This window comes from Carya illinoinensis, chromosome 13 (assembly GCF_018687715.1).
Source record: "Carya illinoinensis cultivar Pawnee chromosome 13, C.illinoinensisPawnee_v1, whole genome shotgun sequence".
Classification (NCBI taxonomy): domain Eukaryota; kingdom Viridiplantae; phylum Streptophyta; class Magnoliopsida; order Fagales; family Juglandaceae; genus Carya; species Carya illinoinensis.
In genome coordinates this window covers 8044381-8108212 of record NC_056764.1, presented here as the reverse complement: position 1 = coordinate 8108212, position 63832 = coordinate 8044381, and the positions used below count along the sequence as shown (strand labels likewise).

The following is a 63832-nucleotide window of genomic DNA, read 5'->3' as shown; positions in this document are numbered from 1 at the left end:
AAACCCTCAAAAAGAAGGAACGTTATGACCTCTTAAATTCATTTCCTCTTCTTCCTCCGCCGCTACCCAACGCCGCCAGTTACCCAAGAAAACTAGGACTTTCCGTGTTATTTTTAAGTCCTGCTAGGGGCCGCCATTTTTTGTACCGTTAGTTTAAAATATTTTAATTTTTAGTATTTTTAATAGGAAAAAAATAAAAAACTTTATTAATAATTATATTCTTAATTATTAAATAAAAATAATATAATATACATTAGCCGTTTGAGGCAAAAACTCACAACAAAAGACAATCTATTTGGATCACAAAGCTAAAGTGCTTAAAAGTTATGGGTGAGTGTGGAGAAACGATACCGTCTTTGTTCAAGTCTTCAACAAAGCCAAGCTTGCGATGGTCTTCTTGGCCTTCAAATTCCAAGTCCAGCTTCCGCTTCAAGCTTAGTGTCGTAGTGATGGTTTGGGCATCATCGTGATCCATGGGGTTAGAGTGGTTAGATTTCTCTGTAAGGAAATGTGAGGAATTAGGACGATTGCATTAATGGATTGTGTTAATGCCGTGTTTAGTAGTTTAGCATCAGGACAATGATACCTCATTTCGATTTGTAAGATCCAAGGAGATATGGCCTAGGATGTTGTGGGACATCTCCAATGCTTAAATCAAGGTGTTTAATAGCCTTAGTAGTTCAACGATTCCTCCTTCTGATCTACAAGATTTAAAGGAAATAGGGCTTGGGGTGGTGTGGACACCTCTAATGCTTAAGTTAGAATTATTTCTTTATATGGGAACACAAGAAAAAAGTGAAAAAGAGGAAGAAGATCCTTTACCTAAGCTCCCGGCGTGCTTATATACCCAGTCGAAGTGGTCCCCTTGCAATTAGTAGATTGTGCAGGGATATACTAAACAATGTACTAGTGGCAGGGCTTTTCTTATCATGTTGGCCATCACACTATCATGTCGTGCGCAGTTCGTTTATGCTCCTTCTTGCTTGTCCCTTGTAGTAGGCGAGGGATGGCGTTTCCACTACTCTGGTAATAGGGGTGAGGGAGTGACCATTTAATGCAGTGTCCGGGCTCCTTGATTGATTGCTTCTCTGGCCATTTCATGCGGCATGCCCATCGTCTGGTTGCGTGGTCTGACAGGTTGCCTCAACGATATGACTGTCTTCTTCACTAGGTGGGCCTTCTCGGGCCAGGCCCAACCTAATCCCTTTCTTTGTTCCTCTTTGGGCTATTCGCCAGTCTGCTTGGGCCTCAATCAAGGCATATTCTTCACAGCCTATGAAAGGAAACCCACTCCCTTCTCAGGTTGAACACTTGAAGAGTTTCTAGGTTTTAAAGCACTTGGATTGCACAACATTTTGAAAACGAAAATGACTTGAGAAAGTAAGTGGAAAAAGAGGGGATGGGAAGCTTCCAAAGGGTTTCGGGGTTGAAGAGGCTTTCCTTGGCACACGTATTTCATCTATTTTTAACATGGTGGATGATGGAATATATTATGAAAGAAAAGTTCTGCTCATTGTATCTATCTCACATACTATACATTATTTTTTGTCTTTTTATTTTAAGTTTTGCTACTCATCATTTCACACACAACATATTATAATTATTTTTATATATTTTTTATTTTATTCTTCTAAACCAATTGAGTTATTCTACTTATCATCCTTTCACCACATATTTGTTAAAGGAAAAAAATAAAAACATAAAAATGTTATATATGATTTGTGGAATAAGGAAGTTGAGTAGAATTTTTATTTTATTAAATTTATTCTTCTGATTTTAAAAATAAATTTTTTTCGTAAGAAAATTTCGGCCCATTTTCAACCAACACCATACACACCACTCCCAGCCTCCCCTCAGACAAGGCTTCGGGTCTACACCCTTCTTGAGGCTACAGTCGGCGGCCGACCCCTTATCCCAAAAGAAAAAGAAAAAGAAAAAGAAAAAAAAAGGTAATAAATGACAAATTTTGAAAGAGTTTTGCTACATACAAGCACAGTCGCGCACTAATCTGTGTACCAATACTGATTTATTCATACTTAAATTTTAAATCAACACTGTTTTCAATAAAATCTAATTTTTGACCAATCATATCACATTGGTGCACAGATTAGTGCATAATTATGCTTGCAACTATATTTTTCCATTTTGAAATGAGAGTGATTCTTCACACAAAATCATCATCTTGAAGTCGATCATCATACGGTATCCAAGCAAGTCACTGACGTAGTATCCAAATTCTCAATGCCCTGAATATCATCAACTAGTTTGAGACAGCAAATAAGGGCAAGTGCATCTAATCGTGACTCCAAAATTGAGATACTTTCGAGTGATTTATTCAAGTTAGAAAGGCCTCTTAGAAGATTCAGGTATTTGAGTTGATATAAGATGAGTTGAGATAGAATTAGTTGAAAGTTGAATAAAATATTATTAAATTATTATTATTATTATTTTAGAATTAAAAAAAATTAAATTATTTATTATATTTTGTATAAAAATTTTAAAAAAATAAAAAAAATTATAATAATAAGATGAGATAATATGAGATAAAATATTTCTTATATTTAAATCGGCCCGCACTCTTGCATCCCACAAATTCAGAAAAACAAAGCCCTTTTAAGACTTCCCATCAAGTTCTAACAAGCTTGTGCAAACTTCAAGCATCAATTCCTCCGAATTTTTGAAATTGATGCTTGGGATTATTTAGGGATGCGATTTTTGAATACAAAACTTCTATTTTGTAAGTTTGGGAGGATGCCAATCAAGTTTTTTGATTTTTTTTAAATTATTATTATTATTATTATTATTTTATTGAGTATCTGGGATTAAGTACTTTTTACGGGATTAGAAACTTTGATTCGACACCACCATTGACTGTCTTATAAGTCTACTTACTCTAATATACGACTATGCAGTTTTTTTAATAATCAAGTATTGTTTGGATATTTAGTGTATTTTAAAATTTTATATTATGTAAAAAGTATTGAAATTGTTTGAATTAAAATACTTATCTTATTTATTTTTATAGATGAGATGAAATGAAATGAGATATGTTGAGATAAATATCGAAAATTGAATAAAATATTGTTAGAATATTTTATTTTAATATTATTATTGTTTTAAGCTTTAAAAAAGTTAAATTCTTTATTTTATTTTGTGTATAAATTAAAAAAATTGTAAAAATTAAATGAGATGTGTTATGAAAATACATGTAAGTTTTAGATAAGTATAGAGTAAATGTTGAATAAAATATTATAGTTTTAAAAAATATTTTGAATATAATTTTTGAATATTAGTTTTGCTTTGAAATTTAAATGTTTTGTATTGATTTTTATATTTTGTTTGAGTAAAAGTTGTAATTAGGGTTGTGCATAAAAAGCTTGGACCCGATCCATCCGACAGACCCGACATGGGACCACCCGACTAAAGTCGGGTTCATCGGATCAATCCCAATCACGGTTAATTACAAACAATTATTGATCGAAACCGATGACTTGATCAATCCCACTCTCAGTCTTATCCTCAAACCCTAACAGCTGTTCATCGTCTCCGTTCGCCACCTTGAACTGTTCGAGGAACCCAAAGTTTAACCCATCTAAACCAATAGAAGAGCTGATTACTTTGATCTAAAGGGGAATTCAGCTAAATCGACAAAATAAAGCTCTGAAAAATGATAATAAATTAAAATCAAAAAATATTCTGGATGCTAGAAACAGATCGGAGAGGCGTAAAAAATCCAAAAAATTGGTCCTTCTCAGAAATCAGAAGTAGAGAAAAAAGATTCGGCTGAGAGTTCCTCGCCAGATGCTTCAATGGCTGACATCATTCCCATGCTTGATGAACTCCACCCACTTTTAGATATGGAAGCTCCGGCTCCGGCTCATATGTCCCATGACGAGTCAGATGTTGCTTCGGAGCACTCTCAAGAAAGCAGCGATGTCAGTGTTGAGTCGGATGAAGAATTGGAAATCCATGGAGAAGTAGAAGAAGATGGTGTTGACAAAAACGAAGATGACGAGGAGGAAGAAGCACACGAAGGTAAAGAGGATGAAAGTAAATCGGCAATCAAGTGGACTGAGGATGACCAAAAGAACCTCATGGATCTGGGGACTTCCGAGCTTGAGAGGAATCAACGCTTGGAGAATCTCATTGCAAGGAGGAGAGCACGGAAAAACATGAGATTGATGACTGAGAAGAATTTAATAGACTTAGACGGCGTTGATCTTCCCTTGAATGTACCACCCATTTCAACAGCAAGACACAATCCTTTTGATCTCCCTTATGATTCCTATGATCCACTTGGTTCGGCACTGTCTATTTTGTTGCCAAGGCGAAACCCTTTTGATCTTCCTTATGACCCAAATGAAGAAAAACCTGATCTCAAGGGAGACAGTTTTCAGCAAGAGTTCACGACATTTCAGCAGAAGGATGCATATTATTCCGTAGGCATGAAAGTTTCAGTTCGGGACCATCCAACCTTGGGGACCCAGGCAAGAGAGGCGTGCTAGCAATCTCAAACCCTTTTTTGTGCCCGAAAGATTTAGTTCAGAGGGGACAAGCTATTCCTCGTTCGAGAGACAGTCTAGTGAAGTTAGTGAATCAAAGTTGAGTTCTGTTCTTGACACTAAATCTGTGAGTTCTGCTGCTGATCAAGACGATAGGAACGCCAATGAACAAGATTTTTCTCAAGAAACATAACTCATCTCTAGCATAGGCCATGCTTTTGATCGTGTCGAGCGTGGAAGCCAATTGTATGTAGATATTGATTCTGTGGAGATGGAACCAGTTGAGAGGAGGGATGTTGGCCATGATGAGGTTGAGATAACATTGGGGCAAGTGGGAAACAATGCTAAAATGGATTTTGCAAATCAAATAAGAAGGTGAACTGATCGAAAGAAAGAAAAACAGGCTCGACCTGACCCGAAAATTCACGGTTCGGGTCGGGTCGGGTTGATGCTGCCTCATACGTGGGTCGGATCAGATCAGACCCAAATCTGATCGGACCTGGTCATTGTGCAGGCCTAGTTGTAATGATTAGACAATGATTAATTGAAAAAGTTAAAAATTTGAAATTAAAAAATAATTTGTATTTGAGTTATATTTGGGAAGAAAATTATGAAAAATTATGAGAAATTCTCATTTCATTATCCAACCATCACTTACTAGAAATGGAGCCTAAAGTGGCTGAGTTCTTCTGACCACAGTGGCAAAGATCGATATGCTCCAGTGGGGGCCAAGATCTAGCCATTATGGAATGGTTAAATTAGGCTGCCAACCACCATGACTCGAGGTGATGTCTGATCAAATAATATAGAAGGGCATTGTTAATGTCAAAAATTGTACAATAAGTCGAAACAAGAGAAAGAGTCATTCTTAACTTACAGATGTCCTAGTTTCAATGAAGCAATATGAACTATGAAGCTTGTGGTGGCGATTCGGGGCAATGATATGATACCCGTACATACATCCACAACAATAAATAAAAAAAGGAATACAAAAAATGTGAATAGAGATGGAGACATATGGATTTACGTGGTTCGGTATAGAACTTACGTTCACAGGTTGTTTGGAGGACAAATACACTATAATAAGAATATTTTACAATCTCTTATAGTATTTTATTTCTCTTTGTACAATGAGAGTTGGAGACCCTTTTACCTGAAGAAGATAATATCTATAGAACTCTCACTTTTGTGAGATTGAACATAATCTCTTTTTTTTTTTAATCCGACCAAATCCCATTTTATTTAGGCCAATGGTAGTGGTGATGAATGGCAGATTTACGTCTCTTCACCTCTTGCGTATCTGACTTCCCTTCCTCAATTTTCTCATTTTTCCTGCCAATTCTCTGTTTTTCTCTAACATCCTTCTTTTCCTTTTTGTTTTGTCTCATTCCTCCATTTTTCCACTTACCTCTTAATAATGGTCATTTGATGTGGATCTAGTATATTTGAGCTTGGTTTTTTTACCCGTTCCAACCATATTACAACCATGACTCCAATGCATTTTTGTTTTATAGAAAAGTGATCGACTCTAATATACATTTTTACATACAAGGACTCATTGAATTTTATTTCAAATCCATAGTTTGTAATTAGTATAAAACATGAAACGATAAAATGATTAAATATCTCACATTTTATAATATTTATTAAATGTAAATAAAGAAGATTTTGTTTCTAAATATCATATTCTTTTCATTCTACATATCAATTTTTACCAAAATCTAATATAGAGATTCATTTTAAGTATTGATTAAAAAATACGTTCCTAAGCAACAAGATAAAAGGACTCACGTGGCTTTTATTTTTGGAATTACATCATTTTATTTTTATTTTTGGAAAACTTATAGAAAAGTAGAGATTTCCAATGGCTGCTATATAATAAGTTTTACGAAATTCCAAAAAACAAATTCTAAAAATAGATAGATTCAAAGGACTCGCTTCATTCCTATCTCGGCCCAAACCCAAGAATATGCTATATAAAATATATTCAAAGAATCTATTTGTAATTTGTGTATTGTCATATTATTTAGAGTGATGGTATTGGTACTAGAAAAAGCTTTTAAATGTACTTTATTTATTTTTATTTTTTTAATTCAATTTTTTTAACAATCTTAAATATTTTTTTAAACAACAATAATTCACACCATTACTTAAAAAAATTTACTTAATCACTGAGTTAAAAAAAAAAATTCTGTAAAATACAAAGCTCCCAAATTCGGGAGCTTTAATATTTCTCTATTATTTATATAGAAATCTGTCACACTAGTTAATAAATTTCAAAATTTTTTAATAATTGTAAAGGGTTATTTTATAACAAGTGGTGTATACTAGGCCTGTGCATATGACTTTGTAAACCGAGTGACCCGAATCAAATCGACCCGGTAGATGACGGGTTATAAATCATCGGTTCACCGATCTGACAAAACAGACGGGTTAGATTTTATCGTTCAATCGACTGACAACCTTCAATTTTTTCAAATCGGAGCCTCCAAGTATGTGAAGCTCAACCAGGATGCGATTTCCTTTACCTAAGACTCAACTGAATCAGGAAACGGATTTGTTTCAAAACCAAAAAAGGTGAACAAAAACCAAACCAAAATACAACGAACGGTAAGTACTCCGGCCAAAATACAACGATCTCAGCCCAAGAAGAGCCACTAATAGACCGAGCTTCGACGAAGAACAAAATCCATAATTCTGATCTGCTGCAAAACCAGAGAAACCAGCCCCCATGAACAAAAGCATGAAAAACTTCAAGAAAAATTTGGATCGATCAAAGCCCATTAAACAAAGGGGTTTGAAGTTTGAAGATAGCCAAAAAGGGACTTCGTTTTTTATCAGAAGAAAGATATCCTGGTCTCCTCGCTCTCTCTCTCTCTCTAGCATGTTCTGGTTTTCTAGCCGAGAGGCTTACAGATCTAGACATTGCTATTTTAAAGAGTGTTTTGGGGAGACTCGGCTGCTGTCGCTGCCGCTGCTGCTGTGTTTTGTAGTGTGTCGTCTTCTTATTGAAGAGTTGATGCTCGGCAGGTCGAGGCTAGGGGGTGCCTCACCTTCTCAGTTCAGGATCTTCTATTTCACCAAGACCACTTCTCTCTTTTCCTCTCTTTGTGAATATGTTTTTGTTGCTGCCATCTATTTGTGAGTTTTCGTTTCTTACCGCATGGAAAATGACGTTATTTTTTAAGTCGGGTCATACGGTTTGACTCGGTTTGGTTTTGTTCGGATCAAGTCGGTTCGGATTAGCGCCTAAATTGTGGTCTTGCGGGTCGAATCGGGCACAAAACCGGCTTTATCAGGCCGGGTTGCAAGCCTAGTGTATACACACTAATTTGTTAGTAACAAAACTCTCGATCAATAAATAAATTTATTATCTATTTAGCCAGTACTACTTCAATCGTGCTCATAATTTTATCAAGAAAGTATTTCTTATTTTTAGGGACGTTGTCTCTTAAAAAAATCTTCAATATATTATTTTAATTAAATAATTTTAATTATTCAAGAACACAAGTCTATGACTATTACATTAATATAGAAAGGATTGATGATAACGTTAATGGAGTGCTTAAGGATGGGGGAGGGAGGAATTTTGGCATATAAATCTATAGAGGAAAAAGAGAAAAAGAAAAGAAAAGAAAAGATAATTAGACTAATACAAAAATTAATTTATTTGATTCTCAGAAGATATATATATATCTTTATGGATTAGCTTAGTATTACATGAGTGAAAACAAGCAAGATCGAGCGTATGATGAACAATACATAAGTCTTTCTAATGAATGAACAGAGTTTAAACATCGTTCTTTTGTCCATTCGGTATGTAACCAAGTTTTACCGGTGCATTTTTGTCGCCGCAAAAACCTCAACAGTAGGGACATGGGGCTTTTCCAGTGTACATATATGTTTGCGGTGAAAATCTTCATCGCGGTCAATAAAGGACCCGACAGAGATTAAATTTTGCAACTTATTGCGACCAAATCTAGTCGTCGGAGATACTTCTAGCCGCAAAAACCAACCATCCTTGTTCGTTGTATATATTGTGGCAACTGTTATTGAGAATATTTTACCTGTATTTAGCGTACGTAAACAGATTTTTTATTATAGCTTATTTGTTTTCCATATTTTGTTAGTGAGAAGTTCTAGGAAAATTAAGCCGATGGAGAAAAGGGGGTGGGGGGAACTAATTATTCAAGCTTGAGGTACCTAGTTCTTGCCCGTTGCTGAAGGAAGTACTCATCATGATGATGTATGGTTATGTTTGGATGTTGATATGTTGTGAATGGTAATATTTTGTAGCTCTTATTGAGATAAGTTTAACATTTTAAAATTGAGATGAGTTTATTGTTTTAAGTTAAAATATATGAAATTGATTAAGATGAGTTTAATTTTTTTATATAAAATTAAAAAAATATTAGAATTAATTTGAAATGAGTTCGAGAACCAAACAACCTAAATATGTTAGGAAAGAGCCATATTTCAGTACTAAAGCTAGCTATGGGTCTCTCACTAGAGAAAAGTTACTGGTAGATTCTAAGGCTCATACGACAAAGTCATTCTTAATTTTCGTATATTCGTCATGATCGATCGATCCTTGTTTCCTCAGTACTATTTCCGTTTATTGTTTCGGAGCATAATAACTTGATGAATATAGGGATTAGATCTGCTACGTGTGCTAGCCAGAATGATCTTTCTAGGTCGACAAAAAATTAAAAGGTTGGTGACCATGGCCGTCTGATCGCTGCAATATTGCACTTACCTTATATATGCCAAGGCAGTTTACTGTTTACCACATGAGATCGAATGCCTAATTAGCTTCTGTTAATACATGCATGGTAAATAAATTAGCATATATACGAGTGGAAAAAATCTACTCATCATTTATACATTATATATCACACATAATTTTTTTTCTTATCAAATGTGTATTGTATAGATAATAAGTAGAAAAATTTATTTAACTTTAAGAAGAATAAAAAAAAAAAAAAAAAAAAAAAACAAGTATACTGTGTGATATATTATGCTGATGAGAATTTGAACGGGTCTTGAGGTTCATTTTACAACTACATAATTGAAATTCCAAATCATCACCCTCATTAATGTCCAAATCATCCATAACCCTCTTGTTTCTTCTTTGATCATGATGATATGAATCCAACGGTCAAGTAAATACTGCTATATCCTTTTACAGCCACTACGTTGAAATGAACAAGTGATAGTGCCACTTACTCTTCTTCCCAAATCTGTAGTAATCATTAACAGCAGTGTCAACGGTGAAAAATCAACTACGAACGACTACGTACAGGACCCTTAGCGCATATAAATCTATCTATTATAATTACATTTTTACCCCTGAGTTATGAGCAAGATATATCACTGAATTATATTTCACGACAATTTGATTAGCACGGTTTTCACATCTGACAACATTACAAACAGAATTTCACAATCTCATCCACCTCACTTCTTCTAAGTTGAGGAGTACAAATTTGCCCAATACTCAAACAAATTAACATCCAAGTACACGTGCAAATCTTCCCAATACTCAAAGCAGATTACAAGCATCTAAATAAACATATAACCATAATATTTTCTCAATAAAAGAGACAGAAATTATACTCTATGTGGAGGAGCTGTGTTGGGCAGTGGTTGCTTTTGGCCTCTGTGGGTGGCCACAGACTATCCGACGCATAGTGGAATCACATGGATCTAAACAAGATCCTAATAGAAAGTAGAAGATCCAACGAGATCCGAAGGGAGAGAGGGAGATATGTGTGGGGGAGATATCGGTGAGGCCATGGAGGGGGGGGGGGGGGTGGGGGGTGGGGGAGAGAGAGAGAGGCTCATGGTGGAAGAGAGGTGAGGGGAGGCTGTGACAGGGTGTGGTTGACTTGAGTTGGGCTGTGTCGCGGTGGCGCATTGTGGGATGTGAGGAATTTGGGGAAAGGAGGCACGGGCTGGGCTACTGCGGGAAGAGAGGGAGATCCGTGGGGGAGGAAAAGCCTTCGGTGAGATGGGGAGCCAGTAGATGGCTGGCTACGATGGTGGTGTTTGACGGAAGGAGAAGTTACAGTGAGGGAGGGGAATTGAGAGGAGAGAGGAATAAGGAGAGAGAGAAGGGGGCCGGCTGATAGGGGAAGGAGAGAAAGGAAAGAAGAGAAATAAGGGAAAAGGTAGGGTTTTGTGTGTTTTAATCTACGCAATTCATTTTAAAGTTTTTAGATACAATCCAACTATACAATCCAACTGTAAGGATTTTACACACTTAAAAATAATTAACTAAATAATAAAATAAAATAGAAAAAAATAAGAATAAAATTCAAATTTCGTTTTATTAAAATTAATCATCTTAACCATAAAATTAAATGATAAGTTTTATAAATATTTGTAAGAGAAATAAATCCATATAAATAATAGAGTTTTTAACATAAATTAAAATAATGAAGATCACATAATATTTTTAAATAAATATAATCACTTAAATAAAATGATTTTTTAAAAATATATTATTTTTGAGCTTCAAATATAGAAAAGCTTACTTTAAAATTAAGCTTAATTCAATAAGACAAAAAATGTCATTCCTTAAAATAATTTTATACATTTAAAATATTTCAAGATTTTAATTTTTCCTTAAAAAATCAAAATGTGCTGGAATTAAAATTTTTTGTTTATGTCTTTTTGTGGAAATTTATGTCCTTGGAATTATACCTCTTAGAACAATATTGTTTTACACTAATAGGTAATATGACTATTAAATATATCCATTAGTCAAATATGCTTATTCAAATATTTTTATTTATTTTAATTTTTAAATAGTTAAATAAGTGATTATTAATAAATTATATTTTTTTAATAGTTAAAAATGTTTAAAAACTACGTAAAAAAAAAAAAATTCATTTGTATTGGCGCTATCGAGCATGAACAGGAATGAATAATCTTTTTTCTTGTCTTCCGTGTTTAGTCCACGTGTATTGTGTATTGTTTTTTTTATCCTTCTATACTTTTTTTTTTAATATTTTTATTTTATTTTATTTCCGTTTAAGCGAGAGTTTATTTATCTTGTGGTGTAAATTGGTCGGGGGGTCGGCTGGGATAAGATGTGCCAGCCCCCTCATTTCTTTCCTCTTACTAACCCAACCTCTGTCCCTATCTGCCAGTACTCTACCATGGAGGGCCAAACCGAAACTGCATGAGGAAGCTTAAAGCGCGCGGAAGCTGGATCCAGAATTCGAAAGCCAAAACGAGCATCGAAAGGTTCTCGTTGCCGGAGACGGCCATATGAGGAAAGACGGTACCATTTTCGCCTGCCGCTCTCTCTGGCACAGCAAAATAGATGCCATTTTGCGTCTACTACTACTTCTGTTTTCGTGATTTATCGATTTTATGTTAGGTTCAAGAATGACATGGTTTCTTGCATTTATGTGATTCCTCTAATAATACAATCTTAATATTATCTATCTTTGGATAAGTTATGTGCGATTCCTCTGCAGAGCTGATCACAACGTAGTTTAGTAAGTGTCTCCGTATAAATATGAGTTTTTCTACATACAAGTAAAGTTACGTACTAATCTGCATGTCAATACTAATTTCTTTATACTTAAATTTTAAATTATTTTCAATAAAATCTACATTTTGTTTAATCACAATAGATTGATGCACATATTAATGCACAATTGTGCTTGCAACTAGATTTTTTCTAAATATATAAGAGATAGATATGTACAAACCCAATTAGATAAGTCTTTATAAAAAAAGTATATTCCACTTTAAAAAAGTGTAAAAAAATTATTTTTTAATAGTGGGATATACTCATTTTTTTTTTTACAAAAGACTTATATATGATTTGTTTATTTAAGATTTGTACGTCCTAGCATTACTCAAATATGATATAACTATGCTAGTCGTGAGTTTGCAAGCGCTATGCAATCACTTTGAAAAAAATAAATAAATATGAAATCTACATAAAAAAATTAATTTTTTACTATTGTTGATGCTGTGTTTCGCGGCCCCAATAGCTCCATGAAGGCCCTAGTGTCCGGCACCTGCAAAGAGGGAAAAGAGTGGGCTCCGGTGCATTCCTAAAACTCTTCGACGCTAAAGTGAGTTAGGAGCTCTTTGAGTTAAGGATGTATAGAAGGGAATAGAAATCAGGCCTTTTCCGTGGGTGAGATCGGGGTATTTATACCTGGCTTTGAGTTAAGGTCAAACATTCCACCTCCTTGCCGCTACGGCGTAGTGCCAGGCCTAGGTTGTGTCGTCCTAGGGGTACTCCGTTGCGTGTTCGTGTCTCCTGACACGCATTAAATGTGGCGTGTCTCTGGCCGGATGTGCCCGTAACAGAGTGTGTTCAGCCGCCTGTGCTCTGCACGATCACTTGTCCATGTACCTTTTTGTCAGGCCTTGGTTTCCCACTGAGGCCTTGGGGTAATCATGGCCTGCAACGAGCTTTTTGACCTCTTTAGGGCCTCAACTCGAGGGCCCTTCTGATGGGAGGGCACATTATGGGGTGGGCCAAGCCGCTCCCACATCGAGCCCCAGTGTCTTCCATCGGGCAGGCATTGACCTTGGGTCGCCGTGGGTCCCCCAACACACCTTCGTTTGGGGTCATTGGGGGCTTCGAATCGGGCCACTCCTGTTTACATTATCCAACTAATTCTCATCACAACGCATGATGGGAATTCAAAATTTTCTTGTCTCCTGTGCAGATGCTTTGACAAGTGTTTCGTTGCGACCTAATGCTTTGAATGGAGGGCCAGGAGGCGCGCCCTTGGGGTTTTCGACTCCTTGGGCTATTGGGTGACGACTCAGCTTCCCCTTCCTCACCACCGATTGGTTCGTGACCTCACGCGTCTCCCTCTCCTGTCTTCTCCCTTTTTGAATTGTTCCGTTGGCTAGGCTTTCGTGCCATGTCTCTTGAGAGGAGTGCATTCCCTCAGTTCCTACAATGCCTCTTCCTGACGACAGCTGATGGGACAGAGCCACCACTACTCATGCCAATTGGGATCGGCGTGCTGTTTCGCTGATGTCATTATTCTTAATGTCACTCCATTTCCTGTGCCTCTCTCAGAGGTCTTTGGCTATATAAGCCCTGCTCTCCCTCCTCCTTCCCTATTTCTGCAACTCTCTCTTGCATCCCCTTCCTTTGTGCTTCCTCTATTTTGCTTCTTTCTCTGTTTTTCGCAACGCCTCATTCCTCCTCTTGCTTTTCTGTTCCCTTCCACTTCCCGCCGTCTCCTTCCTTTCCGCCACCTCCCTTTATTCTCATGGCCCCAAAAACTTCCATCGAATCCCTTATCCTTTATTTCGATGGCAAACGCTGGATCTTGTGGGTCACTAGTGGGGATCTCCAAGCCTTTTGGACTAGGTACAACATTCCTTCGTTGGTTGTTCTGGAGGTTCCACGCCTGCAGGAACACGTGGTGACCTCAGATGGGGTGGCAACTCGGGTGACTCTTTACCCTTTGATGTTCGCTAATGGTGTTCACCTCCCATTTTGCTGCCCTATCTTGGAGGTTTCTCCATTACTTGGGATTGGCCCCGGCTTAGCTTAACCCTAACGCCTGGCAACTTATGGTGTCCAGTTGCATTATCACCAGGAAGGCCTTTATTGCGGTAAGTGAGGTATAACCCAACTTGACAGCTTGGGAGTTCTTGTTAGTGTACCGCATCAACTGTTGCCCAGGGAGCCTTTGCGGCTTTCAAGCATGGGTCCATGGCCAGAGGATTGCCACACTCAAGTCATGCCATTCGAGCGTCAAGGACTACACTCGGAAGTACTTCTTCATATTGGGCTCGGGCTGGGAGTTCAGCCAGCCTAACAAGAGTTTCCTTATCAAGGCCAGTTGGGGGCTCCTCCCCTCTTCGTAGAGTTTAGAAATCAGATTGACTCGAGAAGAAGGGGTGTGGATCACCACAGTGATGGCTTGGGTGTAGGCACACGATGTCGAGTCGCACACTGATTTGGCCTTTTCGACAGGAACACCTGTGAGTTCCTTCCTTTGCCCGGTTGCTTCCCCCAAGCCAGTATGGTCTTCTCGGATGAGGCACCATCTCCTCAAGGGAGGAAGTGGATGGCGGATCCTTCTGAGGATGAAGCCAGGTGGTCAAAGGCGTGTCACGACTGGTAGAGTTAGCACCCGGGGCCAAGCAGTTAGCAGACAAAGGTAGTCGGAGCCTGACATCGTCACTGGTATTTTACTAGGACCTATGTGTGGTTAAACATAGTTAGGATTGATTTGATTGCAATTGATGGTAGTATTGCATTATTGTTATTTTGGAGTAGGTCAAGTCATTGGGGTTGGTAAATTGTACACTGTTTGATTCAAACGAGTCCCTGTTTCTAGTAATTGTGGTAGTGCTTGAGAATTTAGCTTGGAAACTGAATTGTTACCCTAGTGGTAAGAGTAACAATTCTCATTAGAAATATTATTGTTCATACCAATGTAGATATAGAATACCTTTTAGTAATATGAGAAAGGATATTTAGGGTTGATGAATGGTATTCCACATATTTGGAGAATTGTTTTGATTCTGAGAATACGATGGAAATTGTGTTTAGAAGAGTAATTTGATTAGGAGAAGCTTTAGCCATAGTAGGATTCATTTATGATAAATAGTTTTACCACGCCACCAGTAAATGATTTCTGGCAAAGCACTATCTTTATGGATATATAGATTGATCTTCTTTTGGAGACTATTATATGGGGAGTAAAATCTTAGTCTTGAGGATTTATGTGAACATTAGGAGCAATTCATTTAGAGTTAGAATAAGTGATAGCTCATGATGGATAGAAGAGTTATGACAATCATAAGAGAGAAAGTCTCAAGTTTAAGTTATTAACTGGTCAGTTATCGAAGTACCACCTAGGAAGAGAACTGATTGTTGCGATTATAAAGAAGTAAGTTAGTCCTAGACCAGTAAAACTCCTTGAGGTTTTTATTAGTTTGAATATTACTGAGAGTTTGGATCATGTCACATATATAAAAATCCCTGAAAGACATAAAATGCCTAAAACTTCTAATCTGAATACATCCATAAATATGTATTCTATTAAGTTTTTTAAAAAAAAAATTGTCCCAAGAAAACTCAGAGGAAAGGCATTGTGCCCAACAGAGATCTCAAACCAAAGCCACGACCTCCAGTGTCAGCTCAAGTGTATGAAGTCACTATCTTGGAGAGACAGACACTGATGCCCCCAGAGCAAATGTCATTCCAGGTATATTTCTAAGACCATTATATTGTTAAGCTTAATTAAGATTGATTGGATATGCATGATTAACTGCATATTTATATAGATCATTGGATCATGATATACATTGAGGCTCCATAAGAGCTCATGAAAACTACACATATTTGAAATATAAATCTGAAATTATTAGATCTGAAATACCATCTCTTAAATACAATTAGTATTTCAGATTCATATTACGATTTTGTAAGAAGTGTGCATTATTAAAGGAGAAATAAAATGGAGCACATAGAACATCTACCAGAAGATAAAAACACAAATATGAATATTTGTGAAGTATTATTTTATTATCTCGAAGTAAAATTATAGAAATTTGAGACTCTTCGTCTCAATCTTTAAACGCTCTTACTCTTAAAAAATATGCATGCCCTTCCTATCTAAAGGAGTAGGCAATCGAAAAGAAGATTTAAGCAAGGATTTTAAATCTCTATTCTCTCGCTTTAATGCTTCTATCTTCATGTTGGACTCCAGAAGAAACCGCTGAAGGATAGAAATATTCTCGTTGAGTTTGTCAACCCCACCAGTCTTGGATTGTAGTCGCTGAGAATATGCGACAATGGTTGATGAGTATCGGGTACCGAGACTCACAAGCTCGTAGATAATTTCATCATCTGACTTATTAGTCAGATCATTATTCGATTGCATTATAGCACCTACGGTAGAAGCAGAACAACTGGTGAACGAGGTGCAGAATACCTCAGATATTGGTAATGAGAAGATTGCTGAGCAATTGAAAAAGTGAGAATGCAGAAAGAGATTGCAGAGTAAGAATGCAGACTAATTTCAAAAAAGAAAAGAATATGATATGCGAATAAAGATGAACTGAATAATTCTTTTATAGAGAAAATTATGACGAAGCATCTCTATTACTTCACAGCATCTCTCGTGAAGCATTTCTCTACAAGAGACAAGAACGATGTAGTATCATAGCTGCGGTGCCTGATAGCTACAAAAGAGCCAGGTAGTATCATAGCTGCGGCGCCTGACAACTACAGAAGAGCAATGTAGTGTCATAGCTATGTGGCGCTTGACAGCTACAGAAGACCTATAAAAATCCTACGGATCAGAGTTGTCTAGTCTAAAACAGAGGGCCACCGCTTTTGTTAGAGAGAGAGAGAGAGAGAGAGAGAGAGAGAGAGAGGTTAACGGCTTAATTTTGATGAATTCTCTACTAACTATGGTATTTACAAGAACACTTAAAGTATACTGCCTATGTTTTTCTAAGGAAGAGTTTCAGAAGATTATTTACTTGAAGTTTAGGTTTGGAAAGTATGTCGATACAACTTGGCCAACCTTATGGAAAGAAGTATAATATAATTGTTGGTTAAAGTAAGAGAGTTAAAAAAAGACACAATCTCAAAGGTAGATATATACGTGATAGATAGCAGGTTGGTAAGTAACACCTATTCCTTAACTTGTTATTTCTTATTTACTTCGATTTCGAGGACGAAATCTTTTTTTTTAGGAGGGGAGATTGTAACAACCCATTAGAAATTCAATTGTAGAATTTCTATTGACTTTAGGAACCTCGTGAAAACTCTATAAGTTTTCACGAATCCATTAATCATATAGGTTTTAGTCTAACTACATAGTGTTATTACTTATTATGGTATCAGAAGTGTGTTTTTGATTATTGGAGATAGTTAGAAGTGTCTAAATGTATTATGGTTTGTGCCATTAGACTCGGTGGGTTATTTAAGGTCTTATAGCGCAATAACTCTTTTTCATATTTTCGGATGAAAAGTCTGTTCAAAACTGTAGATATTATTGGATAAAAATATCTTGAGCTAATTTTTGTGGATATTATTGGATAAAAATATCTTAAGCTAATTTTATAGATATTATTGGATAAAAATATTTTAAGCTAATTATGTGGATATTATTGGGTAAAAATATTTCGAGTTGATTTTTGTAAATATTATTGGGTAAAAGAGTCCTACACTTAACTCTCACTCCGGGTAGGAGAGACCTACACTTAACTCTCACTCCGGGTAAGAGTGACCTACATTCAACTCTCACTCCAGTCTCATCTCTTCCATATCTCGTTCATAAGTATCTCCAGCCACCCCCTCATGAAATTATCTTCATTTACACTTTCCATTGAAAGAATACCAAACACTCTCTCGGACAGCTTTTAGGTGTTCTTTTGCATGCCCATTTCCAAGCTTTTGCAAGTGTTTTATCATAAAGTTTCCTTCATATAAGTTGTTTCTTTTTGAGTCTAGTTTATGTGGATATCTTATTTGTCCCATTTAAATGATCAGTCAAATATTGTGTAAACTATAGAAAGGTTATTCTGGGAGATAAACTGGAGAATATGTTATAGTTTGGAGTTTTTGACCAAGCTAATGGATAGATATTGGTCCAAAATTTTTATGAAGTATTGTTAACATGTGTATATGATTATTGGTTGAGAATTTTTGCATGATTAAAGGTTTTGATGAAAGATTTTCTTAGATTTAGCAACTTAGAAACTAGAAGAGGAAAAACAGTTTCTGTTTTGAGAAAGTTTAACTCTTTGGTGGTCTAAACCTATTCTAATGACTTTGATAATTTTATTGGAGGATCCTAAGCATCTTATATACATGTTATATTATTATTTTAAAGATATTTGATATTAATTTCAAAGATATGAAATTTTATGCAAAGAGATATTTAGATAAGCCAAAGTGTGGATGTTCTTGGCTAAATTTTTGTTTTGGTTAATTTTTAACCATGTGATCTTGAATTAGAAGCTTATATATGTTTTAGGACATCCTTTTAAACCATGTGATGGTTTGGTTTGAAGATCACATCTTTATAAGTCATAGATCAAAAGGTTAATCAAAACAAGTTAGAAACAAAAATCAATGGAAATAACATATAGGAATTTCGGCCCTATGGAGTTTTAATAGTTGTGATTAGTTTTAAATTTTTCTAAATTGATATTTGAGTTGAGGATAAAATTTACATAAGGCATGTAAAGTTTGGTGACTTTTGGAGTTAGTATGCAAAATCCTTAAGTTATGAGTAAAACGGTCATTTTTCTACATGTAGAGAATAAAATGGAAATTTTACTTTTTAAGTTAGTATTTTTCATATTTCAAATTATTAGTGACTTAGTACTAATTTTTAAAATCACTAATTACAGTCCCTCATAATCGCGCTTGAGGTTTTATAAGAAATGCGGAGATCGAGGTAAGTTAACTTTTAACTTACTAGCAGTCTACTGTGTATGTGTGCTAAGTAAAGGAACTATAGTATATGTATGTGTGTTATCATATATGTCATGCCATGCCAAGTTATCACGTAATTGTCTGTTATATAGAATTTATTCCGTCATCAGTTTTTATCTGTTACATAATATATTCTGTCATGTATTGCTGTACATTACAAGTACGTCATGCTAAGTATGCCATCTATTACATGTATGTCAAGTCATGTAATATTCACTGTTGCAAGTATGTCATTTTAAATATATTGTCTATTATATGTTATGCCATGTTACGGAATGTTTCTATCTCAAGTTGGTCATGTATTTCAAGTTATGTTCAAGTCACGTTATGTTACGTCAGGGTTTCAGTCTTTTCGTATTCTAGTCACATTTCATCTTGAGTTACATTCAGTTTCGTGGAGTCCACAACAACTGTGACACACAAAGTATGGAGTCACAGCAATTGTGACGCATACACTACGTGAGACACAGCAATTGTGACACGTAGAATACATGGGGCCACAACAAATGTGGAGTATGTATTTAACTACATTGTGACGCGTAAAATACATGGGATCACAACAACTGTGGAGTATGTATTTAATTGCATTGTGACTTCTAGAATATATGGGGCCACAACAACTGCGGAGTGTGTATTTATATGTAGAATACATGGAGCTACAACAACTGTGGAGTATGTATTTAACTGCATTGTGATGTGTAAAATATATGGGGTCACAATAACTGTGGAGTATGTATTTACACGTAAAATACATGAGACTACAACAACTGTGAAGTATGTATTTTTCATGTTAAGTCAAGTTTCAGAACAAGTTCATGATAAGTCAAGTTTCAGATCAAGTTCATGTCAAGTCAAATTCAGTTCATGTTTCAATTTAAGTTATGTCAATTATGCTATGTTGTACGTCAAGTTATGATTTAATTACTTATGAATTTGATTATGCATTCATGCTTTTACTGTCATCCATGCATCATTAGCCTGTGTGTAAGTTTTTTGTTAACTTACTGAGATTTGTAATCAAATCTCACTGTGGTAGTCCCAATTACCATTTCTCCCTAATGGTAGATCTTGTTACAGGACCTGAAGGAGAATCAGGAGCTAACCAACTAGACACAGTTGACTAAGCGACGGTGCGACGTCAATGTTAATATAGTAGTTAATGTAAATTACTACTTGTACGAATGAGTTGCATCTCTAGTACTTTTTGGATCATAACCATTTTGCACTAGCGTTGTGATCTTAGTTGTTCAATGGGTTTTTATGTATGAAGTATGTTTTAAGCATTTGTGATATTTTCAATTTGGTGCATAGTATTGCTAAAGAAAGAAAAAATTTATCCGCTGCGAATATTACATAATGTTAGATACATGTTAGGAACATTGCATATTATATGCCATGAACGAGGGTAGGTAACTTTATGTTGCATATCTCGATATTTCAAAAGTCCGTCAATCCCAAACGGAATTTGGGGGCGTCACACTAATCCCCCCGCATGGGGTAGCACAATGTCATACCTGAGCAAGTCGAGTGCCGCCATTGGGACTTCCTCTTCGACGGCCCCCCGCACGGTCCTCATGGAGCTTCCGGCCACTGGGCCCTCCTCTTCTACCAGCCTCCATTCTACCTTCGTTGAGTCGCCAGTATCCCTTTTGAAAGAAGAGGACGATTCGATCTTTGAGGCCGCATTCTTTCTTTGGTTCCTTTGCGCACCCTCCTCATCGCAGTGTCGGCAGGATGGAGCGGTTCGAGAGACATATGTATCTCCCAGGGATTCTCCGACTCCTTCCGAAGAAGAGACAGAAGTAGGAGAAGAGGAAGAAGTGGAAGAAGGAGAAGAAGAAGAGAAAGAAGAGGATGAAGAAGAAGAAGTGGAAGAGAGAAATGAGGAAGAAAGGGCCGCCGGGGGAGGGGGTTTAGGAGCGCGTAGGCTAGGTTTGTTGATCCCTCCACTGCTCTTGGGATGGGAGACCAGGTAGAAGTGCCGACAAACCACTCTTGCCCTTCTCCTTCCACCGAGGTTGGTTGGGTCGGCGAGGACCCCCACGACACTTAGGAGGGCCAGGGCTCTGGCTCTGATCTTGAGAATGACTATGCGGTGGCTATCGAGTAGACCACCTAGAATCTGTGATCCACCTTCGCTTAGGGACGGTTTCGTGCCCTATTACCTCACTTGGTTTTGGATGCCTAAGCGTCCCATTCCCACTTACTCCCTTTATTTATTTTTTGCAGGCCATGGATTAGTTAGCGGCAATGGTGGGTGAGGAGCTCAGAGATTTATCTTAGGCCAACTGTCAGCTTGCAACCTTAGTTCGTTTTGGACATTATAATTGAAGCAGATGGTTCGACGAAATGAGGAGCTCGATTCCAAGTGCCAAGGGTTTATTGAGGAGATGGAAGACATGCAAAAGCTCATCCAAAGCCTAGAGAAAGAGGCTACAAAGAGCGAGCACCAGAAGGAAGACCTAAGGAAATGACTCGTTGATGTTGAGAACGATGGGTACAAATTGGCTTCCTACAGCAAGTGGCTTGAGACAGACTACGATATGGTTGAGTGGAACTTGGCCGCTCAAGAAGCCGAACTGGCCAAGACCCAAGTGAGGTTGAAGTAGTTCCAACGGGACCACATCAAGGCTTGTAGACAACACTCAAGGCTATTGTCCTTTAGCTTCAAAATCATCATGGAGGCGTAGCACCTAAAGGGGGGTTAGGTCGGGCTGAGGAGGAAGTCAGTGGGCTAAAACAGAAGGTGTCATAGAAGAATGTGAGTTGAACAAAGTGAGTCTTCTGGCGCAAGACCTCACGATCATGGGCCTAAGGTCAAACCACGAGGGTGTGGGTTGGAATGCTGTAGAGATCAGGACCCAGATCGTAAACAGCAACACCATTTGGGATATAGCTTGGTCATACGGTTATCGAGAGAGCCTCAAATGGCTACTAGAACACTTGTTGGTGCATCTTGAGTTCGATCTGTGCACGCTAAACTTGGGATCTCTAAAGCCTGATCCCCAAGCTAGGGCTTATTGAAAGAAGTTCGTGTAGCCAGGGTATGCCCTTTCCCAGCAGTCAGTTCTGACCCGCCTCCCTAATGACCAACTTAGGACCTCCACACATCTTCTTTGTTGTTCTTTTTTTTTTTTAAATGTACTTGAATGCTGTTGTTCGCATAATTAATGAGAATCCCTTTGGCCCTATGTACGCGTTCTACTTCTCACCTTCCTTATTACTCTCTTTCTTTTTTTTTGGAACGAGACAAGTCTTTTAGGAACTCGTTTTCGATGCATGTTGAGTCTAAGGACTCGTTTTTGTTGGATAGGGGGTTGGCAAGGCCTTACCCTGTAGTGAGTCTAGGGACTCGTCTTTGATGCGAGTTTAGGGATTCGGCTTCGTTGGACCAGGGGTCTACAAGGCCTTATTTGGCCATGAGTCTAGGAACTCGACTTCGATGCGAGTTTAGGGACTTGACTTTATTGGACGGGGGTCGGCAAGGCCTTACCCCACAGTGAGTCTGTAGGCTCGACTTCAATGCGAGTTTAGGGACTCATCTTCAATGTGAGTCTAGGGACTTGGTTTTGTTGGACGGGAGTTTGGCAAGGCCTTATCCCACAGCGAGTCTAGGGACTTGTTTTCAATGTAAGTCTAGCGACCGGCTTTGTTGGATAGGGGGTTGGCAAGGCCTTACCCCAAATTGAGTCTACGGACTCGATTTTGATGCTAGTCTAGGGACTCATCTTCGATGCGAGTCTAAAGAATCAGCTTTGTTGGATAAGGGGTCAGCGAGGGCTTACCCCGCAACGAGTCTAGGGACTCAACTTTGTTGGATGGGGGATCAGCAAGGCCTTACCCTACAGCGAGTCGTGGGACTTGACTTTTATGTGAGTCTAGGCACTCATCTTCGATGTTAGTCTAGGTACTTGGCTATGTTGGACTGGGGGTCGGTAAGGCCTTACCCCACATGAGTCTAGGGACTCGACTTCTATACGAGTCTAGGGACTAATTTTTGTTGGACAGGGGGTCGGCAAGGCCTTACCCTGCAGAGAGTTTAGAAACTCAACTTTGTTTCCAAATTCGGTTGACAGAGGGTTTCAAAAAACTGTTCGAATATTCTCATTCATAAACTTGGGTCGGCATACAAGATATTGCTATTTATGCAAAATATTTCTTCAAGTGCTTGGTGTTCCATGAGTGGGGGAGCTCAAGTCCCTCGCTGCTCTTGAGACGATAGGAGTCGGGGATGGTTACTCGCAATTGCCACATAAGGCCCTTCCTATTGCGGCCTAGCTTCCCTTTCTTATAGGTAGTGACTCCCATTTACTTCAGCACCAGGTCCCTCACTCTAAAGGGGCACGATTTGACTCGTTTGTTAAAATACCATTCCACCTTTCGCTTGTCACTTGCTGTTTGTATGGACGACATTTCCCTCCTTTCTTCCAGGAGGTCCAGCTCTTCTACCAATCTCTCGTTGTTGGAAGGGTCAAAGTGTTGCATACGATACATAGGCATCCTGACTTCTAATGGGATTATCGTCTCTCTCTCTCTCTCTCATAATTGAGGATGAAAGGTGTCTCTCTGATTGGGGTCTGGACGATCGTTCGCTATGCCCATAAAACTCTAGTCAGCTCCTCAGCCCATGCCCCATTCTGCATTCCGAGCTTCTTCTTGAGAGCAGAGAGGAGGGTTTTGTTGGCCTCTGCCTGACCATTGGCTTGGCGATGAGTATTTTACCTTGATCCCAAGCTCTGCACACCATTCTTGGTAATGCAAACTATTTCTCATCCGACGCAAAGGCTTAAGGTATGCCGAACCTACACACCACCGAGCTCTATAGGAATTTCGTGATAGTCCGAGAGGTGACACTTGTGAGGGCCTATGACTCGACCCATTTTGTGAAGTAGTCGACCACTACCATTACAAGCTTGGCTCTTCCTCTAGCGATCGAGAATGGACTGATTAGGCCTAGACCCCATTGGGTGAAGGGCCATGGAGAGGTGATCAATGTTAATTCCCAGGGGCAGTGCGGCCCCGGCCCGTGTTCTTGACACTTCAGGCACTTCCTTGTGAAACTTTCGACATCTTTGAGGGAATGGGGCCAGTACTACCCTACTCGGGTGACCCTCGCAACTAGTGCCATTCCTCCAGTGTGGCTCCCGCAAATCCCTTCATGAATTTTCGCTAGCATACACTACACCTCGTTGGGTGACAGGCACCTGAGGAGGGGTTTGAGGAAGCCTCTCTTGTATAGGATCCCATCAGTAGGGTGAACCCGCCTGCTCTGTTCCTGACCTTTCGAGCCTCTTCTGCATCCTTGGGAAACTTTCCCTCCTACAAGAAGTTCTTGATGTCCATTGCCCATTTGGGAGATGCTACCTCAGTCCCGAGTTGGTCGATCCCATTGGATGGGTTGTCGATTCTTTTGACAACAGTCTGTTCTCAGAGGGGGAGCTCCTCTTGTCCTGACATAGTCTTTGCCAACTGATCTGCCTTTTGGTTCTCCCTCCTCGGGACCTGCTAGAGGCAAAAGCAACAGAATCGGTCATGCTCATTGTAGAAAAGTTGGAGGTATTTCTTCAACCTTTCCCTCTTCACGGAAAATTGTCCCAGAACCTGGCTAATGACTACTTGGGAGTCGGCCCTTACTTCCACTTTTTCAGTTCCCAACACTTTTTCATATTCGGCCTCATTGTTGGTCGCTCTAAAGGTCAGCTTGACTGTGTAGTTGTGCTCCTCCCCTTACTCCATTACTATGCGCACCCCCACGCTCCCATCAGCCCAGCAAGACAAGTTGTCTACGTAGACCTACCAGGACTTCCCAAAGGGTGCAGTTGGCATTTCTTCTAAAAAACTGGTGAATTCTATGACGAAGTCTGTTAGCACTTGTCCTTTGATTGCAACACGGGGTCGAAACTCGATGTTGAACTCACCAAGCTCAATTGCCCACTTAGCGAACCAACTCGAGGTGTCTGACTTCTGCAGGATCTTTTTAGGGGGCACTTCAGTGAGTACCTTCAACAAGTGGTCTTGGAAGTAGCATCTCAGTCTCCTCGCTGCAACCACTAGCATGAATACCAACATCTCTATCCGGGGGTACCTAGCTTTCGCTCTTTAGAAAGCTCGACTCATGTAGTAGACCAGCCTCTGTGTCTCGGAATAGTACCGCCAAGGCCGTGTGTGGGGACATGGCCAAATACACGGTTAGGTCCTCTCTTAGTTTCATTTGGCTGAGGAGAAAAGGATGAGCCAGGTATCTCTTTAGGTCGGAGAAGGCTTCTTCGTAGGTAGCATCCCATTCCTGGGCCTTCCTTAAAACTTTGAAGAATGGGAGGCACCAATCGGGGTTGATTGAGCGATGAAGTGGTTAAGGGCCGCCACCTTTTCTGCCAGTCTTTGCACCTCGTAGAGGTTGCAAGGAGGAAGCATTCCTATTATCACCTCGATCTTTTTATGGTTAATCTCGATCCCTTTCTCAGAGACCATGAAGCCCAAGAATTTTCCCGACTCAACTCCAAATGCACCCTTCTTCAGGTTGAGCTTTATCTGGTATTGTTGGAGGATGGTGAAGGCCTCTCTGAGATTTGCCAGGTGTAGTTTAGCCTTCTTGCTCTTCACTAGTAGGTCGTCCACATACACCTCCATGTTCTGGCCGATCTGTTGTTTGGACATTCTATTGACTAGCCATTGGTAGGTGGCCTTGACATTCTTGAGACCAAACGACATGGCCTTATAACAGTACAGCCCTTGATCTGTGATGAAGGTTGTCTTCTCTTCGTTGGCCAGGGTTCATCATGATTTGATTATACCTGGAGTATGCATCCATAAAGCTGAGGAGAGGGTGCCTTGCCATCGAGTCTACGATTAGGTCGATGCGGGGCAGGGGAAAGCTGTCCTTCATGCAAGCTTTGTTCAGGTCGATGAAGTCAACACACATCCGTCACTTTACATTTGCTTTCTTTACCAGGACTACATTGGAGAGACATTCTAGGTAGTGTACCTCCCAGATGAATCCCGCCTCTAAGTGGTGATCCACTTCCTTGGCTATGGCTGCATACTTTTCAATGTTGAAGCTCCGTCACTTCTACTGTTATTTCTGGGCCGCTGGGTCAACGTAGAACTGGTGTTTGATGACCGAGTTATCTATCCTGGGCATCTCTCGTGGCTCCAAGCAAAGACATCTTGGTGCTTGAAGAGGAGGCATTTCAAGGCTTGCCTCATCCTTGGGTCTAGCTTCATCCCAACCCTTCGTCGCTAACTTCCTCATCCCACTCGACCAGGTCAGGTGGCGAAGGTGACTCGGTCTCCTTCACTGCTCCTGCGACATTCGTTACTACCTTGACTTTGTGCCTTAACTCACGGGCATAACACTCCTGAGCTAGGACCTGTTCACCTCGAACTTCTCCCATTCCCATGTCAGTGGAAACTTCATCTTGAGGTGGTAAGTAGAGGTCACGACCCTCAGACTATTCAGAGTGGGGTGACCTAGTATCACGTTATGTTAGAACGTTCTTAGAGCTTTTTCGACCAGGACGAATAGTGTGACAACCCCCTGGACTGTACCACGTTGCCTGTGAAGCCCTTGAGTGGTACAGGGGCCAGAAGGAACCGGTCGGGGCTGAGTCCCATTCTGAGGAATGCTTCCTAGAAAAGGATGTTTGCCGAGCTTCCATTGTCCACCAGAATCATTCAAGTGGTGAAATTTGTTACTTGCATCATCACCATTAGTGCATCATCATGCAGGTGGAGGATTCCTTGTTTGTCTTTTTTGTTGAAGCTTATCGTAACTCCCTGGGCTGACCGCTGGGTCCTAAACAGGACTCTACCCATTGTGAAGACTTCCTCATAGCATGCTCTTCAGGCGTGTGCCCTCCAAGCCGATGAGGTGGTTATTTCCCCAGCATATCCTCCTGAGATCGTGTAGATTTCCACAATCTGCCCTTCTGCTATTGGGAAAATCCTACAGCGGCGGCTCCTTTAAACCTCCCTCTTCGCTTCGTATCCCCTCGGGCTAGCTTCTTGCCGGGCAACTTGGGGCATTCTTGCCGATCCTTGGACTGATGCCTTTGACTCATCAGGTCCTCCTCTTGCCTCATCTTCAAGGCGTAGCAATCCATGACATTGTGTCGGTTAGTCATGTGGTATTGGCAGTATTGGGGACCCATTGTTTCCCGACCCGGGTTCCTTCGTGGGCTTGACTTTCTCTCCCCTTCCACCACCAAACTGGAGTGCATTCGAGGTCCACCTCACGACTGCGCCCAGGCTTCTCCCTTCATCTTTGCCTTAGATCCACCTTTCTTTCCACCCTTGCAGCTGTTATTTCCCTTTTTACGGCTGCCTTAAGGTCTGCTTATTCCATTTTTGATCGTCGTGGGGCAATCAGGGCTTCAAAGGTATCCTCTGCGTTAATGAACTTGACTGCCCGGTTCACGAACTCCCTCAACGTGGTCGGGGTCCAGTTGGCTATCTCTGTCTTGAAGGGGTTCATGGGCAAGATTCCTCCAAGAGGGCTGTTAGAGTAATCGTCTTGTCTTGATCGTCGATAGACATTCACTCCCAATTGAAGCGGGCGAGATACAACTTTAGGCTCTCGTTGTCTCATTGTTTCATCGTTAGGAGCCACACAGTTGGCCATCTCCTCTTCCATCTTGCCATGAATTGTGTTATGAAAGCTTGGGCCAACTCATTGAAGCTCCCTACGATTCCGGGTGGCAGAGTCCCAAACTAGGTCTGGGCAGCTCCTTTCAAGGTCAGGGGGAAGGCTCAGCAAACAACCTCCCTTGGGAAACCATGTAAGGTCATGTGGGCTCTTAATGTATCGACATGCTTCAAAGGGTCCTTGGTCCCATCGTACAACTCCATCTGAGGGACTTTGAACTTCGGCGGGAGAAGTACTGCCATGACTTCGACCTTGTAGGGTAAGTTGGTGTTGACAAGTAGCTGGTCCACTGTGGATGGTGCACCGAGCCGCCTGGCTATCTCTGCATATTTATCGCCCAACTCCTAGAGCTTGAGGTGCATCTTGCATCTCTCCTCATCTGCCACTATGCTCGCTAGGTCACGCCGTGAGTCAACATGCTTATTATCGTTGGGTTCTCCCCCTTACCAGCTCTTTATTGGTTCTTCGTAGTGATGCATTCTCTTGGTAGAGAGTGCCCATATCTTTTGTGAGCTTCCTTATTGTTTCCTCCATCTCTGCTAGCCTTGCCCCCATTACTCCGTTTTGACTCTCCCCTTGCCTCGTAACCTAGGATCGTGTCGCTACTAGCATACGAAGTACACGCTTATAAGGAAATGATAATCCCACAGACAACGTCACTGTTGATGTCGTGTTTTGTGGCTCGAGCAGCTCCATGGAGGCTCAAGTGTTCAGCACCTACAAAGAGGGAAAAGAGTGGGCTCCAGCAAAGTCCTAAAACTCTCCGATGCTAAAGTAAGTTAGCAGCTCTTTGAGTTAAGGATGTGTATAAGGGAATAGAAATTAGACATTTTCCCGTGGGTGAGATCGGGGTATTTATACTCAGCTTTGGCTCTGCTGTCGAGGGAGATCGTGGGGTGTCAGGTCATGCCCAGGTCAGACTTGTCACCTCCCTGCCGCTACAGCATGTTCAGCCATTGGTACTCTACACAGTCACCTATTTGTGTACCTTTCTGTTAGGCCTTGGGGTAATCATGGCTTGCAATGGGCTTCTTGACCTCTTTAGGGCCGTAACCCGAGTGCCCTTTGATGGGTGGGTGCGTTATGGGGGTGGGCCTCGACCTTGGGCCACCATGAGTCCCCCAACGCACCTTCGTCTAGGGTCATTGTGGGCTTTTGGATTGGGGCATTGGGCTTGGGCCCCTTCCTCCTTACAAGTAGATCCTACTCTTTTTCAAAGTGACTGTACAGCGCTTACGTATTTCACGACTGTATGCAGTATTACTCTTATAAATAATTCTAAATACACAACTCCAATTTGAATAAAGTTGTAAAATCATTGTAACTTTATTATTTTCCTATACACGCCGATTTTTATCGACACATACGTTCATTTGACCCACTTCAACTCAAGCACTTTAAAATTTAAATCGATCACATTTGTTATGTTTTAGTATGAAATTTTTCTCTAAAGATGTTTTGATTTTCTCATTTCTCAATTTACGTAGAGGCTCTATGTAATTTTTCAGTGCAATCATCGATCAAACCTTGTTCAAACCACTGGGTTTATGAGGTTTTCCTAAGTTTTAGAGGCACAGACACCCGTAAGAATTTTACTGATCACCTCTATTCCGCCTTGGTACGAACTGGAATTCGGACATTCTGCGATGATAATGAGCTTCCAAGAGGGGAGAATATATCCAAGGAACTAATCAATGCAATCCATGGGTCAAGGATTTCCCTTGTAATTTTCTCCAAAGATTATGCCTCTTTTAGTTGGTGCCTTGATGAGCTTGTTCAGATCCTTCATTGTAAAAGTACCATGAACCACATTTTTATCCCGATATTTTACCATGTCAATCCCTCTGATATGTGAAAGTAGACGGGAACTTTTGCCGAAACATTTGCTAGACATGAAGAGAGATATCATGAAGATATGGAACGAGTGCAACGTTGGAGAGCAGCTTTGATTGAAGCTGCGGATTGTTCTGGCTTGGATCCCCAGGGCGATGCAAATGGGTACTATTTTAAGCAAGATCTTGTGTTTTTCATGCCCTTTTATTGGTTGAATTTAGTACTTTTTCATTGAGATCTTAGATCATGAAAATAATTTACTTGACATGATCTTTAAAAAAAAAATTAATTGCATGCAAACTCTATAAAAACTTACTTGAATGGTAAAGGTATCAATTTTTTTTTTTTCTATTGCTAATAAATTGAGATGATAACACTCATAATTTTTTTTCTTTGTTCTCTCTCCTCATACTTATTCCACTGTTCTTTTTACCATATGAATTGATTTGATCAGGTATGAAGCAAGGTTCATCGAGAAGATTGTTGAACAAGTTTTGTATAAATTGAACCCCATTCGCTTGAATGTTGTCGAGCACCCAGTAGGAATAGATTTTCATGTTGAAGAAATGAAAACTTTACTACAACTTGGAACAAGTACTACTGAACTTCTCATCATGGGTATGTATGGGATGGGTGGAATCGGTAAGACAACCTTAGCTAAAGCTGTCTATAACCATATATGTGATGGGTTTGAAGGAAGCAGTTGTCTTTTAAATGTTAGAGAAGTTTCAGAACAATCCAATGGTCTAATTCAGCTACAAGAACAACTTCTTTTTGATATCTTGAAAGTGAAAATCTTGTTGATTGGTAATGTTGACAAAGGAATCAGTTTGATTAAACAAAGACTTCACCGAAAAAGAATTCTTATTGTTCTTGATGATGTGGATTGACTTGATCAAATATATGCATTAGTCAAAAATGGTGAATGGTTTTTTGGTCCTGGAAGTAGAGTCATTATAACGACTAGAGATGAACATTTATTGGTTAAACTAGGAGTAAATTACTCCTACAAAGTTGAAAATATGAATCATTTAGATTCTCTTGAGCTTTTTAGTTGGCATGCCTTCAACATGCCCCATCCAGAAGAAGACTTTCGTGAGATTTCCATTGCTGCAGTGGATTATGCCGGCGGGCTTCCATTAGCACTAGAAGTTTTGGGTTCTGATTTGCGGGGAAGAAGCATTATTAAATGGAAAACTACATTGGAAAAATTTAGAAAGAGTCCAGATGTCCAAATTCAGAAAATACTTGGAATAAGTTTCAAGTCACTAGACCATACTACAAGGGAGGTGCTTCTAGATATTGCGTGTTTCTTTACGGGTGTTAACATAGACTATGTCTTCAAAATATTGGAGGAATGTGGTCTTTTTCCAGATATTGCTATCAATATACTTGTTCAAAGGTCTCTCGTGAAAATTGATTATCCGAATTTAAGGATGCATGATCTTATTCGATCATTTCTGAAGAATTTTGAGAAATTCTATCTCACAGGATGAGATAGAGTGGTGTGTTGTATTCCATATATAACAATGTTATAGAGTCGCTTTGGTGGACTTATACAAGGAAAGCTAAAATTATGTCAAGCCTAAAATAATCTGCAGCAAGTTAAGCATTTACAAATAAACATAACAGCTGGTCTATCCGTGTGGAGGATTATATTGCCTGATATCCTCCTCTATTTCCTTAGTATACGTAGTTGACTTGCGGTTCCTAAAACCATGGTTCTTGATTTTAGGAACATTGTCGTCACTCCCCCTCAAACATGGTTGAGGATCAGTTAGGAGGCCAAGTTTGAATCGTAGAGCTTAAAATTGAGCCTTTGGAAGAGGCTTCGTGAAGATATTGGCCGGCTGATTTGAAGAAAACACAAATCTGGTTCAAGAGAACCAAGTGCCACCCTTTCACAAACGTAGTGATAGTCAAGTTCAATATGTTTCATGTGAGCATGTAGAACTGGGTTAACAGTCATATAAAGAGCAATGAGATTATCACAGTGAAGTGAAGGTGGCTTTGACAAAAAAAATTCCCAAATCTTGCAAAAGGACGGAAAGCCATGCAAGTTCAGCTTTTGTCGATGCCATGGAGTGGTACTCTGCCTCAGTACTTGAGCAAGCCACTGTGGTATGCTAATTTTCACTCTAAGAGATGCAATTTGCACCAAGAAAAGTGTACAACCCTGATGTGGAATGATGAGTTAGGGGGCACTCGCCTAGTCTGCATCAAAAATACCATAGAGGTCTAGACTGTTGTCAGCATGGAGATGAAGTCCAAAGTTTGCAATACCTTTAAGGTACCTCGAAATTCTTTTAACAAGTTGATAATGGGTTACTGTCGGTGACTGCATAAATTGACATGCAAAATTCACACTGTATGAGATATCGGGCCTAGTGAAAGTGAGATATTGAAGACCACTTAGGGTGCTTCTATACTTTGTGGGTTAAAAAAAAGCTTAGAGAAAGACTTGAAATGTCAGCCTTTTGAGGGCATGGGTGTGGCGTTAGGCTTTCAGTTAGCCATGTCAAAACAGGATAAAAGATCAAGAGCATACCGATGCTGGGTGAGGAAAATGGTCTGGCCTAACCTGTGCACTTCAATGCCAAGAAAGTGATGAAGGTAACCAAAATCTTTGATGGAAAATTGTTGACTCAACAGTTGAATCAGCCACTCAATTTGAGTGGAGTTGTCACCCGGGACCACCATATCCTCAACATACAGTAGCAAGATAAGTATAACTTTAGTGGAATGACACACAAAAAGACTAGGATCAGTTAGACTTGAGTAAAAACCAAGTTGGAGAAGAAACTCACTTAGCCTATCGAACCAAGCTCGTGAAGCTTGTTTAAGCCCATAGAGAGCTTTATGGAGCTTGCACACATAGGATGGATTGTCAGGATCAACATAGCTTGGTGGTTGTTGCATGTACATAGGTGTGGTTAGATTTCCATGAAGGAATGTGTTTTTGACATCCAATTGTTAAAGATCCTAGTGTTTAACAACTACAATACTCAATACAACATGAATGCTAGTAGGACTAACAACTGGAGAAAAAGTCTCAAAAAAATCAACACCATCAATTTGAGTAAATCCTTTCACAACAAGCTGAGCTTTGTGTCATTCCAAGGTTCTATCAGGTTGTAGTTTGGCCTTGTAGACCCACTTGCAACCTATGACATTCATTTCCAAGTGCTGTGGGACTAAAGTCCAAGTATTATTGTTAGCCAAAGCAATTAATTCCTCTTGGATGGCTGTAGCCCAACCTGAATGTTTCTTAGCTGACACAACGGAATTGGGCACGATAGGGATGGATGAGACAATGTGCAAGTGTGCATATTTTGGATTTGGTTTACGAAAACCTATTTGTGATCTGGTAACTATGGTAGGTTGAGGTTGTAGAGGGGATGGTGGTGCGGAATGAGGTGGACTGAGGGAGTCCAATGAAGGCTCACTTGTTGCTGCTATGACAGACCCACTGGCACTTATTGGTGATGTTGCATCAGTTGCAGAAAAAGATAGTGGAGAAGGAGCAAAGGCAGTAGTAGTAGGTAGTTGGTCATTCCATTCAGAAAATGTTGAGGGCTCCCCCTCAACTTCAGTTTTCCCGTAGAGTTGTGCTGGTTGAGAATATGGTAAAACAAATTCATCAAAAACAACATGGCGTGAAATGTAAATTTGTCCTATGGGGGGATACATGCACTTGTAACCTTTATGTTTAGTGCTGTAGCCGATGAAGACACATGTGAGGGATTTTGGATCCAACTTGTGATTCCTATAGTCACCAAGATAAGGAAAGCACCATGAACCTAAGACTCAAAGAATACCATAGTCTAGATGTTTCTGATGGAAGCGAAAGAAGGGTGAGTCCATATTTAAGGATTGTGAAGGCAGCCTGTTAAGTAAGAACATTGTTCTTGAACAACAATTAAGCCAGAACAGTTGGGGTTGATTAGCATGGAATAACATGGATAGGCCTAATTCCGTAATACATCAATGCCTTCTTTCACCCTTCTCATTTTGTTATGGGTATATAGATTGGTGCCGAATACCATTTTCCAGCAAATAGTTAGTGAGGGCTTGACTTGAGAGTTCTCCAACTTCATCAGATTGGAAGATGCATATTTTGGCACTATATTGGCATTCAACAAATTTGTGAAAATGAACAAGTTTGTCAAAAACTTCTGACTTATGTCAAAGAGGAAATAGCCATGTGAAACTTGTATATTCATCCACAAATATAGCATAGTACTGACATTTTTCCCTCGAGATAACAGGGGCTGGACCCTAAAGATCACAATGAACCATGTAAAAGGAACCTGAATATTATTATCATGAGGCAAGAAAGGAAGCTTGCTAGCTTTGCCCATTTGGCAGCTGGTACAAATCTCAGTTATTTTGGAATTAGAATCATAAGAAATAAGGTCTTGATTACAAAGATAATCAAAGACTTTTGTATTGGAATGTCCCAAACGTAGGTGTTAACAAGGTTTATTGGCCTTCCGGAATAAAGTTAAAAAATAGGCTACAGATCCATTATGGTTGGCAGAGTTGGGCAATTTATTATAAAAAATATAGAGGCCCTTCTATTTCCCTCCCATCGCCATTATCCTCTGTGTGGTCCTATCCTTTATCACAAAACAACTTCACCAAACTTGCTAATAGATAATAGATCTTTCTTAATATAAGGTACCACAAGAAAATCATTCAGACAAAGTTGTGAAGAGCCTGTACCAATAGTGGCTCGTCCTACATGTGTAATGCGCAAAACCTCGCCACTCCCAATCATGACACCCTCAGAACCATTGTAAGTTGTAAGAGTTTGAAGATTACCTGCATTATTAGTCATATGATCTGTAGCACCAGTGTCAGGATGCCAAGTGATCTCTAGATTAACATCCACTTTAGAGCTGCAACATTCTGAGGAATGCTATCGTATAAGAATGGTTAAATTGATTAAAGTATTTGATGGTTGTGTGGTTTGTTTTGTTACAAATATGATAGATAAGAGTATCATCCTTGGTTGCAGGTGGATTGGATCTCTAGGAGGTATTGCAGGATGAACCACATGATTGATGAGACTTTGAAGGCTTGGAGCTAGTCTGGTTGCCTTGAACAAAGCCACAACCCTTTGAACTAAAAGACTGGTTCCCTTGGTTTCTCTTACTTATGTTTCCTTTATGACCATAAAACACCATTGGTGAGTATGCTTGCGTATCCAATTTATATATATCTCGGAATAGCTTTCCAAGAGAGTGACAACTTCATAATAAGGAGGGATTGGAGGGCAAAGCATGGTGGCTGTGAAGACTTCATAGTCTTTCCAAGGCCATTAAGAAGCCACCAAGACTTCATATGATCTAGCACTGGTTTGCCAATGGCTACCAATTCATCACATATAGTTTTGAATTTTTGCAAGTAGACACTAAGAGTATCTAATCCTCGATTGATGGATGTGAGCCTTTACTTGAGAGCAAGGCTATTATCAGAAGAGACACGAGAAAAAGCATACACCGATGCATGCCACACTTCGACAGTTGTGGTAAGTCCAACCACAATGCGGAGAACCTCCTCAGATAAGGTGGTCGTGAACCATCCTTTAACCAAACGATCTATTTTGGTGAGGTTCAGAATCACCTCCAGCGATCAATTGAGGTGGAGGTTGAGTTTCACTTGTCACAAATCCTTGAAGATCATACCTTTCAAGGATGTTGAGCATTTGAGTCTTCTAAAAGAAGGAAGTTCGTGGATGAGAGGTGGAGAGACACAAAATTTGCAATATTTTGTGTCATAGGGTAGGGGTATTCTTCAGTGAGGGCGGGGTTGAAGGAAAGGGAAGAGTTGGAAGACATGCTTTGTAGCAGCAGAGGGACAATCTCTCTGTCTCCCTGTCAGTTATGATACCATGAAGAATTTTTAGAAATTCTATCTCACAAGATGAGATAGAGAGGTGTATTGTATTCCATATATAACAATGTTACAGAGTAGCCTCGGTGGACTTATACAAGGAAAGCTAAAATTATATTACAATTCTAAAATAGTTTGCAGCAAATTAACCATGTACAAATAAACACAACAACTAGTCTATTGGTGTGGAGGATTATATCCCATGATGTCCTCCTCCATTTCCTTAGTATACATAGTTGACTTCTTGGAACATTGCTGACAATTTCTTCTACATGTAAGTTTTGTGCAAATTTTTTGAACAAAAAGCAAGAGCAATCTGAGAAAAATTTCACCCTTTCTAAAATGATTTATGAGAGACTTATATGTCCTAACCTTGTATCGAATATGTCGCTTCGCACCTATAGTAAAAGCCCTTTGAAATACTTTTAAGCACATACTAAAAGCTCGTTTTGACATTTGAAGTATCTCAATATTTATAGATAAATAGTAGGTAAAATAATTTAAGTTAAAATATTTTATTAAATTTTGAAAAATGAAAGAGAAAATGTTGAATATTAAAAATATTACAAAGTTAAAAAATTATTTAAATCTAATTTTTTTAATATTATTTTTATTTTAAAATTAACTTAAAATTAGCTTTCCGTCATAGAGTAACAGTCGGCCCAATAAATCCAAGCCCAATCACTATTTACTATAGGACATAAATAATTACCCGAGAGAGTGGAGAAGAGCAAAAGTACTTGTGTTACGTTCTATATAGGACACGAAAGGAACGATCCCATCATATTCCCAGACCTTCGGTGGATTATGAGGTCTGTGTCTTGTTAGCTTTGTAACAGGAGTGTCCAGCATCAAATCATCTTCCATCATTTTCTTTTTCTTTTCACTGTACATGACCATTGAACCGGCCTCCTCCTCTACAAAACAATTTCAATGAATAAATTTATTTATAGTTTGCCACAATACTCATGTAATATTAAATTACCCACTACACAATATTAATTACCACGCTGAATGATGAGATGAACTCCACACTCCTTCACTCCAACGTACTCTAGAGCCTGTGAACACTCGAACTCGAAGGACACCTCGATTTCCTCGCCATTTGTCATCTCCTGACCATATGGGATTTTACTACCTCCACCCAATCCCACCTGAAGCAAAACTAAATGATTCACAGACCCTATCGGCTTGTAATAGAATAATCGATGAATAACTTGTCTGTGGCCTTTTGTTTTATTATGGAATACCACGCTAATTTCACCGTGCCACGCATGCAGATTGTCCTTATTTCTACAAACAACTCCAAATACTAATCCTTTAATCATTCTGTCTTGATCTGAAAGTGAAGGTATATGAAAGGAAATGGAAGACCCTATTCTCTTATGACTGAACCAATTTGGAATCTCGTCACCATACAAGTATATCTGACGCCTCTCAATCATATACGGCCACTTCCATTTCTGCCATTTGTAGAAATGTTCAGATCAGATTAGAGAATAAAAGAGAGTGAGTGATAAAGAGAGACCCAGAAAGAAAGAGGAAGTACCTGGAGCTCGAGAAGACTCTTCACAAAATCAATTTCTTCTTCTTGTTCCAGGCATCCTTCCAGGCTAACCGCTTTTGTAAATGCCAAATTCTCAAAGCCTTGAATGTCAACTAGTTTGTAGCTGCCCGCAAGCACAAGTGCATCCAATCGGGACTCCGAAATTGAGATTCTTTCTAGTGATTCGCAGCCAAATGCAAATAAGATCCGTAAATTTGTAGGGAGAGTTGAAATTGACCGAATGGATCTAGACTCAGCTAAATTTAAACGGGCTAATTTGGGAAGGTGACAGATGCTATGAGGGAGATCACGAAAATTGTTGACAGATAAATCCAAATCTTGGAGTAAAGATAAGCCCCCAAAATCAATGGGAAAGTCACCTTCCAATAAATTGCTGTTACTGAGACCTATTTTTACCAAAGACCTAAAAAGATGAAGGGAAACCCTTAGGAAATTTCCGAGATTCCAAGATCTATTTGGTACGATAATAGTAGTTCTGTCTGTGAAGTTCCGCATATTGAAGCAGCGACCCATGTGAAAAATTTTGAGAGATTTTAAGTTAGAAATGCTTTTCGGAAGACTCATAAGGCTAGTGCATCCGTTCAAATTCAGTAAAACAAGTCCTTTTATATATCCAATAGAGTCATGCAGCTCTACTAAGCTTGTGCAACCTTCAAGTATTAGTTCCTCTAGATTTGGGACTTGTAAGAAGTTCGGTGATTTGGTGAGATCTTCACAAAAACTGAGATTTAGAACTTTCAACTTGCTAAGTACCTGCCAAAAAAAAATTCAAAAAATGAGTAAAAAAATCTCGTGAGTTCTTTGTTTAACATCAAGTACTATTCAATAAAAGGCACACATAAAAACTAGGCATGGTAAGATTTTGCATACATTATTCTCCAACTTCCAGACTTGTTTGATTTTGCTATACTGCATGTCAAGCACAACAAGATTTTCAAGATAAAGTCTTGGCGGAAGAAATCTCAAGGGACAGTTATGCCAGCAAATCCATCTTAGCTCTTTGGAAAGATGCTCAATGCATCCTTTGAGTTTTAAATTTTTTACACCCTTGATTTGAAGCAATCTCAAATTCTTCATGTTTGCAAATGCTTCAGATTCCAAAGATATGACTTGGTCTTGATCATGTATGGGTGGATTTAGGCTGAGGCCCTCCACTACTTCTGATCCCTAACAGAATAAAAATGTTCAATTAGGAATGTATTTAATCATTTTTTTTTCAAAAGAATATAACACCTTTGGAATGGATGCGTGCTTGATTAAGTCACATGATGCATGCTTGCAAAATGACTAAACTCCCATGCATACCTACATATATAACACGTATATCATGCATGGTTCTGTAATACTTGGACATTCTTATATATATGATATAATAGGGGAAAATATCTCTTACCATATGGTTTTTTAGTACTTTCAACACATCTTCGTGAGACCACAATCTACTACGTATTCCTGGATGACGTGACTCTTGACGAACAATCTCCCTTCCCATATCTCGAATAAGATCATGCATACTCAAATTGGGATAATCAATTTTCACCAGAGACTTTTGAATGAGAATATTGATAGCAATATCTGGAAAAAATCCACATTCCTCTAGTATTTTGAAGACGTATTCTATGTTGACACCTGTAAAAAAACATGCAATATCTAGAAACACCTCCCTTGTAGCATGGTCTAGTGATTTGAAACTTATTCCAAGTATTTCCTGAATTTGGGCATCTGGACTCTTTCTAAATTTTTCCAATGTAGTTTTCCATTTAGTAATGCTTCTTCCCCGCAAATCAGAACCTAAAACTTCTAGTGCTAATGGAAGCCCACCAGCATAATCCACTGCAGCAATGGAAATCTCCCGAAAGTCATCTTCTGGATGGGGCATGTTGAAGGCATGCCAACTAAAAAGTTGAAGAGAATCTGAATGATTCATTTTTTCAACTTTGTAGGAGTAATTTACTCCTAGTTTAACCAGCAAGTGTTCATCTCTGGTTGTTATAATGACTCTACTTCCGGGACCAAAAAACCATTCACCATTTTTGGCTAACGTATATATTTGATCGAGTCGATCCACATCATCAAGAACAACAAGAACTCTTTTTTGGTGAAGTCTTTGTTTAATCAAACTGATTCCTTTGTCAACATTACCGATCGGCAATATTTTCACTTTCAAGATATCAAAAAGAAGTTGTTCTTGTAACTGAATTAGACCATTGGATTTTTCTGAAACTTCTCTAACATTTAAAAGACAACTGCTTCCTTCAAACCCGTTGCATATATGGTTATAGACAGCTTTAGCTAAGGTTGTCTTACCGATTCCACCCATCCCATACATACCCATGATGAGAAGTTCAGTAGTAGTACTTGTTCCAAGTTGTAATAAAGTTTTCATCTCTTCAACATGAAAATCTATTCCTACTGGGTGCTTGACAACATCCAAGCAAATGGGGTTCAATTTATACAAAACTTGTTCAACAATCTTCTCGATGAACCTTGCTTCAAACCTGATCATATCAATTCAAATGGGAAAAAGAGCAATGAAATAAGTATGAGAAGAGAGAAAGAAGAATGAAAAATTATCATGAGTGTTATCTTCTCAATTTATTAGGAATAGAAAAAAAATTGAAACATTGATATGCCATGGCCAAAAAGTGAGTTCTAGCTAATTTATTAGGAATTCCATTCAAATAAGTTTTTATAGATCAGTTTGCATGGAAATTAATTGTTAGGTACTCCCAAATAACATGCAATAATGTTTTCTTAAAAATTTTGTCAAGTTAATTATTTTCATCTAAGATCTCAAAGAAAATTAAAGCACAAAAGTCAATATCTTAAAAAACTGCATGAAAAAATACAAGTGCTTAGAATAATATATACCCATTTGCATCGCCCTGGAGGTCGTAGCCAGAACAATCCGCAGCTTCAGTGAAAGCCGCTCTCCATCGTTGCACCCTTTCCATATCTTCTTGAAATCTCTCTTCAAGTCTATCAAATGTTTCCGCAAAAGTCCCAGTTTGCTTTCGCATATCAGAGGGATTCACGTGGTAAAATATTGGGATAAAAATGTGGTTCATGGTACTTTTGCAATGAAGGATCTGAACAAGCTCATCAAGGCACCAACTAGAAGAGGCATAATCTTTGGAGAAAATTACAAGGGAAGTCCTTGACCCATGGATTACATTGATTAGTTCCTTGGATATATTCTCCCCTCTTGGAAGCTCATTATCATCGCAAAATGTCCGAATTCCAGTTCGCATCAAGGCAGAATAGAGGTGATCAGTAAAATTCTTACGGGTGTCTGCACCTCTAAAACTTAGGAAAACTTCGTAATCCCAATGGTTTGAACGAGGTTTGGTAGATGACCAGACTGAAAATTTACATAAAACCTCTGAGTAAATAGGGAAATGATGAAAAAAAAAACATATTTGGAGCCAAATTATAATTTCACACTAAAACATGACAGATGTGATGGGATGGACACATTAATATTTAAAAGAGCTAGAGTTAAACTCAAAAGAGATTCGCTATTCATTATTCCCACACATTATACTTATTTTTATTTTTCTATTTTATTTGATTCTTCCTAAACTAATTGAGTTTTTTTATTCATCATCCATACATCACACATTTAGTAAGCGAATAAATAAAAAATTAAAAAATTTATGTGTGGGGTGAAGATAATGAGTATAATTTTTCTTAATGAGAATCACTGTAATTAATGAAGTGCATACATATGTCTCGATATAAAATCACCAGCATGTCTACTATTTATAGGAAAGTAATAAAGTCACGACTATAAAACGAAGTTGTACAATTACAATATTAATTAATTATAAAACCATTATATAAGATTAGAATTATTTTTAATGAAGTTGTACAATTACCTTGATTAATTATAAAAATGAGTTACAAAATAGTTGTAATTAAGTATATTATTCACGACACTCGTAGAAATTGCACACAAATTGCCCAAAGATAAATCATTTGTAAAATCATATTATTAGAGGAATAACATGAATTAAAGAAAGCTTATGATTCTTGAACCTAACATAAATGTAAGGAAGGGGCACTCATAGTGGGCGCCTCTTCCCTTTTTCATGGGGGTTATGAAGTGATTCTTAAACCACATGAGCCTTGATGGCCAGCCGAGGTTACATTTAGAGAGGCCATTTACATTGCCCCTCCCCTTTGTGAATGAGGCACTTGCATCGCAAACAAGTTCTCTCTCTCAAATAGTTCTTTCTAGTCCCGACATTTAGGCTATGGAAAATGTGGCTATTGCTCTGGTATATTACCACGTTGCACACTACACCATATATACGAGAGATTTCGGATAAACAACAACGACGATGGAGAATCTATGAAACAATTGCACTAGATCCAAGATATTTTCGATGAGGTAATATTGTTTCTATTGTGTACTACGTGCTACATTGCAGATCTGCAGAAGGTAAAACGTCACTCACTATTGTCGCGATGCCACAAAACGGTGTGTTGCAGTGAGGGAATTGCTGCTGGGCAAGGTGCACCCTCGAGAGTACGACAATGATGCGAGCACCTCGTGTAGAGCCATGCATTGTGGTGGTGCAGCAGGTTGATCTACTAGGGGGAGATCCATTTGTAGGGCCGCGTGCAGAGCTACATGCTCTGTTGCAAATGGTGGCACTATAGTAGGACAAGAAATAACGGTGGCTGAAGTGCTTTTCAATGATGCTGTGCACGTCTCGGTTGCATCTCTCTGTGGAGGGTGGTGCATCAACTAGCATTGTCATGCACAGTGCTGCGCATGAGAGCAATGTAGCCAACGACATTGCGCCTGCCCAGGGTGCTGCGGCAATCATTGTTAGACACCAGGGATAGTAGTAGCTTTTTTCATGGAGGACCGTAGCCCATGACGGCTTCACCTAGAGGTGCGACGAACACCTCAATGTGACTAGCTCAGTTGCATGCACAACCATGAAGACGCTGCTAGCATCGCAGTCTGTAGCACAGTCGAAGGAGGAGTATCATTGCACACTATGCTGTGTGGGGTAGCACTGCCATGGCTTGCACCATGAAGATCAATGCGCCTTGTTGCGTTCACTAACCCTAGCCAAAGTTATGGCCAAAATATCAACAAGTGTACAAAATTGCCCCAAATCAAAATGTACATTTGCTCGAGCTGCGCTTGACAATGGGCTTGAGTGAATCTCAACCCATGATCATTGATTAAGTCTCATGCAACAGTGGGCTCGAGCAAAACTCAGCCCGTGATTTTGATCAAGTCTCACGCGACAGTGAAAATTCTCTGTATGTCTTTTCTTTTGTGTTCTTCAAAGACTTGCAGATGTTGTATACAGAGACTTTGCATTGATAATTGTGTTGAGAATGCTAGGTCAGTCCGTTGAGCAACGTAATAGGGGGCATAAATTGTTAATTTTCGAGCATATTGCATCTCAAAGAAGTGCCTTCTTAGATAAACATAGGTTCATCTCAGTTATAATCATTGAAAAGCACATTGAAGTGCACATGATGTATAGAATCACTTATCTATATATGAAAACATCATGAAAAGTTAGCCCACTAGAGTCTATAGAGGTTGTCCAAAGGAAGACAGTATTGAAAAAAATAAAAATAAATAAAAATAAAAAGTTTTGAGCTCCTCTAATGTCTATTCAGTTTTCAATTTCTGATGGAGCTTTCCCACCCAAATACACCATATGCAGGTAGTGTTTAACTTATTGCCTACTTTAATATTTTCAACTCAACTTAACTCCAAGTGTTCAATTTAATTAATGAAGAAAATAGGTCTTCATCTGCCTATAATAACACTAAGAGCAGACCTAATTTGTCTACATATTGTCATGCTAATTGTCTACTGTGACCAAGTTGTATCGGCAAATCTAATAGTGGGTTTAGATAAATATTAGCATAATTATTATATCTGAATAAATATAAGTATCCTTAAAAAGACAGCCTTTCGAATAAATAAACATTAGCATAATGATTTTTGAAAAGAACAATCATTTTAAGCAACCAAGCATACGATTTTTGAAATTAACAAGCATGATGATTTTTGCAAAGAACAATCATTTCAAACAACATATTTATTTTTAAGCCTATATGGACAATGTTGGACAAGCAGGTTTTTTTTCACCTAAATCTTTCCTTAAAACTAAAAAAAATTGCATGAGAACAGAAAGTGCTTAAGCAGCACGTTTGCTTCGATCAGTGAAAGTAAAGTATTTTTGCGGTTGAATATTCAACAATAACAACTATCAAGATTCAAAATCAACCCATGAATCTACAATACGCACAACATCTGGAGAAAAAAATACAAAACTAAAACCATTGTGAGATTTGTGCATGTCATCCAACAATCCAAGGAACCGCCCTCCATCATCTTCTTCGTTCATGCATGCTTGGAAAAAATAATGGGTACCGAATAGGGATTGTGAATAATACCTCTCGTGTATCTGAGAAGGGTCCTAAAAGCTTGATGTTGGCCACACGAAGAAGCTTTTTCGTTCCTTTGAGCAGTGGCTGATTAGTGGATTTTGGCCAACCAAGGGTTTGGAATGGACTAGCAAGCCTTGATAGACCACGAAGGTCAGCCAGAGCTCCTTGGCCGAATCCCAAATACTTGGGATAAAAGGGAACGTAAATTGCCGTTGCATGCGGCATGCAGGTGGACGTGAAGGAGTTAATGGCACGTGAAGAAGGAACGGGGTGCAACGGTGTGGACTGGGTCATTTGCAGTTGCACATTTTACATCGTTTATGTATTTCTGTTAGTTTGTTTATTTTACGTGTTAGTTTGTTTATTTTACGTAAGTCGCATGATCTACTTTACGTGTGTTTCCGTTCCCAGTTTGCTTGTATTTCAGATTTGTTGTACCAGGTTTTGCATATTTAAAATAGCCGTCGTTATCAATGAAAGGTATGAAAAATCTTATTCAAACCTTGCGGTACTTTCTCACCCAAAGAGAACTTGTTATTTACTTTTGTAATTTCTGAGTTGGGACCTATCACCTCGCACACACTGGGTTTGGGACCTCCGTGTTCTTGTTTCTGATATGAAGGGAGCTAGTTGTAGCACTTGATTAGATGGAATCCGTAAATTACACCACAGTGATCCCAACTTTTCCCTCGGTGCGAAATTAGCCCACCCATCACAACAAGGTTGATATTTTGGCAGCAATCCCCACGTGCCATGTTATATAAATTGAAGCAAAATATGTTTAGTTAGTAGGAAAATGCCACTAGGTCCCTCATTTTATCTCCTTCATTTTAACTATTTAAGTATTTTTAAATTTTTAATTTTAATTTTGTATTAGTTTGGTATTATTTTTATTTTTTAAAAAATAATATAAGATGTTTAAAAAATATGAAAAAGGAAAAGAAAAAGAAAATAAAAAAGTGGGTTTAGTATAAGGGGGCACGCTCTAATTTTGTTCTCATCATTTTGACCGCTCATGCATTTAATTTTTTTTTCTTTTCTTTTTTTAACTTAATAATTTAGGAAGTGAGTACTAATAAATTAGAATTTTTTTTTTAAAAATAAATATTTAAAGATGTTTAAAAAATGTGAAAAAACTAAAAAAAAAAAATCTAAAATTAAGGATTTGGAGGGGAAAACAATAGATTTTGATCTTGAAAATATGCAAATTGAGCACAACTAGTGATTATGGTGTATGTTCCGAAAAGAGCTTTCCGAATTAAGTTCATATGCACGTTTCCAATAACCATAGCTAAAGTTATGACCAAAATTCTGAGAAGTGCACAAAATTGTCCCAAATCAACATGTGCGTTCGCTTGAGTTGTGCTCGACAGTGAGCTCAAACGAATCTCAACCCATGATCATCGATCGAGTCTCGTGCAACAGTAGACTTGAGCGAAACTCAACCCATAGAGATCAACGTGCTATGTTGCAAGTAGAGTTGTGCATTTCTCAACAAAAGCACTATCCTTTGCTGTGCACAGAGCAGCGCAGCACCATGGTGGTGCTGCGAGTGCGCGCAGAGGAGCACGACAAGCTTCATGACTACCCTTGAGCTTGAAGGGTGGCACGGAATTCTTGGGTGGCAGCGTTACATGATTTTTTCTTTTTCTCTTCCGTTACAACCACTGTAGGCTGTAACCGTTGGGGAGGATGAAGAAGAACAATTTTTGTCTTTTAACAAACAGCTGGGCTGGAAAATGGATCTAGACTCAAATGGTTGGGTTTATTTTTTATTTTTTCGGCCTAGCCACTGTAAATTTTGTTTTAGCAAAATCCATCTATTTTAATTAAAAAAAATGGATTTAGGCTGGGGCTACAAAATGAAACGGGCTTGGGTTTGTTTGAAAATCATCTTTGGGCCCAAAGCAATTTTTTATTTGTGCTGAATCGTTTTTGGGCAATTTTTTTAATGATATTTGTGTTAAATCCAGCCCATATCATTTTCACGTTTTTTATAAAGCAAATAGTCAAATAATTTTTTCTATAAAGAAACATGCCTTTAAGCGAGCCCAGTAGGCAAAGGTAGGCAAAGGCCTTCTTTGCATTTGGGGTGCAACCCACTGTGGCAGGCCCCGTTACACTGGAAATTGTTAAAATAATAAAATTAGGTAAATGTTTTTGTGGTGTTTTGAACCAAGACCCTACACAGAAGGGTGATGAGATCAACTATTGGGCTAGAGCTTATTGTTAATGAGCTTTTTGATTTTATTTAAGTCAGTGTGTCATTGTGGCACATTTGCATGTGATTATGGTTATTGAATATATATGTATACCATGATATTATGATATATTTCCTCGCATTTGTTAGGCATTAAATTTTATGTTATAAATTTTCTAGATTTTTGTTTATTGTGAATATATTTATATAAATGAATTATTATTTTATTACACAAAGAGATGTTTTTGATGCTTTTAACGTGATATTGGAGAAGTCTATACCCAATTTGATTTTATACCCAATTTGATTTAAGACTTATTGCAAATAGCGATGTTAGGGAGAATTGCTAGAGGTTTAGGAGCTATATGGTCACTCATTGACTCAGTGATATTATTTCTCGAATGGAGAGATGGTATACTAAAATGTGTTGTTGAGGCATAGGAAGATGGGTGTGAAGTTTGAGAAATTGAAGGTTTTCTCACTAATGTGATCCATCTCCTTTATTTAGAAGAGTCAAAGAGAAAAGACAATATGTGAACAATTTCTACGTAAAAGTTCCTATACATGTACATTAAGGATATTGAATAATAAAAATATTGTTTCACCATATATATGCGATTCCAAATCTTTTTTAAGGAAAATATATTATTCAGTTAAAATATTTTTTCAAAATCACAATCGTATGAGTTATATGATAAAAATAATTATCTCGCAGTTTAATGACTTGTTGAGAATATATTTATAAATGAATTATGGCGCAAAGCAATTGTTACATCCAACTTGGGTTGATGTAATATGGAGTTGCAGCCTTAATTCTGACTTATCGTCCTTATATCAAGTTTATTCACCTTTTAGAAACATTGAGTGACTATTTTGTACAAACACGAATTCTATTAAAAATCTAGAGGATCTAAATTTGATCATTTTTTGTTTGAGTCAAGAAAACTACTTGTATTTTCAGTGAAGGTGGGGAATTGTAGATTTTTTGTAACATTTGTTTTTTGAAAAGAACGTTTCATTACACATTACTTTAACCTTAATATTTTCAAAACCTTTTTTTAAAAAAGATAGCTGAAAATAGTGGGAGTAATTCAACAACTAGTGTGAGGATATATTTAAGTGATGGTGTGCCATTAGTGATAGTGACTTCCAAAATTCATAGAATATAAAGATCTTCGTAAAAAGTGTAATAGCTATATATTAGTATTCTCTTGTCTTTTAGAGGCTAGAAGAGAACATTTGTAATATGGCTATGCTAAAGGTACTAAATTCACATACTAGGAACCCCAACATAGAATTTTATATTCATTTCGGTTCAACTGAGGTCCTTGATCTGATTGACAAAGGAAAAGTGAGGCTGATAGAGGTATAGATTCATCTCTTGGCACTAATTGAGTTGCATTTAGATAACTATTGATTATACATTTATTGAAATTTTCTTGAATGAGTCAAACAGTTGACTCTCGCAGGAGAATTAGATGTTTATTTTTTTTTAATAAATGTTTAGGCACTAAGTATATTGAGCATATGATTGTTGCTTATACTATTTTGATACAGAAAAAGAATGAATGCTGCTAGCACTGTTTTCATGTGGCCTAAACGAACCATCTATTCAAAGATCCTCAATGTACCTAGTCGTTTTTATTAATGACCTACTGAATAAAATGGAATTCTCTAAACGCTATTGACAATGTTAGAAAAGTGTTCTCATAAGAGATATGATGATCTGGTTGTCTTAGATTATTAAGTATCACATAATTAGAGGTTTTTCATACTACAGGGTGATAGACATAAGTTTGTGAAAAGTAGCTAAGATTTCACGTCTTCTGAGATTGTGTATAAGAAAAACAGTTTCTAAAAGCTCTTATTCAAAACCCATAGACAAGATTGAGGCATATAGACCTGGGGTCTTGCACACTATATGTGAGTGCGAGATGTAAGAAATGGTCACCCATAATAGGCACCCCTTATGGGTTATGAAGTGGTTCTTAAGCCATTTTATGAGTCTTGTTGGCTGGCCCTTAATGGCCTGTCGGGGGTACATTTAGAGGGGTTATTGCCCCTCCTCCTTGTGGATGAGGAACTTGCATCACAAACAAATGCTCTCTATAAAATAGTTCTTTCTAGTCCCAACATCTAGTTTGTGAAATATGTAGATGTTATTCTGGTATATTACCACATAGCACACTCCACCATCGATACAAGAGATTTTGGATTAACAACAACGACGATTGAGAATCTGCAAAACAATTGCCATCGATCCAAGATATTTCCGACAATGTAATATCGTTTTTGTTGTTTATTTTGATCTAGAATTTTTAATAATAAAGTCTATAAATCATGAAAATAAAAATAGTAATAGACGCAACATCGTATTTATTGTGATCATGTGCCAGAGAGAGTGGGGAAAATGGTACCTTCTTTGCTCATTTGGTCTCCAACAACGAGAACCTTTCGATGTTTGTTTTGGCCTTGGAATCCTGGATCCAGCTTACGCTTCAAGCTTCCTCTCGCAGGGGTAGTTTGGGCACCTTCCATGGTTGGGAAGTTAGATCAATGATAGAAAGGGAGAGATGTTGGGATTAGCAAGGGCCAGAAATTGTAGTAATTTTGGTAATCAAAGAGAAAATATGTAGATCGAATGAAGGCTCAGTTTTGAGTTTGAACCAATATATACATACATATGTATGTGTGTGTGTGCGGGGTGAGGGGGAAGTGGGTAGAACAACACTCCTGTTAATTTTCTTAAGAGGCGTTTCAAAGCATATAGTCTTCTAAGTTGTATTTTTTTTATCCACGGAGGTCAATTCTTAACCATTTAATTCATACAACTCCTAATTTTCCGGTCGTTCAACGATAGATATTAACGATCCTCTTTCCCTCGTTCTAGATGATTTGATTATATACATGAAATTAAGAAGTATCTAGCTATAATATTTACTTGAGGCCAGGGGCCGGTCTTTTAATTCTACCCAAGATCTCAGAGAATACATGAAGTCGAAAAGCAAGAAAATAATAATTCAATGGATGGGTAAGTACGTAGTTGACTTGGCAGTACTTGACTTGGCACGATCAAAGAATAAAATGAACCTCAAGACGCGTTCAAATTATAATTCTCATCAGCGTAAAATTTACGACTGCTCAAGATCGTTCAAAGTCTAAAGTACTGCATGCATGCCTTGGCTGGCACGCAAAACTGGAGTCACACCAGTTACCAACTTTGTTTTTCTTTTCCAACGTTCTAGAAAACCCCGTTTTTAAAATGAGAAATAGATTTTATTTCATTTAATAAAATTAAAATTATAGATGTGACTATAAATATAAACGAAACTCAAATTATAAATCAAATTACTAATTTGTGTAGAGTTTTTTTATATAAAAATTTCTTTATGATGGATATTGTCTTAATTTTTATAAACTCTTCAATTATAAAATCTTATGAGATATGAAACTCTGTAAAAATAGAGTTATTAATCTCGATTTATCTGAAAATATAACAATCTATAAAAATAGAGATAACTATCTCCCAATTTTCAAAGGATGAGATCAGGATATCCAACGTCCTAGAAAACTAAACGTTGAAACACTTACTTTATTGCGCGCGCTCGATTGGTTTGGAACATTAATATCAAAGATAAATAATCTATAAAATCCAATTATAAGTGGAAAATTAATGGAATCACATAAAAAAAAAAAAAAAATTATCAAAGAAACCATGCATATATATATAAACTCGATTAAAATCATGAAAACAAAATTAAAATAATAGACGCATATATAATCGTATCTATTTTGATGTGCGTTTATAGAGAGCGGCAAAAATGCAGGCACTGCCTTTTTTTCTCATCTCACAATAACCTTGATCAGATATATAATATTGCTCATTTCGGCCACCAATTTTGAAGACGTTTCAAAGCAATATTTGCGAAATTTTTTGTTTTTATTTTTTTCGAGACATGGAATTCCGCAGAGGCCAATGCAGAGAAGCGTTTTCAATGCCTTTGCCCGGTCCTAATCACAAAATGCATTATAATATTTAAAAACATTAATTACAAAATTGATAAACTTACAACCATACTTAATCAAGACATGATTCATGTAAAAACACAATTAAACTTTTATATGCAGAACACTCATTTCTTCTACATGTAAGTTTCGTGTAATTTTTTTTTTAACAAAAAACAAGATCAGCAATTCGAGAAAAATTTCACCTTTTTTTAAAATGATTTATTAAGAGATTATATGTCCTAAAGTTGTATCGAATATGTTGCTTCTCACCCATATGGTAAAAGGCCTTTGTAATGTTTTTAGGCACATACTAAAAGCTCGTTTTAATACTTGAAATATTTCAAAATTCTATAAATAGTAATGAAATAATTTGGATTAAAGTATGTTATTGAATTTTTGAAAAAGAGAGAGAAAATATTGAATAAAAATATTATAAAATTAAAAATTGTTTGAATTTAATTTTTTTAATATTATTTTTATTTTAAAACTTGAAAATATTGTATTGATTTTTTTAAAAGTTGTATTGATTTTTATGCTTGGATGATGATTAAATGAAAATTTTGAAAATTTGAAAATTTGAAAATCTGAAATTGAAAAGTATTTTGTATTTCAATGATATTTGAAAAAAAAAAATTATGAAATTTTTTTAGAATTTTATATCTCTATCTTTTTGTCCAAATCATGTCCTTTTAAGTCGGTTAACTAGTAACTTCAAGAGAATTTATCTAACCGTTAACATGACCACAAGGGGCCATAGTTTGTTTCAAACGCAAAGGAAGACCATCTGATCTTAGCTCGATCGGTGCTAGCTCGCTTGGCTTTTGATCAGTTCTTCTAGTTCTAGCTGCCATATATATTTGTAAACTGGCTAAACGATGGACATAAGAATACCAAAACTTCCTTTCAAAACTCAGATACTGATGAGGGTGCAATACTGTACGTGGGTTTGAGCTCAATAATCCTTGTTAGTTAATAATTACACCAAACATTAATATCATATATATTTTCCTTTCCACATAAAAAAGAGTGGTGGGTGAGATTGAGAACGAGAACTTCATCTTACAAGCATTTAATTTCCAGTATGCAAGCATGTATAAATACATGATGTTTCTTTCGATATATCGTGTAAGTTAATATGAAAGATTAATTAAGGAGTTCATAAACCTAAGGAAACAGAAACACATATATGTATATACCTGAAATTGGAATGGAGTTTTGAACAGATCGAAAAAGTTATCACGAAAGCTAACAAGAGACGGAAGAAAATTTTGTTCATTGCTCACATTTAATGTTCATTGTTCGTTTAATGTTGTTTGGAATATTTATACGGATGATAATAAGTGTTATATGACTCACTAATTGTGTTTCTCCCAATTGAGACTTTTAAGTTTGGACAAGAACATGAGAGAATCTTTTTAGAATTTACGTCCCCAAATAATTGTCTTCTTTCTTTTAATGATAGAAGGTGATCATTTGATGCACCATATTACATTTTATGTTAAACCTTTTCATATCAATCTTATAACCAATGTTATATACTACATCACTATCCTAATTAGGCTAGTTTTCATTTTATTTTCTAAATATTGCACTCTCCATTTTTTTTGGATCATCTCTGAAATAAAAATAGATTGCTTGACAATATCGCCCCATTATAATGAAACAAGAGTATATTTAGATAATAATTTTTTTACTAACCAAAACATGGCCTTTTGGTCCTAATTGATCGGTTCTTAGTATTGCGGGATATTATGGGATTGTATTCAGTACTCATGTTTATTTTATTTTTATGAATATGATAAGTGGGATCATAATTAAAAATAAATTGTTAGTTTGAATTTTGTTACAAACTAATATAATTATAAGCTCTACAAAAATTGATGTGTTACATCAAGTCAAGATTGTAAATAATGTAGCTCGATCTATCTCTAGTAACGTTCCTCCCCATTTATCATCTCCTGATCATATGGCCGGATTTTACTACCTCCACCCACTCCCACCTAAATCAAAAGTAAATAATCCAAAGACCCTATCGTGTAATAGAATATTCGATCATCAATAACTTATTTGTGGCCTCTTGTTTTATTATGGAATACCACGCTCATTGCACCATGCCATGCACGGACTTTGTTCTTATTTCTACAAAAAACTCCAAATACTAATCCATTAATCACTCCGTCTTGATCTAAAAGTGAAGGCATAGAAAAGGATATGGAAGACCCTTTTTTCTTATGGCTGAACCAATTTGGAATCTCATCACCATACAAGGATATCTGATGCCTCTCAATCATAGACGGCCACTTCCACTTCTACGATTTGCAGAAATGTTCAGATCAGATCAGAGAATAAAAGAGAGTGAGTGATAAAGAGAGACCCAGAAAGAAAGAAAAAGTACCTGGAGCTCGAGAAGACTCTTCACAAAAAACAATATCTTCTTGTTCCAGGCAACCTTCCAGGCTAACCGCTATCGTAAATGCCAAATTCTCAAAGCCTTGAATGTCAACTAGCTTGTGGCAGTCCCTAGGTACAAGTGCATCCAATCGTGACTCTGAAATTGAGATACTTTCCAGTGATTCGCACCTAAATGCAAATACAATCTGTAAATTTGTAGGGAGAGTTGAAATTGAGTGAATGGATCCAGACTCAGTTAAATTTAAACAGGTTAATTTAGGAAGGTGACAGATGCCATGAAGGAGATCACGAAAGTTGTTGACAGATAAATTCAAATCTTGGAGTGAAGATAAGCCCCCAAAATCAATGGGGAAGTCACCTTCCAATAAATTGATGTTACGGAGACCTAGTTTTTCCAAACACCTAAAAACATGAAGGGAAGCCCTTAGGAAATTTCTGGGAATCCATGATCTATTTGGTAGGTTAATAGTAGTTCTGTCGGTGAAGTTTTGCATATAGAAGCAGCGACCCATGTGAAATTTTTTGAGAGATTTTAAGTTAGAAATGCTTTTTGGAAGACTCATTAGGCAAAACAATTCCTTTCAGATATCCAATAGACTCATGCAGCTCTACCAAGCTTGTGCAACCTTCAAGTATTAGTTCCTCTAGATTTGGGACTTGTAAGAAGTTCGGTGATTAGGTACCAGTGAGATTTTCTCAAAAACTGAGATTAAGAACTTTCAACTTGTTGAGTATCCACCAAAACAAGATTCAGAAAATGAGTTAAAAATCTCATGAGTTCTACGTTTAACATCAAGTACTATCGAATAAAAGACATAAAAAGCTAGCTAGGTATGGTAAGATTTTGAATACATTATTCTCCAGCTTCAGGCTTGTTTGATTTTGCTATACTGCATGTCAAGCACAACAAGATTGCTAAGATGAAGTCTTGGCAGAGGAAATCTTAGGAGATAGCTATGCCAGCAAATCCATTGATGGCGGAAGATATCTTAGTGTTGGCAGAAGATATCTTAGCTCTTTGGAAAGATGCTTAGTGCATCCTTCTAGTTTTAAATTTTTTACACTCTTGATTTGAAGCAATCTCAAACTGTTCATGTTTGTAAATGCTTCCGATTTCAAAGATATGACTTGGTCTTGATCATTTATGGGCAGATTTAGGCTAAGACCCTCCACTACTTCCTATCTTAAGTAGAATAAAAATATTTGATTAGGAATGTATTTAATCATTCTTTTTTTTCAAAAGATCACGTAAAAGGGTAGATCAGCATGCCTGTTTTCTCAAGAGACGTTTCAAAGCATATGTTCTTCGTAAGTTGTTAGTTTTTTTCCACATAGGTCAATTCTTAACTGTTCAATTCAGTACGTACAACTCCTAATTTTCCGGTGGTTGAACGATGGAAATTAAAGATCCTCTTTCTCTCGTTCTAGATGATCTGATTATATACAAATTATGAAGTATCTAGCTATAATATTTACTTAAGAGGGCAGGGGCCGGCCTTTTAATTCTAGCTATGATCTCAGCAGAGAATACATGAAGTCAAAAGGCAAGAAAAATTAGAAAATAATTCAATGCGTTTTAGTATTCTATATATTCTAATCTGATCTTTAAGAATAATATGGAAGCTGTAGTCGTTCGTAGTTGATTTTTCAACATTGACACTATTGTTAATGATTACTACAAATTTGGGATTTCAATAGATGGGTCCGTACATACGTAGTTGTAAAAAACTTGACAGTACTTGACTTGACAGGGGATTCATATCATGATCAAAGAAGAAATTAACAAAAGAATAAATTAAAATGAACCTCAAGACCTAATATCATGGGCGATCTCTCCCCCACCCCCCAAAAAAAAAAAAAAAAAAAACTCTAATATAAAAGTCAATCCCTAGGTACGAAGAATTCTATCTGTTTCCTCTACACTCTCGCAAGAATTACTAAGGTGATACTAACTTAAGCATCGGATACTTCCTGACCTCCACCAAGGCTCCCAGCTCTCTGTGCTTCCTCTAGTGTGCAGGTGAATGACCAAAGATCCAAGTCACTGGAGCCCAACCCAAAGGTATACGAAACACGAAGTTAACACGCACAACACTCATTTCTTTTACATGTAAGTTTCATGCAAATTTTTTGATAAAAAACCAAGAGCAATTTGACAAAAGTTTCACCATTTTTAAAATGGTTTATAAGAGACTTATATGTCCTAAACTTGTATCAATATCACTTCTCACCTATAGTAAAAGGCCTTTGAAATGTTTTTAAGCACATATTAAAAGCTCGTTTTGGCACTTGAAGTATTTCTAAATTTTATAAATACTAATAAAATAATTTGAGTTAAAATATTTTATTGGATTTTGAAAAATAAGAGAGAATATTAAATAAAAATATTACAAAGTTAAAAAAATTGTTTGAATCTAATTTTTAATATTTTTTTAAACAATAAGCTTCTTGGCTAGCCTTATAATCTTTTCTTGAAATGTTTGATTTTCATCTTGCAAAAATGTAAGAGCAGAAGTACCTGATAGTGAAATGCATGCGGAGTTCATTAAAAGAGCGGATACCCGCACCTTTTTATGAAGAAAATAGTTAAATATCTTTAAAATTTGAATAAAATGTTAGTTAAATGAAGCTACCTTCGCAAGACCCGTAGATGAGGGTAATCGCCTTAAAAGCTAATTTCCGTCATAGAGTAACAGCCGGCCAAATAAAGTCCAATCCATTCTCTATCTACTATAGGACATATATAATTTACCCGAGAGAGTGGGGAAGAGCAAGAGTACTACCAGTGTTACGTTCCATATAGGACACAAAAGCAAGTGTAACGATCCCATCGTATTCCCGGACAATCCGCCGATTATGAGGTCTGTGTCTTGTAAGCTTCGTAACAGGAGTGTCCTGCATCATATTGTCTTCCATCATTTTCTTTTTCTTTTCACTGTACACCATTGAACCGGCCTCCTCTACAAAATAATTTCAATGAACAAATTTATTTACAGTTTGCCACAATACTTAGGTAATATTAATTAGCCACAATATTAATTACCACGCTGAATGATCAGGAGATGAACTCCACACTCCTTCACTCCAACGTACTCTAGCACCTGTGAATAGTCAAACTCGAAGGACACCTCGATTTCCTCCCCATTTGTCATCTCTTGACGATATGGGATTTTACTACCTCCACCCACTCCCACTTGAAGCAAAAGTAAAACATCCATAGACCTTATTGTGTGATAGAATATTCTATCAATAACTTGTATGTCGCCTTTTGTTTTATTATGGAATACCATGCTTATTTCACCATGCCATGCAGGCAGACTGTTTGTACTTCTACAAACAACTCCAAATAATAATCCATGAATCACCCAGCCATCTTGATCTGAAAATGAAGGTATATAAAAGGATATGGATGACCCTTTTCTCTTATGACTGAACCAATTTGGAATCTCATCACCGTACAAGGATATCTGACGCCTCTCTATCATCGACGACCACTTCCACTTTTGCCATTTGCAAAAATGTTCAGATCAGATCAGAGAATAAATGAGAGTGAGTGATAAAGAGAGACACAGAAAGAAAGAGAGTACCTTGGGCTCGAGGAGACTCTTCACAAAATCAATATCTTCTTCTTGTTCCAGGCACCCTTCCAGGCTAACCACTATCGTAAATGCCAAATTCTCAAAGCCTTGAATGTCAACTAGTTTGTAGCAGTCCGTAAGTACAAGTGCATCCAATCTTGACTCCGAAATTGAGATTCTTTCCAATGATTCGCAGCTAAATGCAAGTAAGATCTGTAAATTTGTAGGAAGATTTGAATTTGAGCAAATGCATCTAGACTCAACTAAATTTAAACGGGCTAATTTGGGAAGGTGACAGATTCCATGAGGGAGTTCACGAAAATTGTTGATAGATAAATCCAAATCTTTGAGTGAAGATAAGGCCCCAAAATCAATGGGAAAGTCACCTTCCAATAAATTGCTGTTACGGAGACCTAGTTTTACCAAAGATTGAAAAACATGAAGGGAAGCCCTTAGGAAATTTCTGGGATTCCATGATATATTTGGTAGGTTAATAGTATTTCTGCCTACGAAGTTCTGTATATTGAAGCAGCGATGCATGTGAACAATTTTAAGAGATTTTAAGTTAGAAATGCTTTTCGGAAGACTCATAAGGCTCTTGCATCCATTCAAATTAAGCAAAAAAAGTCCTTTAAGATATCCAATAGACTCGTGCAGCTCTACCAAGCCTGTGCAACCTTCAAGTATTAGTTCCTCTAGATTTGGGACTCGTAAGAAGTTCGGTGATTTGGTGACTTTCGCAAAAACTGAGATTAAGAACTTTCAACTTATTGAGTATCTGCGAAAACAAGATTCAGAAAATAAGTAAAACATCTCGTGAGTTCTCCGTTTAACATCAATGCTATCAAATAAAAGACATGAATATTTTATTACTCTTGAAAGCCATTTCCCTCTTTGAGGCGTAAGGTCTGAGTAGAGGTCTTTTCTTTGCCTTAGTGCAGCTTCTTTTTTCGTTCGATTCTCAGTATTTCTCTAGTGTTGAAGGCAACATGGCTAATGATTTAGATTGGTTTTATAAATGTTTATCTTTGACTGAACAAGAGGAGGCAGAAATGGTTGTGGAATCTAGTGAGTTGAAAGATATTTCTTTGTGTAAAGGAAGGGGTTTGGTTATAACTCTTTTTTTTAAAAAACATTACAATCGTGAAGTGTTAAAGCTGACAATAAAGAGAGCATGGCATCAGGTGCGAGGGGTGCTCTTTCATGATCTTAATGCAAATCTCTTTCTTGCTGAATTTAAGGATTTGCATGATAAGGAAAGGGTGTTGAGAAAGGGCCCTTGGTCTTTTGATAAGCACTTAGTGTTGGTGCAGGAGGTTGATGGTAATAAGTAGGTACATCAAATAAAGATCCAGGAAGCTACTTTCTGGGTATGGATTCTGTTGTGAAAAACGATGACAATGAATTAAAAGATAATAACGAACAAAAAAAAAACAATCACACACGCAATCACACACGACACAAGATGTACGTGGTTCGGCAAATTGCCTACGTCCACGGGAGCTGCAGAGGATTTTATTATTGAGGAATATCACACTACAAGATGGATCTCAACACTGTTCGTCTACAGTGTTTTCGTGTCTGCAGTAACCGGCCATATGAGTTTAAACATCATATATATAGTTCAAACGGCGGAATCCCTAAAATAGCATGTTCGCTCGAGCGGCGTGTCGAGCGCGCGTCGAGCGAACTTCCCTTCCCCGTCCCACTCGAGCTCACTATCGAGCTGACGTCGAGCGTTCGATTTTGCCTGACTTCGCTCGAGCGGCCAATGCCTCCGCTCGAGCGAACGCCTCCCGCTTGAGCTCATTGTCGAGCTGACATCGAGCGTTCGACTCTGCCTGATTTCGCTCGAGCGGCCAATGCCTTCGCTCGAGCGGTGTGGACCAGACTCCACAGTATTCAACAATTCTCCCACTTGGAGACTGGTACACTCGCTGTATCGCCGTCTTCCTCAAACATGATATCCTCCACCTCTGCAACTCACTGCTCCTGTCTTCATTCTAGAAGACGAACTGAAGTTGCGCACAACTTCAGTTTCTCAAGCGTAACACCCTTTGTCAACATATCAGCAGGGTTCTTGCTTCCACAAATCTTCTCAAGTAACAACTGTCCGTCATCTAACAATGACCGTATGAAGTGATACCTGATCTGAATGTGCTTGGTCCTGGAATGGAATGCTGGATTCTTGGCAAGGAATATGGCACTCTGATTGTCACTATAGAGAGTGCCTTTCTGATTCTTCTTACCCAATTCTTCCAAGAAGCCTTGTAGCCATACCATCTCCTTTGCAGCCTCTGACACTGCAATATACTTAGCTTCTGTTGTAGACAAAGAAACTGTTTTATGTAGATTAGAACCCCATGACACTGCAGTACCACCAAGTGTATAAACAAAACCCGTGGTACTCTTTCTGCTGTCAATATCTCCAGCTAAATCAGCATCAACATAGCCCTGCACCTCCAAGCTCTCTCCAGAGAAACATAAACAGGTTTCTGAGGAACCCTTTAGGTACCTTAAAATCCACTTCACTGCTTCCCAATGTTGTTTTCCTGGGTTACTCATGTATCTACTCACAACTCCCACTGCATGGGCAATATTCGGTCTTGTGCAAACCATAGCATACATGAGTGAACCAATAGCTGAGGCATAAGGAACCTTACTCATGTAATCTTGTTCCTCCTTTGACTCTGGTGACTGATTCTTGTTGAGTCTGAAGTGACTTCCCAAGGGTGTGCCAACTGGTTTGGCCTTGTCCATATTGAACCTGCTGAGTACCTTTTTCACATACTCAGCCTGTGAGAGTCTCAACGTACCTCTGACTCTGTCTCTGACAATTCTCATGCCAAGGATTTGCTTTGCAGCTCCCAAATCCTTCATTGCAAAGTGCTCTGACATCTGCTTCTTCAGATTATTGATCTCATCAATACTAGCCCCTGCAATAAGCATGTCATCCACATACAACAGCAAAATAATGTAAGAATTGTCAAAATGCTTGACATAGCAACAGTGATCTGCCTGACATCTAGTATACCCTGCACTGTGCATGAAGTTGTCAAATTTCTTGTACCACTGTCTAGGAGCTTGCTTCAGGCCATACAAACTCTTCTTCAGTCTGCAAACTGAACCTTCATTTCCCTGTACCACAAACCCCTCAGGCTGGTACATGTAGATGTCTTTTTCAAGGTCTCCATGAAGAAAAACTGTCTTCACATCTAACTGCTCAAGAAATAGATCTTCAGTGGCAACCATAGCCAGTACCATCCTGATAGTTGTGATCTTCACCACAGGAGAAAAGATCTCAGAGTAATCAATACCCTGCTTTTGCTGAAAGCCTTTTACAACAAGTCTAGCCTTGTACCTCTTACTGCCGTCATGCTCAGTTTTCACCCGGTACACCCACTTGTTGTGTAATGCCTTCTTCCCTGATGGAAGTTCTGTCAACTCCCATGTCTGATTCCCTAGCAGGGAATCCATTTCATCTTTCATGGCCAGCTCCTACTTGCTAGAATTCTCATCTTGCAAGGTTTCTTCATAACTCTGCAGTTCTCCACCATCTGTCAACAAAATGTAATTCAAAGTAGGTGAGAAACGCTGTGGAGGACGTATAGTCCTAACTGACCTGGGAACTGCAACTGTAGGAGTAGACGGTTCTGAAACTGCCTGCGGAATAATAGGAATGGGTGCACTGGACCCACTCTCCCCGTCACTCACATCTCTACACTGCACTGTGACCTCTGGTAGGTCATCCAATCCTACAAACTCGGACTCTTGAGGAGCTACTGCAAAAGCTGTACTCGACTTATCCTTGTACATCATTTTCTCATTGAAAATCACATTCCTGCTTCTTATGATTTTCCGACCCTGATCATCCCAGAAACGATAGCCAAATGCCTCGTCTCCATAGCCAATGAAATAGCATTTCTTTGACTTAGCCTCAAGCTTACTACGAGCATCAGAATCAACAAGCACATAAGAAAGACAACCAAAGGTTTTAAGGTGAGAAAACTTAACCTCTTTCCCGCTCCAAACCTCCTCAGGCAATCCACAATCCAGTGGAACTGATGGCCCTCTGTTTATCAAATAAATGGCAGTGCTGACTGCATCTGCCCAGAAAGTGGGTGGTAGTCCGGCGTGCAACCTCATGCTTCTAGCATGCTCATTAATAGTCCTGTTCATACGCTCAACAACTCCATTTTGCTGTGGTGTCCCAGGAATGGTCTTCTCCATTCTGATACCCAGAGCTGCACAATACTCCTTGAACCCGCCATCAACATACTCACCACCATTGTCAGACCTCAAACACTTCAGTTTCAAGCCTGTCTCTGTCTCAACCATGGCTTTCCAAATTTTGAAAACATTAAATACTTCAGATTTATGTTTCAGAAAATAAATCCATACCTTTCTACTATGGTCATCAATGAACGTAACATAGTAGCGAGAACCTCCAAGAGATGCAACTGGGGAAGGACCCCACACATCTGTGTGCACAAGATCAAGTCTTCCTGTCTTTGGCGTTCTGCCACTTTTCAAGAAGCTGACCTTCTTTTGTTTCCCCATAACACAACTCTCGCACATACTGAGATCAACTGTCTTCAGTTCTGGTAGCTTGCCTCTAGACAGAAGTTCCATCATGCCCTTCTGACTCATATGGCCAAGCCTGCAATGCCACAAATCTGCTGTGCTTTCTGCAACGGTAGTAGCAATAGTGTCAATTAAACCAGTAGTCATATATAGTGTACCAGTTTTCTTACCTCGAGCTAGTACCAATGCCCCTTTTGTGACCTTCCAGGTGCTATCTGAGAATGCCACTGAATGACCACACTCATCAAGCTGCCCAACAGAAATGAGGTTCTTCTTCAACTCAAGAATGTGCCTAACCTTTTGCAAGGTCCATTTATTTTTGCAAGGTCCTTTTGCAATGTCTCCCATCCCCACTACGTTCAAAGCCTCACCATCAGCCAAATATACCTTCCCAAAATCACCTGCAACATAGTTCCGCATTAGCTCCCGGTGGGAAGATGTATGGAAGGAAGCCCCTGAATCCAGTATCCAGTCATCAACTGGACTATGAACTGCAAGCAATAGTGCATCCTGTACTTCTTCAGTTACCACATTAGCACTATCATTCTCCGTCTTCTTGGGATTTTTGCAGTTTTTCTTTATGTGGCCAGCTTTGCCACAATTCCAGCAAGTTGCCTGCTGACCAGGCCTCGACTTGCTCTTGCCCCTGTACTTTGATTTTGATCTTCCTCTGTTTGAGTTCCTGTCATGTGATCTCCCTCGAGAGTCAACATTTAGGGCTGAACTCAAACTCGAGGTCTCGCCTGAATCTTTCCTGCGCACCTCCTCAGCCAAAATCAAATCACGAATATCATCATATTTCAGTTTAGTTTTACCAGCAGAATTACTAATAGCCATTCTCATGGCTTCCCAACTATTTGGTAATGAAACCAATAGTATCAGTGCACATATCTCATCATCAAATTCAATTTCAACAGACGACAATTGATTTGTGATAGTATTAAAATCATTCAGATGCTGTGCAACAGACGTACCATCTGCCATTTTCAAATTGAATAACTTTTTCATCAGATGTACCTTGTTATTCGCTGACGGCTTTTCATACATACCTGACAAAGCCGCCATGAGATCCGCAGTCTTCTTCTCCTTGATGACGTTGTGTGCAACGGATCTCGACAGGGTTAATCGAATAACCCCCAGAACCTGTCGATCCAACAGGTTCCAACTAGCATCATCCATCTTTTCCGGTTGCTGCCCCAATAGTGGAAGATGAAGTTTCTTCCCATAGAGGTAGTCCTCTATCTGCATCCTCCAGTATCCAAAATCCGTGCCATCAAACTTCTCGATCCCCGATACCTTCAATTCATCTCCAGCCATCGTTTCTCCTCAGACCCGAACCTTGGCTCTTGATACTAATTGTTGTGAAAAACGATGACAATGAATTGAAAGATAATAACAAACGAAAAAAAACAATCACACACGCAATCACACACGACACAAGATGTACGTGGTTCGGCAAATTGCCTACGTCCACGGGAGCTGCAGAGGATTTTATTATTGAGGAATATCATACTACAAGATGGATCTCAACACTGTTCGTCTACAGTGTTTTCGTGTCTGCAGTAACCGGCCATATGAGTTTAAACATCATATATATAGTTCAAACGGCGGAATCCCTAAAATCGCATGTTCGCTCGAGCGGCGTGTCGAGTGCGCATCGAGCGAACTTCCCTTCCGCGTCCCGCTCGAGCTCATTGTCGAGCTGACGTCGAGCGTTTGACTCTGCCTGACTTCGCTCGAGCGGCTAATGCCTCCGCTCGAGCGAACGCCTCCTGCTCGAGCTCACTGTCGAGTTGACGTCGAGCATTCGACTCTGCCTGATTTCGCTCGAGCGGCCAATGCCTCCGCTCGAGCGGTGTGGACCAGACTCCACAGTACTCAACAGATTCATGATCTCCCTTTGGGGGCTCAAAATGAATATGGGGGAGGGGGCATATTGGTAAGAAAATAGGGCAGATTGAAGAGGTGGATTTGGATAAGGGGAGTTTCTGAGAGTATAGGTCTCCCTTGATGTTTTGAAAAATTTGTTAAGGGGTTTAACCATCTAGCTATGATAAATGATTTGATGGAATCCAGGCAAGGTCTTTGCCATAGAAAGTTTAAAACCAGAGAGAACTGAAAAGGAATAGCCGATCTATCCAGTTCGTTCTTCGAAAAAACCACACATACCTTACCGTCAACAGTTTTATGGGATCTCAAGGGAACCATGACCTCAGGAATGGGCTGAGGAGATTCCAAAACCATATCTACGAATGATCTGAGGCGTGGAGCAGTGACCAAATTGGCCTGGAGGCCATCAGTAGCAGCCATGCATGAAGAAACCCTATGTGCTCACGTTGAGAGAAAAAAAGGTAAAAAAGTCTTTTGTCAAAAGGGAAAAGAAGTGGGGAGCATCAGAGTGTTTTTGTTCCTGGACGTTTAATTACATATAATGTGCTTATAGCTTAAGAGTTGGTGCATTTTTTAGAGCAAAAAAAGAAGGGGAAACAAGGGTATATGTCATTGAAGTTGGATATGAGTAAGGCTTACGATAGAGTATAGTTGTGTTTTCTCAAAAAGGTGATGGAGGTGATGGGGTTTCAGGCTGGTTTCATTTCTTTGGTGATGCTATGTGTTCAAACAGTCTCTTTTTCTGTGTTGATTAATGGAGAATCGAAAGTGTCAATTATTTCTAGTAGGGGCTTGAGACAAAGGGACCATTTGTCCTCTTATCTCTTTCTACTTTGTATTGAAGGGCTCACCTCATTGTTGAATGCAATAGGTATAAGGAAGAAAATTTCTAGGGTTAAAATTTGTAGGGGTGCTCCCAACATTAATCATTTGCTATTTGTGGATGATAGTGTTATTTTTTGTAAGGCTGAGATGAAGAAAAATAGGAGAGTCCAAGCTGTGTTAGATATTTATGAGAGTGTGTTAGGGAAGAAAATAAACAAGGAGAAAACTTCAATGGTTTTTAGTAGTAATGTGGGGATGGATGTAAGGGAAGAGATTCGGTTGCTATGGGGTAATGGTGAAATTCAACAGTTTGAGAAATATCTTGAGTTACCTCCTATAGTTGGTAGATCAAAGTCTAGGGCCTTTCAATCTATCAAGCAAAGAGTATGGTAAAAGCTAAAAAGTTGGAAGGAAAAACTATTATCTCAAGGGGGCAAGGAGATTTTATTAAAAGCTATTGCATTATCCATCCCAACTTATTCCATGAGTTGTTTCCTACTACCCACTAGTTTTTGTTCAGAGTTGGAGGGTTTAATGTCAAAGTTTTGGTGGGGGCAAAAGAAGGAAGAAAGAATGATTCATTGGATTAGTTGGAGTAATATGTGTGAAGGGAAGTCTAGAAGAGGTATGGGTTTCAAGAATCTTAGAACTTTTAACCTTGCTCTTCTTGCAAAACAAGGTTGGAGATTAGTGCAAAATGCGAATTCTATTTTGCATTAACTACTCAAGGCTATATATTTTTCTAAGACTAATTTTTTGGAGTCTAGACTGGGAAATTGTCCATCATACACGTGGAGGGGTATTTGGGAGGCTAAGAAATGGTTAAGGGAGAGATGTAGATGGAGGATTGGAGATTGGAAGACTACACACTTATGGAATGAACAATGGATTCCAAGACATAAGACCCTAGATCAAGAGCTCGGATTACAACTGCAGAATAGGGATGATGTTGTGGCTTCTGTTAATGATGAGGAAATAAGGTGGTGGGATCTTCAAAA

At 38.4% G+C, this 63832-nt stretch overlaps 1 protein-coding gene and 1 pseudogene across 2 annotated transcripts; one reads left to right on the top strand and one right to left on the bottom strand.

Moving 5' to 3' along the window:
- Positions 1-11545: 11545 nt before the first annotated feature.
- Positions 11546-30936, top strand: LOC122290906 (annotated as a pseudogene).
- A 4408-nt stretch (positions 30937-35344) lies between these two features.
- On the bottom strand, positions 35345-48387 carry LOC122291683 (disease resistance protein RUN1-like). Of its 2 annotated transcripts, none has more exons than XM_043099549.1 (7): positions 47955-48387; positions 39777-40266; positions 38299-39403; positions 37776-38072; positions 36888-37658; positions 36345-36801; positions 35345-36255 (listed from the first exon to the last, which is right to left on the bottom strand). In XM_043099549.1, exons 1-7 carry the CDS (start codon positions 48073-48075, stop codon positions 36047-36049), a joined length of 3450 nt encoding a protein of 1149 aa, XP_042955483.1. In that variant the 5' UTR covers positions 48076-48387; the 3' UTR covers positions 35345-36046. The 2 variants fall into 2 exon arrangements, with proteins under 2 accessions (XP_042955483.1, XP_042955484.1); XM_043099550.1 differs by lacking the exon at positions 47955-48387 and adding an exon at positions 41366-47942.
- Positions 48388-63832: the final 15445 nt, after the last annotated feature.

Excerpts from the sequence above, each read along its gene's own strand:
- LOC122291683 (XM_043099549.1), bottom strand. The coding sequence starts at position 48,075 with ATGGAAGGTGCCCAAACTACCCCTGCGAGAGGAAGCTTGAAGCGTAAG. Across the intron at positions 40,267-47,954 it reads AGACCAAATGAGCAAAGAAG|TCTGGTCATCTACCAAACCT; the intron begins GTACCATTTTCC and ends GTAAATTTTCAG. Across the intron at positions 38,073-38,298 it reads AAGTACTAAAAAACCATATG|GGATCAGAAGTAGTGGAGGG; the intron begins GTAAGAGATATT and ends TTATTCTGTTAG.